This window comes from Phyllobates terribilis, unplaced genomic scaffold, assembly GCF_046119375.1.
Source record: "Phyllobates terribilis strain yellow unplaced genomic scaffold, ASM4611937v1 Scaffold_2__4_contigs__length_985480577, whole genome shotgun sequence".
Lineage (NCBI taxonomy): Eukaryota > Metazoa > Chordata > Amphibia > Anura > Dendrobatidae > Phyllobates > Phyllobates terribilis.
The window spans coordinates 234,146,835-234,218,923 of record NW_027362762.1 but is presented as its reverse complement, the minus strand read 5'-3'; positions in this window follow the sequence as shown (position 1 = coordinate 234,218,923).

Sequence of the window (72,089 nt, the reverse complement as noted above, 5' to 3'; positions counted from 1 at the left end):
TTCGCATGACTATATGTACTTGTCACTTTTCCGTGTGTTAGTTATGTCTTCTGAGCAGTTTGTCAGCTTTTGGACACCTTTGAAGGTGTTTTCTATGTGTTTCTATGTGTTTTTGTTTGCCTGCCATTGGTTTTAACGGTGTTCGAAGGTGTTCGACGAACAGTTCGACGAACAGTTCGGCGAACACACGGGTGTTCGACGAACCGAACCGAACTCGAACACTACGGGGGTGGCTCAACACTACTCTTTAGAGCGTCAATCAACATGCAGGGATTGTCTGCCACACACTGTAATGCCGCAGCCATGTTGGTTGTGGCATTAAAGTGATTGGCTGGCTGCACAGCGTCATCGGGTTTATATCAGACCTGGCGCCGCCGTGCTGGTCACGGTCACTCCGCAATCAGACAGTGTAGGGAGAGCTGCTGCTGAGCTAGGGAGAGATTTGCTTGTTTCTAGTTACTGTAAGTATACGAGACTGTATTAGAGACACATATTCATCTCAACTAACAGTCCTTCTGAGGACTAATCCAGCTGCATAGATTTCATTGCAGACAGACAGCGTATATAGCAGACTGCAGTGCACACAGCAAGAGGGTCAATTACAGTTCTGTCTGCTGGTTCTTTTACACATATTTGTAGAAATAGGCCCAGGTATCCGGGGCCAGGAATCATTTTTTTTATATTAATCCTGATTATTTGCTTAAAAAGCAATCAAGAGAACACCGTTTATCTGCGCCGTTTGCTTGTTGGCACTTCAGTATACAGCCAGGTCCTTTCCATATTACAGCCCTAAAAATCCAGATATTTAAAATTGTGGATTATCCATCACATGGATCACATATAATTGCGCTGGAAATATTGCCATTTCGGGCCTCCATTGAAATTTTGTTGCCGTGTCAGTGAAGCTATTGACACCAGTTTGCTGTTAAAAATAGTTAAATACAGGCCAGCTATTTAAAACTGTTGTTTGTCCATCACACGGATCATATATAATTGCCCTGAAAATATTGCCATTTCTGGCCTCCATTGAAATTTTTTTTGCAGTGTGTCAGTGAATCTATTGACACCGGTTTGCTGATAAAAATAGTTACCTACAGGCCAGCTATTTAAATCTGTGGTTTGTCCATCACACGGATCACATATAATTCCGTTGAAAATATTGCCATTTCTGGCCTCCATTAAAATTTTGTTTCAGTGTGTCAGTGAAGTTATTGACACTGTTTGCTGTTAAAAATAGTTACCTACAGACCAGATATTTAAAACTGTGGTTTGTCCGTCACACGGATCACATATAATTGCGCTGAAAATATTGCCATTTCTGAGCTCCATTAAAATTTTGGTTTAGTGTGTTAGTAAAGTTATTGACACCGGTTTGCTGTTAAAAATAGTTACCTACAGGCCAGCTATTTAAAACTGCGGTTTGTCCGTCAGACTGATCACATATAAGTACGCTTCAAATTCAGCCATTTGTAATGAGCGTGGAAGATATTGTCCTCCATTTAAAATGGGCATGGCCCGTGGCAAGGGACGGGGAACTGGACGTGATGGTGATGGTGATGGCGCATGCAGAGGCCGAGGCCGTGGGCAAGCTGAAATTGTGCCACAACAAACACCAACATCTTCTTGCTTGACCTTCCTGATACAATTAATAGGGGATCGCAGAAATCCCCTATTGAACACAGAGGAGTGTGAAAAGGTTATTGGTTGGATAGTAGATAATGCTTCCAGTCACTTAGCCACCACCACCACCCTGTCTTCCACACGGTCAAGTCTCAGTAGCCATGAGTCTGGACCGCATATTCCTCACCCTGATCCTCCTTCCTCCCACCATGCCAAGTGCTCAGAGACAACTGATCCTACACTTACACTTGGACATTCCGAAGAGCTGTTCACTTTTCCTCTCGCTCGGTCCACTTGAAGCAGGGCAAGAGCAGAACGCAAGTAGCAATGCCCAAATATTTGAGCAGCCACGGTCATACGAAGGCGACGGTGGGAAAGTGTCACAAGAGGTGGACAATGATGGGACAATTGCCAGAAAGTCAGGAGGCGGACCAGGTTGCTGAAGTGGAAGACGAGGTGGTGGATGATATAGTAACTGACCCAACCTGGCAGGAGGACATGCAAAGCGAGGAAAGCAGCACACAGGGGGAGGGAGGCAGAGCACCCCAACAGGCAGGAAGAAGCAGTGTGGTTGCCGCAGACAGAAGATGGGCAACCATTCCCCGAAACACCAACACGACGGACGTTGCCAGTACAACTGTTAGGTCTTCCCGAGTCTGGCTCTTTTTTAAAGACTCTGCTGATAACAGCATCAGCACGGGTACCAAAACTTGCAGCCTGACCACCATCAGCATGATCAGGCACATGGCAGCAAAGCACCTGACTTTGTGGGCCGAACCCCAGGGTCCAGAAACAGTGTCTGCGGGTGAAACCGCTGCTTGTGCGTGCAAGCCAATCCCCTGCCCATAGTGCATGCGAAGATGCCTCCTGCCCTACACCTGTCATCAACTAGCACCATCAGCAAACATGCCCTTGTCCCAGCGCAGCGTTCAGCTGTCCATACCCCAGTCCTTGGAACGCAAGCGCAAATATGCAACCAACGTCCCACAGGCCACACTACTAAATTCCCACATTTTGCAACTGCTTGCGCTCAAAATGTTGCCTTTTAGGCTGTTGGAGACGGAAGCATTCTGCAACCTGATGGCGCCGGATGTCCCCTGGTACTCAGACCCCAGCCGCCACTATTTCCCCTGGGGTGCCGTCCCCGCATTACAGAAACACGTGTCCCACAACATTAGCCGTGCCCCCAACAATGCAGTTACATGAAAAGTCCACCTAACCGCTGGCAAGTGCTTGTGGGCAGGGACGGTACATCTCAATGGCGGCACACTGGGTTCATATAGTGGAAGCCAGGACCCAGTCGGACCTTGGGAAGGAACACATCCTATCGACGCCGAGGATTGCGGGCCCTAGGTCAATCAGGGTTGCCCCCACAGTTTACATCTCTTGCACCTCATCCTCCTCATCCTCCTCCTCCTCTTCAGCCTCCATTTCCGAAATGACCACATCAGTCACAAGCTGGAAGCACTGCAGCACTGCCTCGGCCAAGCGGCAACAGGCTGTGCTGAAGCTAATATGCTTAGGTGAAAAAACGCACAATGCTGAAGAGTTGTGGACAGCCCTGAAAGAACAGGCAGATCTGTGTCTGATACCGCCAAACATACAGCCAGGCATGGTCTTGTGTGACAGTGGCCGGAACATGGTGCCGGCTCTGAGGCGAGGCGAGCTCACACATGTACCATGCCTGGCCCATGTGCTTAACCTTGTGGTTCAGCGGTTTTTCATAAGCTACCCATAGCTTCCAGATCTGCTTGTCAAAGTACGCCGCATGTGTGCCGATTTTAGAAAGTTAGCTACAGCTTCCGCCTCCCTTGCCGTGCTTCAGCAGCGTTTGCAGCTTCTGGCTCACCAAATGGTGTGTGATGTCCCCACGCATTGGAACTCTGCATTGCAGATGTTGGGAAGGTTTGTGAGCAGAAAGGGGCAGTTGTTGACTACCAGCATCAACAAGGCCGTCGGTATTCATTACAGACTCCACACATAAGACCTCAGGAGTGGACATGGATTTCAGACAACTGTACTATCCTCCAAAACTTTAAGGACTCCACCAAGATGGTGAGTGGCGATGACGCCATAATTAGCATCACCATCCCGCTTCTCGGTTTTCTGAAAGGCTCTCTGCTCACAATCAGAGAGGATGCATTGCAGGCAGAGCACAATGAGATGGAGCAGGGGAACCATACAGGGTGATTACACAAAGCCCAACCTCATCTCATCCCAATGTGGATTGAGTGACAATGAGGAAGAAGAGGAGGAGGAGAAAGAACAGGAGCTAGCTTCATGCGCTATAGACTGTACTACCTGCACAACTGTCATAATGTCTGTCCAGCGTGGATGGCCAGAGGACAGGGAGGAGGAGGAGGAGGAGAGCAGTGTCACTCGTCCTCTTGGTGAGGAAGTCTTGCCTGTTAGCAGTCTGGCACGCATGGCTTAGTTTATGTAATGCTGCCTTCTCCGTGACCCTTGCTTTCTCAAAATTTTGGGTGACAGTCATTACTGGTTGGTGACATTTCTATCTAAAAGGAGAACTTTATATCTCTTATTCCTGAGGCGGACAGGTCTACAAAAATGGGGCAGTACCAGAAGGCCCTTGTTGGGGAACAATTAAAAAAATTAAAAAAATTCCCATCTGAAAACGCTGGCGGCAGAGGTCACAGTTTGTTGGACAACCAAGTAGTACAGCCGAGAGAGACACAACTCCAATCCAGCAGAGGCAAGGGAACACTTTCAAAGTTCTGGGAGAGTTTTCTCAGCACCTCCCATAGCACAGGCCCCACAGGTGCAGGGTACAATCACAAGGAGTGCAAAGTTTGGGAAGATGCTGAGGGAGTACATTGACGACCATACCAATGTCCTCCGTGATTCCTCTGTGCCTTATAATTATTGGCTATCCAAGCTGGACACATGGATTGAACTGGCTCTCTATGCCTTGGAGGTCCTGGCCTGCCCTGCCGCTAGTGTTTTATTAGAGCCGCTGGTTGAATTATAACTGATAAGCGCATCCGCCTGTCAACTGAAAATGCTGACTCTTATTAAAATGAACAAGGGCTGGATTTTGCCAAACTTCTTAACACCACTGAATTATAGCAGCGTAACATAAACTCAAATCCAGTGTCTTTTTTTGGGAGGTGTATTCCTATGCACCTTTTCACACCCACACATGGGTATACGCTTCCTGATTTTGACTATTTGCTCTTGTCCTCCTCCTCATCCTCATTCTCCACCACGATTTCACCAGGGTGACCGTGATCGATGATGCAATACTCGCATAATTTTTTTAAAGGGTGTTTATGATGCCCGTAAAAACAAAAATGTATACTGTATGTTCATGTATAACCCCTGGGGTAAATGTTTTCTAATGGGAACATTTTTTATGATGCCCTCCTCCACATCTTTTCCAAGGTGCATTGGAGTGCCTCCCATTGTTTTGCAGCCCTTGCATACACTGCATAGGCCAACACTATGGGAGACCCATTTCCTAATAATGGGAACATTTTTTCAAGAGGCCCTCTATGTCTCTTCCAAGGGGCATTGGAGTGCCTCCCAATTTTTGCAGCCCTTGCATTCACTGCATAGGCCAACACTATAGGAGACCCACTTCCTTATAATTAGAACATTTTTTCATGAGGTCCTCTACGTCTCTTCCAAGGGGCATTGGAGTGCCTCCCAATTTTTGGAAACCCTTGCATTCACTGAATAGGCAAAAACAATGGGAGACCCACTTCCTATTAATGGGAACATTGTTTTCAGGAGGCTCTATGACCTCCACGTCTCTTCCAAGGGGCATTGGAGTGCCTCCAAATTTTTACCAACCCTTACATTCACTGCATAGGCCAACACTATGGGAGACCCACTTGCTAATATTGGGAACATTGTTTTCAGGAGGCCCTCTGACCTTCACGTCTCTTCCAAGGGGCATTGGAGTGCCTCTAAATTTTTTGCAACCCTTGAATTCACTGCATAGGCAAACATAATGTAAGACCCACTTCCTAAAAATAGGAACATTTTTTTTCAGGAGGCCCTCCTCTACATCTCTTCCAAGGGGCATTGGAGTAGGTCCAAATTTTTGGCAGCCCTTGCATTCACTGCATAGGCAAATAGTATGGGAGACCCACTCCCTAATAATGGGAACATTGTTTTCAGGAGACCCTCCTCTAAGTGTCTTCAAAGGGGTATTGGGGTGCATCCAAATTTTGGGCATACCTGCCACTCACTGCATACGCAATAACAGTATAGGAGACCCACTCTTTAGTAATGGGAGCAACAAAGCATAGCCGGCTGATGGCTCTCTAAGAATAGCGAGAGCCGACTGCTGGCCCTTTAAGAATTATAAAGGCCGCCTGATGGCCCTATAAAAATAGGCTTTGTGACTTTCACAGTCTCTCCTTCATTAATGAAAAAGGATGTGTCTGATCATGTCTCACACACCACATGGCCAGATAAGGATGTAAAATATTAAAATGACATTTCTCGATGAATGCATTTGTCACGGTTGAAAGCAATGCAAAAGTGAAAAAACGCATCAAAAACGCTACGTGTGAGCAAAGCCCAAGGTGTGGAGGTGTATTGTTGTTTTTGGTTATTTATTTTGGCTTATATACAAGTCATTACCCTGGAAAGGATGTTCCTTAACATATTTCCCAGGAAAATCCATTTTCGTTTCGCTTTTGTATGTTTTATTGTGAGTCCGTAAAGTGGCGTAATACCTCTGACAACGTTCACAGAAGTGGCCTGGGAGTCATAAATGCTTCCAGGGGTCTTCCCCAGGTTGATCCCATGTCTTTTGAGCACTGTTCCCATCAATTTGGGCAATTTCTAGGCCCTCTGCAGACTGCCGGGGGGAGCTGCCTGAAAAATGCTTGAGTTTTCCATAGAATTACATTGGGCTCGTTGCTCTGGTCGAGCACCCGAGCATTCCAATTTGCTCGACCCGAACAATGAGCACCCAAGCATTTTAATGCTCGCCCATCACTAGTGCTGATATTTTTCTCCATACAGGGATTCACATGATAAAACCTTATTTTGTTCTATTACTACCATGCTACAGAAACCATGCCATATTTGAGCTTTTAATTCTTTGGTGCTGATATTCTACTTCATCCAGAGGTTTTCATTACTAAGTCTCAATATTTGCTGCTACTACCGTGCTACACAAACTAGGCCACATTTCAGATTTTAATTCTTTGGTGCTGATATTCTTCTAAATACAGGGGTTGACATGATAAAATCTAACTTTGTTGTCTTACTACTGTGCTACAGAAACTATGCCACATTTGATCTTTTAACTTCTTTGGTGCTGATATTCTTCTCCATGCAGTGGTTCACATGATAAATTCTGAATTTGTTGTCTTACTACTGTGCTACAGAAACCATGCAATATTTGAGCTTTTAATTCTTTGCTAATATTCTGTTTCATCCAGGGGTTCACATAGCTAAATCTCTATATTTGCTGCTACTACCATGCTACATTAACTAGGCCACATTTAAGCTTTTAATTCTTTGATGCTGATGTTCTTCGGCATACAAGGGTTCACATGAAAAAATCTAACTGTGTTGTCTTACTACCGTAATACAAAAAGCATTCCATATTTTAGCTTTAAATTCTTGGTGCTTTTATTGTTCTCCATACAGGGGTTCACATGATAAAAGGTAACTTTGCTGTCTTACTACTGTGCAACATAAAGCAGGCCACATTGTACCTTTAAATTCTTTGGTGCTGATATTGGTCTCCATACAGGGATTCACATGATAAAATCTAAATTTGTTTTCTTACTACTGTGCTACATAAAGCAGACCACATTTCAGCTTTTAATTCTTTGGTGCTGATATTCTACTTCATACAATGATTGACATTATAAAATTTAAATTTGTTGTGTTACTGCTGTGCTACCGAAATCATGCCACATTGGATCTTTTAATTCTTTGGTGCTGATATTATGCTCCATCCAGGGGTACATATTATAAAATCTAAATTTTTGCTGCTAATACCATGCTAGATAAACCAGGCCACATCTGAGCTTGAAATTGTTTTATGCTGAGATGCTGCTGTATCCAGGGCTCCACATTAGACAATCTAATTTTTTCTGGTACTACTGTGCGACAGAAGCCATGCATAATTTCAGCTTTTAATTATTTTGTGCTAGTATGGTGCTCCAGCTATGAGTCCACATTTCAAAATCTAAATTCTTTGTTCTAATAGCGTGGGCCAGAAACCAAGCTACATTTCATATCACATATCCTCTTTATCTCCTAACTGTTGCGCACCCATCACCTCTTCCTCCTCGTCCTTTTCCATTTGTTTCTCCCATTGCAACCACCTGTGCGACGGCAGTCGGGAACTTAGAGATATTGCTATCCTTCCGCATCCTCCTCTGCTTTCTCCTCTTCCCCGGGGACAACCAACTGTAAATGACTGGAATAGTGATACTGATGATGGCATCGTCAGCACTAATCATCTCAGTAGCCATTTCTAAAATGTGAAGAAAGATGCAGAGGTCCTTCATCTGTGTCCACCCCACAAGTGTGATTTGGAACACATTTATACTGCATTGGCCTAGGCTATTCAAAATGACTGCACCAGGGCTCGTCACTGTTGTACAGTCCCTAAAACCTGTCTCCTCCATATATCTGTGACCTAGCCTCCCGGTACTTATCTACATGCAACCTACGATCCTCATAAGATCTCCTTCTCTACTCCCCTCTTATCTCCTCTTCCCCCAATCGCATACAAGAATTCTCCTGTGAATCCTCCCTACTCTGGAACTCTCTACCCCAAAGGATCAGACTCTCACCTACCGTGGAAACCTTCAAAGGGAACCTGAAGACCCACCTCTGCTGACAAGCCTACAATCTGAAGTAACCATCGCTCCACCACACCACTTCACAACCAGCTCTAACCTCACCTACTGTATCCTCATCCATCCCTTGTAGATTGTGAGTCCTCGCTTGCAGGGTCCTCTCTTCTCCTGTACCAGTCAGTGACCCCTTTTCACATGTAAAGTGCCATGGAATATATGGTATTATAATAAAAAAAATAATAATAATTATACTATTTGTACTGTGGGTCAATTGATGCCACTTTTCCTGGTGTTTGCCCTCAATTTGAGCTGATTTGGCAGCCTTTGGGCCCTTTTGAAGGTGTTGTGTATGCGTTTGGTTTGGCCTCCCATTGAATGCAATGGGATTCAGAAATGTTTGTCGAACTGTTCGGAAACCATCGGGAATTGTGCCGATCTAAATCTAATCAAACCTTGAGAGGTTTGCTCATCTCTTTTCATAACTTAACAGATTTAAAGGATTTCAATAATTACTGGTGTGCTGCAGTGTTGAAGAACAAAGACAATGGAAAAATGTTAATGGTAGTGTTAGTCAATAAATAAAAATACATTTAAAGTGATAGGAATCTGCAGAAGTGTGTGTAACTGTGAATTAACTGAGGCTAGTCTGTCTGATAAAGTGTGTTTCCTGTTTTATGAGATGGACAAGCCATAAGTGATATCTTTTTCAATCCTTCTGTATTTTTAAAAAACATATATTTTTTATTTCTTAAAAACAAAATTACAATATTATAGAAATGTTAATGCAACTGTCTACCTCACAAAGTGTGTGTGATTTTAAAAATAATAAAAAATGTGTATTCTTTGTACAGTGTTTCTAATAGTCCAATATTATACCAGTACATGCCATAAAACCACAGGGTCTGTTGTGGTGGCTTTTGGGACTTGTGCTTAAACAGTTTTGCTTGCCACTTCCTTTCTGGTAAAGGTGACTTTTTTCATTTTTCTTTTTTTTTATAAGGACACATTTTACTTTTGAATACCTGTGTTATTAGTTGAGTTTATCAACCATACTCACCTTGACAATATTGCACCCTGTTTCCGCATTAATGGAATTATCTAACAACATTGTTTTTTTCTGTTATAGTGGATTTTTTGTTGAGTGTGAAGAATCACATGTAAAGCGCCATGAAATAAATGTCGCTATAATTATAAATAATAATAATAATTGATAACAAGAGAATAAAAAAATATATAAAAAAATACAAAAAATATTTAAAGTTTTGCATAATTTTTACCAGTCCAAGTTAAGAACCATATGCACTGCAAAAACACTAAGTGCTGCTGCATGTTCCTGTCTTGCTGAGTAGTTACCTTGCAACTAAGATTTTTAGGACTTTAAAATTGTTGTCAGATGGGGTTGTGAGAATTTGAAGAAAAAAGTAAAAAAATAAATGTAAAAAGGTCCAATTTAACAATCAGAGACACCTCAATAGTACTACTCTCTGTCTCCACTTCTTCCATTCCTTGTTTGTGCTTACGGCTCAGCTTAGCATTAATATTTACCCTTTTGTCAGGGGGAAAAAACAGTGTTTAATATAAAAAACATACCTGTTTAAGTTGACCTACTAGAAATACATTCTCGCCACTCTATTACTATGGACAGCCAGTTGTTCCACCAGCCTTTGTAGCCATCACGTATCCTATCTTGAATTTCTTGTTGAAAGATATGCCCCCTGGCACACTAAGTCAGGGCAAATCTTGAAATTGGAAATGGGTTTGGGAGGAGGAAAACAAGTAGTTCAGGACATTTCCCACACAAATGCGACTGACAGCCAAATCAGAAATAATGATAATGATGTTGTCTGTGTGGTGAATAAGATCTGGGAACTATATAGGCATGCTGAGGTATGATGTAATAAATGGAGGAGGGTTCTGGCCTAGGCAAAACTCACAAGATGCAACTTGCAGCTAAAAGTGCCTCGAGAGCAAATTCTGCTTCTTTTGTGGTTGACTTTGCAGCAGGTGATGCCACACATGTTGGTGGAGGATGCTTAACAGCACCTGAAAGCTCTGGTAGCGGTGGCACATTGGGCATGAAAGCTTCCCGTATGTGGGACTTTTTTTCCCATGTTGTTACTAAAAAAAACTCAGCCAGTCTGTAAGCCCTGGCAGTCTGGCAAGAAAATAAACCGTGGATGTTCGGACTCCCATAAACTAGGAATAATGACTCTCCATCAGTACCTGAAGTGACATCACCTGCTCATTTGGGAAACATAAGCTGAACAGCCATTAGAGGAAAGCTCAAGTTGTTGTCCTACTTATACTCACGCTCTTTCTGCCAGTCAGGACATATCATTAAATAGTACCTACCTTAGTCAATTTCATCATCATCATTCACTGTCATCTATCACTGCTGCTTGTCATACTCTGACTATTCATTCTCCTCCTTCTCTGTCACATTGCCAGACATTCTTCACAATAATTCACACATATGTCAAGTAATCTCTTCCATGGTCAAGTTGATGTTAGTTCAGTCACTGCCATAACATCTATTGTAGTTGGCTTCCTTTTGTGAAAAGATAAGAGAAAAAGAAAGAGGCAACATTTTTCAACAGTTTTTTGGAGTGTTATGAGTACAAAAATGTACCCCAGAGCACCTAATACTGTATGTATCAGAAAGTCATTACAGAAAAAAAATATAACTCTTTTTATATAGTTAAATATTATGGAAATCTACCCCAGAGCATGTAATACTCTATGGATGAGTAAGTCAAAACAGAAATATTTTTTAACACTTTTGTGGAGTGTTATGTATCACAGAAATGTACCTCAGAGCAATGAATACTCTATGAGTGAGTAATTTAATCCAGCAAAGTTTTTAAACTTTTTTTTAGTGTTATATGTCACAGAAATGTATCCCAGAGCATGGAACACTCTATGGGTGAGTAATTGAATCCAGAAAAAATATTAACGCTTTTTATAGTGTTATATATCACTGAAATCTACCCTAGAGCATGTAATACTCTATGGATGAGTAAGTGAATACAGAAAAAAAATTTAATGCCTTTTGTGAGTTTTATATATGACAGAAATGTACCTCAGAGCACGGAATACCGTATAGGTGAGAAATTGAATCCAGCAAAAAATGTAATGCTTTTTTAGAATGCTATATGCCACAGAAATGTACCACAAAGCACATAATACCCTATGGATCACAAGATATTCATTTTTTTCACACAAAAAAAATTCAACTGCCGCAGCTATATGTTTAGCAACGGACTGCAAAGTCCTAATCCCTGCCTAGAGACTGTATTTAGCCACTCTCTCTGCTCCTGTAATTCTCTCTCCCTCCTTAAACTAAATGCAGAATGTATCTGATAAAAAAGCACAAGATTATGACATTTCATTGAATCCATTCTTCCCTCTACCTGTGACATGTTCCCTGTGCCATTGGCTACAACACAACCCCAAAGCATGCTTAATTATTGGCGAGATGTTCTTTTCCTGAAATTCTTTGCCCTATTTTACCATACATACCTTTGACCATTGTGGACAGAGTTCTATTTTAACCTCGTTGGTCCACAGGACTTGATTCCAAAATGCATCAGGCTTGTTTAGATGTTCTTTTGGTTGCTTCTGATGCTTAATTTTATGGTGACTCTTCCATGAAGGCCATATCTGTGTGGGTGTCTCTGAACAGTAGAACAATGTACCACAACTTCAGAGTCTGCTAAATCTTTCTGAAGGTCTTTTGCAGTCAAGAGGGTGCTCTGTTTTGCCTTGTTAGCAAGGTGATGAGCAGCTGTCACTGAAATTTTGCCTGATCTTCTAGACATTGTCTTGACCTCCACTGTTAACTGCTGTTTCTTAATTACATTTCAAACTGAGGAAAGGGCAACTTAATAATGTTTTGCTATCTTCTAAAAGCCTTCTCCTGCTTTGTGGGCCTCCACCATTTTCATTTTCAGAGTGCTAGGCAGTTGCTTGGAAGAACCCATGGCTGCTGTTTTTTGACAGAAGGTTAGAGGAGGCTGGGTTTTTATAAAGCTGGGAAATTTACATCACCTGGCCTTTTTTAGCCATGATCGTGAAAAAGCCATAACTCTAACAGGCTAATTAAGGTCTGAAACCTTGGTCAAAGTTATCTGAGCACACAAATCTCCAACTGTGCCCAAACTTTTGCATCGGCCCATTAAAATTTTTGTAATTTATAAAATTACAAAAGTTACAATATATATTTTGCCTAAAATTCAAAAGTAATGGGTTATCTTTAGTGATGAGCGAGCATACTCGCAAGTACTCGGCGCTCGGCGAGTATTTCCGTGTTGCTCGGGCAGATGCTCGGGTCCCCTCCCTGCGTGTTTTGCGTCATAATTACCGTCATCATCCCACTTCTCTGTCTTCTGAAATGCTCTCTGCTCACAATCAAAGAGGATGCATTGCAGGCGGATTGGGTGACAATAAGGAAGTGGAGGAGGAGTAAGAACAGGAGCTTGTTTCATGCGCTATAGACGGTACCACCTGTACAACTGTCATACTCTCTGTTCAGCGTGCATAGCCTGAGGAGAGGGAGGAGGAGGAGGAGAGCATGGTCAGTTGACCTCTTGGTGAGGATACGGAAGTCCTGCCTGTTAGCAGTCTGACACGCATGGCTGAGTTTATGTTACGCTGCCTTTCCCGTGACCCTAACGCTCTCAAGTTTTTGGGTGACAGTCATTACTTGTTGGTGACACTTCTAGACCCACACTACAAGGAGAACTTTATGAACTTTATATCTCTTATTCCTGAGGTGGAGAGGTCTACAAAAATGGGGCAGTACCAGAAGGTCCTTGTTGCGGAACTATTAAAAAAATTCCCATCTGAAAACGATGGTGGCAGAGGTCACAGTTCGTTGGACAACCAAGAAGTACAGGCAAGAGAAATACAAATCCACTCCAGAAGAGGCAGGGGAACACTGTCAAAGTTCTGGGAAAGTTTTCTCAGCCCCTCCCATCGCACAGACCCTGAGGTGCGGGGTACTCTCACAAGAAGTGCAAAGTTTGGGAATATGCTGAGGGAGTACCTTGCCGACCGTACCAACGTCCTCCATGATTCCTCTGTGCCCTATAATTATTGGCTATTCAATGTGGACTCGTGGAATGAACTGGCTCTTTACGCCTTGGAGGTCCTGGCCTGCCCTGCCGCTAGAATTTTATCAGAGCGGGTTTTTTGTGCCGCTGGTGGAATTATAACTGATAAGCGCATCTGCCTGTCAACTGAAAATGCTGACAGGCTGACTCTTATAAAAATGAACAAGGGCTGGATTGGGCCAGACTTCTCAGCACCACCGAATGATAGCAGCGTAACATAAACTCAAATCCAGTGTCTTTTTGGGGAGGTGTATTCCCATCCACCTTTTCACACCCAGACATGGCTATACGGTTCTTGATTTTGTCTATTTGCTCTTCTACTCCTCCTTCTCCTCATCCTCATCCTCCTTCACCATATCACCAGGGTGACCGTGGTCCGTGAAGCAACACCCACATAATTTTTTAAAGGGTGTTTATGATGCCCATAAAAAACAAAAAAACTTTATACAGTCTGTTCATGTATACACACCAGGGGTAAATGTTTGTCAGCCCATACACTTAGTGCATGGACATTACAAGTATAGGAGACCTGCTCCTTTCTAATGGGAACATTTTCTATGAGGCCATCTAAGTCTCTTCTAAGGGGCATTGGAGTGCCTCCCAATTTTTGGCAGCCCTTGCATTCACTGCTTAGGCCAACACTATGGGAGACCCACTTCCTAATAACGGGAGCATTTTTTCATAATGCCCTCTACGTCTCTTCCAAGGGGCATTGGAGTGACTCCCAATTTTTTTTCCAGCCCTTGCATTCACTGCATAGGCCAACACTATGGGAGACTCACTTCCTAAAAATGGGAACATTGTTTTCTGGAGGCCCTTTGACCTCCACTTCTCTTCCAAGGGGCATTGGAGTGCCTCCAAATTTTTGACAACCCTTGTATTCACTGCATAGGCCAACACAATGGAAAACCCACTTTCTAATAATAGGAACATTGTTTTCAGGAGGCCCTCTGACCTCCACGTCTCTTCCAAGGGGCATTTGAGTGCCTCGAAATTCTTGACAACCCTTGCATTCACTGCATAGGCTTACTCAATGGGAGACCCACTTCCTAATAATGTGAACATTGTTTTCAGGAAGCCCTCTGACCTCCACATCTCTTCCAAGGGGCATTAGAGTGCCTCCAAATTTTTGGCAAACCTTGCATTCACTGTGTAGGCAATCACAATGGGAGATCCACTTCCTAATAAAGCAAACATTGTTTTCAGGAGGCCCTATGACCTCCATGTCGCTTCCAAGGGGCATTGGAGTGCCTCCAATTTTTTGGCAACCCTGGGAACTTTTTTTCTCAAGAGTCCCTCCTTCATAAATGAAACAGTATGTGTCTGATCATGTCTCGCACACCACATGGCCCGATAAGGTTGTAAAATGTCAAAATGACATTTCCCTGTGAATGCATTTGTCACAATTGAAAGCAATGCAAATGTGCAAAAACACATAAAATACGCTACGTGTGAACATAGCCCAAGGTGTGGAGGAGTATTTTTGTCTTTGGATATTTATTTTGCCTTATATACAAGTCTTTACCCTAGAAAGGATGTTCCTTAACATATTTCCCAGGAAAATCCATTTTGGTTTCGTTTTTGTAAGTTTTATTGTGAGTCCATAAAAGTGGCGTAATACCTCTGACAATGTTGTTCACAGCAGTGACCTGGGAGTCAGAAATGCTTCCATGGGTCTTCCTCATGCTGTTCCCATATCATTTGAGCACTGTTCCCATCGATTTGGACAACTTTTAAGCCCTCTGCAGACCACCGGGAGGAGCCACCGGAAAAATGCTTGAGTTTCCCAAAGACTTACATTGGGCTCGTTGCTCGGGTCAAGCACCCGAGTATTTCAATGTGCTCGACCCGAACATCGAGCACCCGAGCATTTTAGTGCTCTCCCATCACTAGTCATCTTTAATTGTAGGCCTTTTAGAGAACATTTCATCTTCAATTTGATAAACTGTTTACAATAACAGTAATTTTGACCGAGGGTGCCCAAACATTTACATGCCACTGTATTAGTAAGTAACAATTATTATTATGTAAATATTATTTATTATGCTTCCTTTAATAGCATAGAACAAACATATTATGAATTGATTTACATACATTGTCATCACTGTCCCCATTGGGGCTCAACATTTAAATTCCTCAGTATGTCTTTGCAGTTTGATACCACACAAACACATGGAGAACATGCAGACTCCTAATTGTACTTGGTTAGATTTGATCCTAGAATCAAAACTGATAGTCACTGAGGCACCATGCTACCACTCAGAATATTCCTGTATCAACATAATATTTAAGTGTTTGAAGTTGCAACACCTGTGCTTTGCTTGTTAGAAAACTACAAGTTCCAGGGACTCTCAACCAGGCTGCTGAGCGAAGCGGGGGCTGCATTTTAAGTGAGGGTTGCAGATAAGTGCATAGTTAAACACATTATCATAGCTTAGCATAAGAGCATACTGTAGTTTGGTGTTTTCCTTACTACTTTTCCATTGTTTTTTTCAGATTTTATCTGTACTGTTTATCCGCATTTAGTATGTTCTCCATAGACAATGCTACCAGGTATGAAACTTGTGAGATGTGTGCATGCCTTGAACAGCTGTTGGAGGGTGAATATATCTGTGCTCAATGTCAGAGAGTTAAGGTACCGTCACACTTAGCGACGCTACAGTGATCCCGACAACGATATGACCTGGAAGGGATCGTTGCTGTGTCGCTGTGTGGTCGCTGGTGAGATGTCAAACAGTCAGATCTTGACAACGATGCAGCAATGATACGGCGACCCGTAGTGACCTGTATAACGATGCAACGCAAATTCACGCCTATGTGTCTCAGTTCTGAGTCGCTAATGAGGTCATTGGTAAGGTGTCAAACACATCGATGCATGCTACCCAGTGGGACCTCAATGATCAAAAAATGGTCCAGGCCATTTCGATACGACCAGCGATCTCACAGCAGGGGCCTGGTCGCTGCTACGTGTCAAACGTAGTGAGATCGCTGCTGAGGTCGCTGTTGCATCACAAAACTTGTGACTCTCTAGATCTCACTAGCAATCTTGCTTAGTGTGACAGGGGCTTTACATGTTTGAAAGCCCAGATAATAAATCTAAAAATGCAGCTTGCAACACTCAGGAGCATTGCAAACTTGTACAGGAGTTTTGAGCTCACTGAGCAAGTTCTGTCTGGGGCCAGTGATATGGAGAAAATTAGAGGTGGGAAAAATAAGGACCTTGAAGTAAGTAGCTGAATTACAGTTAGAAGAAGGGGTAAGGGGAAAAGTAGCAGGTAGCCTAGTCCTGATCTGACACAATCTAGTAAATATGCCTGTTTGGATGATATTATAAATAAGCTCATAACTAGGGTCACTACAGCAGGACGTTGTTCCTAGCAACCAGGAAAATGAGGGATATAGGTGTGCAGCAAAGAGCAGGCAGATGTTGGTGGTAGGGGACTCTATAATTAGGAAAACACATTTCTCTTGAAGTTATATCTGGTCTGGAGATAGCGGCCTCTGTTCCTCTCAACAGGGAATCCCCCATGACCACCACTCTCTGTTTTTTTCTTCACAACATTTTTCTTTCTCCAAGAGGACTCTGAGTGCTTACAAGGTTGGTCTTTGAGGACAAAGTCTTGTCTTGAAGTATCTGATCATCATTCTCCTGAGTGAGAGTCTGGTACTGGTTACAGATTAGTATGGGTGCTGACTGCCTCCCCATCCTCCTGTTTCTCTGGGTCACATACTTCCATTCCATTTCCAAATAGAAAAAAGCAGATGGTATCTGCCCCTTAAAAGATGATAATAAGATAAGTATGGAGGACAAAAAAAGGCTGAAATATTAAGCAAACTCTTTTCATCCATGTTCACCAATAAACTGACTGTTTCATAAATCATTCAACAATGCAAAAATCAAAGTTCGCCACTTGATATAACTAGTTTAATACAATATGAAGTACACTTGCTTCTAAGCAAATTAAATATTGACAATTCCCCTAGCCCAGATGGCATTCATCCATGGATACCGAGGAAATTAAGCTCAGTAACTGACAAACCACTGTATCCCATCTTCTTAGACTGTCTTGCAACTGGGTTGATGACACAAGATTGGAGGTAAGAAGGTGGATCCAGGCAACTACCGTCTGGTAAGTCTGACATCAGTAGTGTGCAAAGTTTTTGAGCGCATTATTAGAGATGACTTGCAGAGATATATTGCAGAGAATAATATAATAAATGATAACCAGCATGGATTCAAGAAAGATAAGTCATGTCTTGTTGGTAATGCAGCTGATGTGATTTTTCTGGACCTTCCAAAGGCATTTGATACTGTACCAAATAGCAGCCTTATACTGAAGCTACAGAAGCAGGGACTATGGGAAATCGTATGCAGATGGATAAGGAATTGCCTAAAAGACTGGAAACAAATAGTTGTCGTAAATGGTACAATCTCTAAATAAGATATAGTCAGTAGTGGGGTACCGCAAGGATTTGTACTAGGACCGATTATTTTTAACCTCTTTATTAATGACCTTGTGAAGGTGATTAATAGTAAAGTGTCAGTCTTTGCTGACGACACCATACTATGTAGTGTATTAAAAACTGACCTTGACAATACAACATTGCAAAACGATCTGGATAACATGTCTGACGGGGCAAGCACTTGGCAAATGAGATTTGATGTTGATAAATGTAGATTAATGCACCTAGGACAGAGTAACCCTATTCCTACATATACATTATATAAAAGTATACCTGGGACTACAGAACAGAAGGACTTGGGTATTCTGGTTACAAGTGCAAGAGCAGCAGTACTCATGTCAAGCAGCAAATGCAAAAGCAAACAAGATTTTAGGGTGTATAGAAAGAGAGATAAAATCCTGTGGTCCCAGCGCATTGTTAACCCTTAACAACTATAGACTAGAGATGAGCAAGCGTGCTCGCAACTACTCGGTTCTCGCACGAGCATCTCACTGTTCGAGATGCTTGGCGCTCGGCGAGTACTTCTTGGATGCTTGGGCGGGAGCTCGAGTCCCCGCCTTCCATGTTGGCGCTGTTTAGACAGCAAATAAACATGCGGGGATTGCCTGCCACTCACTGTAATGCGGCAGCCATGTTGGCTGTGGCATTACAGTGATTGGTCGGCCGCATAGTGTCATCGGATCTATATAAGACCAGGTGACCCTATGCTTGTCACAGTCTACCCTTCAAACAGGCTGCAGCTGAGTGAGGGAGAGAATTGGCGTTTTATTTAGTGAGGTATTCCACAGCAATATACATCTAAACTAACAGTCCTTCTAAGGGCTAATTCAGATGCATATCAATCATGGTAATAGCAGAAGTTAGGCAGGCATAGTTTGTGTAGAGTGTATACAACTGAATAGGGTCCGTTCTGTCTGCTGCAGTTACTGATATTCATTTCACTAGATATCAAGGCTAATATTCTTTTTGCTCTTAATCCTGATTATTTTCTTGAAAAGCAGTATAATACACCATTTTTACTGCTCCATTTGTTTGTTAGCAGCATACAGCCAGATTTGTTTGATAGTAATAACATTGCTGTATTGTGGAAGCAGAAAAACTTGCCCATTACCACAGGTGATCCGATATTACTGCGGTAATAATCCTGACATTTTTTGGGAACTTGACAAATATTAAACTCCATTGAAAGTCTGCCAGTTGTGTGTTGCTCAAACTTATTCACACTTGGTCGCTGACCAATACCATACTATTAGGCCACTGCCTATAATCGTGGTCATCATAGGTGATCCGATGTGACTGTGGTAATAATCCTGACATATTTTGAAAATGTGAAAAATGTTATCCTTCATTGAAAGTCTGCCAATTTTGTGTTGTTCAAACCTATTCACACTTGGTCGCTGACCAATTCCATACTATTAGGCCACTGTCTAAAACCGTGATCATCAAACGTGATCTGATATTACTGCGGCAATAATCCTGAAATTTTATGGGAAAGTGACAAATATTATACTCCATTTAAAATGGGCAAGGTGCGCGTCAAGGGACGGGGAAGTGGTCGTGATGGTGATGGTGCACGCAGAGGCTGAGGCCACCGGTAAGCTGAAATTGTGCCTGCTGAGGGAGCACAACAAGCACCCACATCATGTCATCCTACCTTCCTGTGCCACTTTATACGAGACCGCGGATCACCACTATTGAAGACAGAGCAGTGTGAAAAGGTTGCTGGCTGGATAGCAGATAATGCTTCCAGTCAGTTTTCCACTTCCATCACCTTGTTTTCCACACAGTCCTGTCTCAGTAGCCTTGTGTCTGGACCCCTTTTCCTCACTTTGATCCTCCTTCATCCCACCATGCTGTGTGCCCTGAAACAAGTGATCCCACACTTGGACACTTCGAAGAGCTGTTCACTTTTCCATTTATAGATTCAAGCAGTGGGGTGGCCACAAACACAAAGAGAGCAACTGTTCCCCAGAGCACCAATATGGGGGAAGTTGCCAGTCCAATTGTTAGGTCTTCCCGAGTCTGGCTCTTTTTTAAAGACTGTCAAGTTAACTCCAAAAAAGACCATTTGCAACATCTGCTATGCCAGCATCAGCAGGGGCAGAAAAACTACCAGCCTGACCACCAACAGCATGCTCAGACACATGACAGCAAAGCACCCGATTCAACCCGAAAGCCAGGGTCCAGAAACAGTGTGTGCTGGTGACACTACTGCCTGTTCTGCTGTTGTTCATGCACATCAATCCCCTGTCCACAGCACAGGTGATGATGCCTCCCGCCTTGCACCTGTCATTGCACACTTGCAACCACCACCATCAGCAACCACGTCCATGTCCTTGTCCCAGCACAGCGTTCTGTTGTCCCTACTCTAGTCCTTTGAACGCAAGTGCAAATACACAGTCAACGCCCACAGGCCACAATACTAAACTGCCTCATTTCTTGAATGCTTGCACTTGAAATGTTGCCTTTTAGGCTCATGGAGACAGGATCTTTCCGCAACCTCAAGGCGGGGGCCGTCCCTTGTTACTCGGTCCCCAGCCACCACTATTTCTCCTGGTGTGCCTCCGCCACTCCTTTCACAAGCATGTATCCCAGAACGTTACCTGTGCCCTCAACAACGCAATTACTGAGAAGGTCCACCTGACTATAGACACGTAGACAAGTGCTTGTGGCCAGGACAGTACATCTCACTGATGGCACACTGGGTTAATATAGTGGAAACCGGGACCCAGTTGGACCTTAGGACGAAACTCGTCCTCCCGACGCTGAGGATTGCGAGCCCTGGGTCAACAAGGGTTGCCCCCACATTCTAAAGCTCCTGCACCTCCTCCTCTTCAGCCTCCATCTCTGAAATGACCACATCAGTCAGAAGCTAGAAGCACTGCAGCACTGCCTTGGCCAACATGCTTAGGGACAAACCGCACTCCTCTGCAGAGTTGTTGACAGCTTTAACAGAGCAGGCAGATCTGTGGCTATTACTGCTGAACTTACAGCCAGGCATGATCGTGTGCGACAATAGCAGGAGCTTGGTGGCGGCTCTGAAGCTTGGCAACCTCGCACACATACCATGCCTGGCCCATGTGCTCAAACTAGTGGTTCTGCAGTTTCTAAAAACCCACTTGGATCTGCCAGAGCTGCTTGTGAAAGTATGCTGTATGTGTGCCCATTTCAGAAAGTCTGCTACAGCTCTCGCCACCGACGCCACCCTTGCATTGTTTCAGCAGCATTTGCAGCTTCTAGCTCACTGACTGGTGTGAGATGTCACCATTCGTTGGAACTCAATGTTGCATATGTTGGGAAGGATTTGCTAGCAGCAGAGGGCAGTTGTTGAGCACCAGCTTCAACATGCATATCAGTATTCAGGTCAGCCTCCTCACATACGAGCTAATGAGTGGGCATGGATGTATGACATCTGTGCCATCCTCCAAAACTTTGAAGACTCCACCAAGATGGTGAGCTGCGATGACACCATAATTAGTGTCACCATCCCGATTCTCTGTCTACTGAAACGCTTGCTGCTCACAATTAAAGAGGAGGCATTGCCGGTAGAGCACGATGAGATGGAGCAAGGAACTATACAGGGTGATGCCATATAGCCCTCATCTCATCTCAATGCGGATTGGGTGATAATGAGGAGGAGGAGGAAAAGAGGCTGTTTTCCTGTGCTACAGACGGTACTACCCACACAACAGTCATACCGTCTGTACAGCATGGATGGCCTGAGGAGAGGGATAACAAGGAGGAGGATGAGAAGGAGGACATGGACAGTCGTCCTCTTGGTCAGGACAGGTCAGGACAGGTCTTAGCTGTTCGCAGTCTGGCCCACATGGCTTAGTTTATGTTCCACTGCCTTTCCCGTGACCCTCGCATTGTACGCATTTTCGCCAACACTAATTACTGCTTGGTCACTCTTCTAAACCCATGCTACAAGGTGAACTTTCTATCTCTATCTTTCTATCTCTCCTTCCTGAGGCAGAGAGGTCTAATAAAATGTTGCAGTACCAGAAGGCCCTTGTTGAAGAATTATTGAAAAAATTCCCATCTGAAAATGCTGGCGACAGAGGTCACAGTTTTTTGGACAACCTAGCAGTAAAGGCAAGGAAGACACAAATCAGAAATATGATGCAGCAGAGGCAGGGGAACACTGTCAAAGGTCTGGGACAATTTTCTCAGTCCCCCCCAGCGCTCATGCCCTGATGCGCAGGGTACTTTGACAAGGAGGGAAAAGTTTTGGAAGATGCTGAAGGAGTACCTTGCCGACCTTACCAATGTCCTCCGTGATTCCTCTGTGCCTTATAACTATTGGATATCTAAGCTGGACATGTGGCATGAACTGGCTGGCTACACCTTGGATGTCCTGGCCTACCCTGCCGCAAGCATTTTGGCAGTGTGGGATTTTAATTCCTCCAGAGGTATTATACCTGATAGGTGCATCTGCCTGTCAACTGAAAATTCTGACAGGCTGGCTCTTATCAAAATGAACAAGGGCTGGACTGGGCCAGACTTCTCAACACCACTGGATGATAGCAGCGGAACATAAAGTCAATTTTTTTTTTGGGGGGGTGTCTATTGCACCTCTTCACACCCAGACATGGGTATACGCTTCCTGATTTTGTCCATTTTTACCCTCCTCCTTCTCCTCACCACCTCACCATCCTCCACCACCATATCAACATGGTTACCATCATGCAACACCCACATAATTTTTTAAGGGTGTTTAGGATGCCCATAGGAAATATTTTTAGATGCCTACCTCTAACATTCTGTATGTTATACAGTATGTTCATGTATACCCCCCAGGGGAAAATGTTTTTCAGCCCATGCACTTAGTGCAATGGCATTACCAGTATAAGAGACCCTATAGGACCCTGTAGGAGAGTATATGAACTTTTTTTTAATGAGAAACTCCTCTACGTCTCTACAAAGGGGTATTGGAGTGCATTTTTGGCAGCCATTTGCATTCACTGCATGGGCATTATCTCTATAGGAGACTCATTCCTTAATAATGGTAACAATTTTTTTAATGAGGCCCTCCTCTATATCTCTTCAAAGGGGTATTAGAGTGCGTCCAAGTTTTTGGCAGCCCTTGTAGTCACTGTATTGGCAATAACAGTATAGGAGACCAACTCCTTTATAATGGCAACTTTTTTTAATGAGGCCCTCCTCTATGTCTCTTCAAAGGGGTATTGGATTGCATCCTTATTTTTGGCAGCCCTTACAGTCATTGCACACACAATAACAGTATATGAGACAGAGTCCTTAATAATGAGAACAACAAAGCATAGCCGGCTGATGGCCCTCTAACAATAGTGATGGACGACTGCTGTCCCTCTAACAATAGTAAGGGCTGTCTGATGGACTTGTAAAAATAGGCTTTGTGACATTCACAGTCTCTCCTTCTTTAATGAAACAGGATGTGCCTGAGCATGTCTCACACACCACATGGCCAGATAAGGTAGTAAAATTTTAAACTTACATTTACTGGTGCATGTATTTAAATCAATGCAAAAGTGTAAAAACGTATCAAAAATGCTACATGTAAACATAGCACAGGGTGCGAAGGAGCATTTTTGCTTTTGGTGGTTATTACCCTGGAAAGAATGTCCCTTAACGTTTTTTCTAGAAAAATCCATTTTGGCTTCGTTTTTGTATGTTTTATTGTGACTTCATAAACGTAGCATAATACTCTGACAACATTGCTCACCTCAGTGACCTGGGAGACAGAGATGCTACCAGGGGTCTTCCCCATGCTGTTCCCATATTATTTGAGCTTTGTTTCAATCGATTTGGCCAATTTATAGCCCCCCTCCCAATCTCCGGAGGGGCCACTGGAATATTGCTCAAGTTTCCCATTGACTTACATTGGGCTCGTTGCTCGGGTCAAGCACCCGAGTATTACAATTTGCTTGACACGAGCAAAGAGCACCCGAGCACTTTAGTACTCACTTATCATTACTATAGACACATTGTTTTAAAAAAAATGATTTTTTTATATGTTGGTAGTTCCTGATTGTTAAAACATTTGTGCTATATTTCAGCCATCAATATTTACTCTTTAATAGAGATGAGCGTTGTTCTACTCGAACTGTTCGCCAATCTCAAATTCGAGCTGTTTTGGGCGGTGTTCGAGCCGGTCGGCGAACACGAACAATTTGAGAAAAATTCGGCTGTTCGAGGTTATGTTCGATAACTGTTCGTGCACCAAAATCATAACTGGATTTTTTCTCAGTAATGATGAAAATTAATGTTAATACGCAGTTTGAGTGTACAGCGGGGCGGGGGGAGGGGCAGGGGATGGATCTCTGCAGGAACAATGAAGATCTCCATTTTTTTTTCTCTTTCCCGCATTTGCAGTGGGGAGGTGCAATCTGTCAGCCTATCAGCAGCGCACACACGGAGCGAAGTGCTTTTTTTCACACAAGCAAGGGCATGTGTGATTGGCAGTGCATGTCACATGTCCTTGCCCTATAAGACCAAGCCATTTTCCCCGTCGCCACCATTTTCTCACTGCTGCAGCTGCGTGTTAGACGGCACCGCTGTTGCTGTGTGCGCTATACCTTGTTAATTTCAAGCCAATTTTCGCACAAATATACAGATAGCTTGGGAGTAGGGAATAGTTGTGATTGCAGTCCTTTTAAGGACTAGGTTACAGCATTTCCTACGACTTTTATCAGGCAGGTCTGTGCTCTTAAATAGATAGATTGTGGGAGTAAAGACTAATTGTAATTGGAGTCCTTTTCAGGACTAGGTTACATCAGTTCCTATCAGTTTTTGCCAGGCAGGTCTGTGCCAGTGCTGTGCAAGTTTTTTTCACAGCATTTGGCTGAATCTAGCAAAGCTAATCCTTTTTGGCCTATTGCAGAGTGTGTTAGTCAGTGGAGTAGCCTATCTGTGTTGCAAGATATACCACCTGTGTATAGAATACCAATTTTTTTACTGCACCTAGTGAAGTAAAATCTTTTGGGCATAGCATCATTCTATTAGTCCATCTATACTGACCTCCATCAGGTTGCAAACTGAATATAATTTTTTTCTGCATCTAGCTCTGAAAAAATATTTGGGCTTCTAGCGGTGTGTGGGACTTGGTCTATTAGTCCATCTATACTGACCTCCATCAGGTTGCAAATTAAAAATAATTTTTTTCTGCATCTAGCTCTGAAAAAATATTTGGGCTTCTAGCAGTGTGTGGGACTTGGTCTATTAGTCCATCTATACTGACCTCCATCAGGTTGCAAATTAAAAATAATTTTTTTCTGCATCTAGCTCTGAAAAAATATTTGGGCTTCTAGCAGTGTGTGGGACTTGGTCTATTAGTCCATCTATACTGACCTCCATCAGGTTGCAAATTGAATAAAAAAAATTTCTGCATCTAGCTCTGAAAAAATATTTGGGCTTCTAGCGGTGTGTGGGACTTGGTCTATTAGTCCATCTATACTGACCTCCATCAGGTTGCAAATTAAAAATAATTTTTTTCTGCATCTAGCTCTGAAAAAATATTTGGGCTTCTAGCAGTGTGTGGGACTTGGTCTATTAGTCCATCTATACTGACCTCCATCAGGTTGCAAATTGAATAAAAAAATTTTCTGCATCTAGCTCTGAAAAAATATTTGGGCTTCTAGCGGTGTGTGGGACTTGGTCTATTAGTCCATCTATACTGACCTCCATCAGGTTGCAAATTAAAAATAATTTTTTTCTGCATCTAGCTCTGAAAAAATATTTGGGCTTCTAGCGGTGTGTGGGACTTGGTCTATTAGTCCATCTATACTGACCTCCATCAGGTTGCAAATTAAAAATAATTTTTTTCTGCATCTAACCCACCCATTAGTTTTGGCCTAATACCACAGTTTGGCCACTCAGCTCTGCTCGGTTACCATCCATTGTTTTTTTGTGCAACCAACTCCAGAGTTGTGAATTAGTTAACCACCAAAATGAGTGGAAAAAGGCCTGCTGCTGGTGGAAAGGGGAATAGGCGTGTTGGGAAGGGGAAAAAAGGTTGTGTCCGTGGGGTAGGTGCAGAAGAAAGACCATCTTCCAGCCAAACTAAAATGTCTACTTCTTTTAGCGGACAATGTGATAAGATCCCTTTCTTACGGCCACGCCAATCGCTACAAATTCCAGATGAGGCACAAAAACAGCAGGTGCTTCAACGGATATCAAGTGCTCCTTTAAGTGGGCTCTCCTCCACATCAACTTCAACATCACAAATACTCCAGTCCTCAAAGGTGTCACCCAAATCGCACTTGCTTCCTCACAGCTCCCAAATCTCCAGCTGCCCGTCTGAGTATGAGGTAGAACAGATGGTTGAGTCTGCAGAGCTGTTTACTCATACTATAGCCTGGGAATCAGAGGTCGACTCCAGCGCTTCTGTGAATCCAGACGAGGAAATGATCTGCACTGATGCCCAGAATCTTTATGAGTCGGATCCAGGACCAGACGCAGAAGGTTCTGACCATAATGTAGACCCTCATTCCCAAACTGTAACTCCTGTTGGTGGAGACAATGAGGAAGACGATGATAAGACTCAAATACCTGATTGGAGCGACAACTTTAGTTTTTTGTCAGGGCAGGAACAGGTTGGCTCTGAGGACGACGGGTGTGATAACGCACAGGGTGATGATGATGAGGTCGGAGATCCCACTTACTGTCAACCCACAGTCAGCCAAGAGATGAGGTCAGCAGAGGAGGTGGAGGAAGATGCTAGTGACGACGAGGTCAGGTTGCGCCTTCCTGGACAGAGACGTAGTACTGGAAGCACGTCAACAACTGCATCCTCAAACACAACTCTGCCTCTCACCACAAGTCGTGGTGGCTCTTCAGGTCGCATGGGTGCTAAGCCTTGCATAGCCTGGGCATTTTTTCAGATCGATAAAGATGACCCAACTCGTGTTATCTGTAACATTTGTCAGCAAAAGCTAAGTAGAGGCCAAAAAATACATAGTTTGAGTACTTCATGCATGAACCGGCACATGGACATGAAGCATAAGTTGCAGTGGGAAGCTCAGTGTGCTACAATGCGGTCTAGCCGGCCGGGCCAACCACCGTCTGCCATATCTTGTGCATCCGCGGCCTCTTCATCCTCTGTGACTGGGGGGACAGCAGTCACACCTGTTTTGGGGCGCAGACCTGCCACCTCTTTACCCGCAACAGCCAGCGTGATTGGCAGGTCATCATTTTCTTTGGAGGTGGTAACACCAGCTGGTCTTGAGCGCTGTCCGACATCGATAGAACCACCTTTGGATCAAGGCAACCTAACATGTCCGCCTGCATCTTCCTCACAGACCGGCAGTTTGCCGGGGACACCCTTATCAACCCCGTCTAAGCACAATAGCCAGCCCTCGGTCCCTCAGATGTGGACAAGTAAAAGAACATTTCCTCCTAGCCATGAGAAAGCTAAGAGGTTGAATTTCACCATCTGCAAGCTCTTGGCTACAGAAATGCTGCCTTTCCGCCTGGTGGACACAGAGGATTTTCGAGACCTTATGTCCGTCGCAGTGCCCCAGTACCAGATGCCCAGTCGGCACTACTTCTCAAAGAAAGGTGTGCCTGCGCTCCACCAGCATGTCGCACACAACATCACCGCTTCTTTGAGAAACTCTGTGTGTGACAGGGTGCATTTCACCACAGACACTTGGACGAGTAGGCATGGACAGGGGCGTTACATGTCGCTGACTGGGCACTGGGTAACTATGGTGACAGCAGGACAAGGGGCTGCTGTCCAAGTCTTGCCGTCCCCACGAGTTGTGCGTCAATCCTCTTTATGTCATTTTTCCTCCACTGCTTCTGCCTCCTCAACCTCCTCTCGGTCTTCCACCTGCACCCAAAGCCTGTCTGGTCATGCCACAAGCTTTCTAACTGCGCAGAAGGGATCCTGCACACCTCCTTACTATGCTGGCAGTAGGGCTCAACGTCATCAGGCGGTTTTTACATTGAAATGTCTGGGAAATGTGAGTCACACAGCTGAGGAGTTGTGGTCAGCTCTGGAGAACCAATTTCATGAATGGTTGTCTCCACTGGACCTGAAACCAGGGAAGGCCGTGTGCGACAATGCTGCAAACCTGGGTGCGGCCCTTCGCCGGGGCAATGTCACACACGTGCCTTGTATGGCTCACGTGTTGAACCTGGTTGTCCAGTAATTTTTAGCCCACTATCCCAGACTAGATGGCCTTCTGCAGAGGGCACGGTCGCTGTGTGCTCACTTCCGCCGTTCGCATCCCGCAGCTCAGCGACTTACATCTCTACAGAAGTCGTTGGGCCTGCCACTTCACCGGCTAAAATGCGATGTGCCTACCCGGTGGAATTCAACTCTGCACATGTTGCAGCGACTGTGGCAGCACCGACAAGCCCTGGTGCAATACGTTCTGACGTATAGCCTGGGCCAACGAGATTCAGAGGTGGGGCAAATCACGCTGGAGGAGTGGTCTCAGATCAGGGACCTATGCACCCTTCTGCACAGTTTTGAAATGGCGACGAAGATGTTTAGTGCTGACGATGCCATTATCAGCATGACTATTCCGGTGATTTACATGCTGGAGCACATGTTAAACAGAATTCGGAGTCAGGTGGTGGCACAAGAGGAGGTGGAGGAAGTAGAGGAGGAGGAGTTGTATGCGGAAGGGCTAACATCTGCAAGGTCCAGACGGTCGGCAGCACCAAGGCGGCAGGCATGTGAGGGTGGGGGAGATGGTTTAACCAGGGCGCATGGTAGCAGCCAAACTAGTGAGGAAGGTGCAGGAGCCCAGGAAGAAGTGGAGGACGAACTGATGGAAGACTCATCAGATGAGGGAGACCTTGATCACATTTCTGTTGTGCGAGGTTGGGGGGAGAGGACAGAGGAAGGAAGCCTGATTGTTACCTCGCCACCAACACAACAGGGACTTGGTGCTCCTGGATGCGCAACACACATGAGTGCCTTCTTGCTGCACTACCTGCAACATGACCCTCGAATTGTGAGAATTAGAAATAATCCTGACTACTGGGTTGCCACACTGTTAGATCCCCGGTACAAAAGTAAATTTGCAGAAATTATTCCTGCCATAGAAAGGGATGCACGCATGCAGGAGTATCAGCTGAGACTGTTGCAGAATCTTACATGTGCTTTTCCACAAAATACCAGTGGTGCACGTAGTGAATCTCACAGTTCCAACTTGCCAACCGTGGGACCGTCAAGTGTTCAGCACTCAAACCGTAACAGAACCACAGTATCTGCTGGTAACATCAATTTTGCGGAATCATTTCACCACTTTTTTAGCCCATCCTTTGCAAGGCCACAGGAGACAAGAAGTCTGACACATAGTCAACGCCTAGAGACGATGGTACAGGAGTATCTCCAAGTAAACATTGAAGCCACGACTGTGTCACTGGACCCTTGCTCTTTTTGGGCTTCCAATCTGGATAAATGGCCGGAGCTAGCCACTTACGCCTTGGAGATCTTGTCATGCCCCGCAGCCAGCGTTCTGTCTGAACGTGTGTTCAGCGCTGCTGGTGGTGTGCTGACAGATAAGCGCACGCGGCTCTCCACTGATAATGTAGACAGACTCACGTTCATAAAGATGAACAAATCATGGATCCGAAACGACTTTTCTACCCCTGTGTCATCCTGGGGAGAGTAAAAGCTTGATGATTGGTTAAAATCACCCTACCAACCGTTTTAAGCTTTCAAATTACTAATCATGTTTATCTGTATCTTGACTGGAAAATAATTTGGGCTTTGTAGCAGTGTGCAGCACTGATCCTATTAGGCCATCTATAATAAGCTTCACCAGATTTAAAATTAAAAATAATTTTTATCTGCATCTAGCCCGGAAAATAATTTTGGGGCTCCGAGATGCGCAAGACACATAAGTGCCTTCTTGCTGCACTACCTGCAGCATGACCCTCATATTGTCAGAATTCGAAGTAATCATGACTACTGGGTTGCCACACTCTTAGATCCCCCAAACTTTTCGATCAACCTTTTCATTTTAATAAAGACCAAAAAAATGGTCATTTTTGAAATTATAAGCATTAGCAGGTTGTTAGAAACTGAAATCAAACAGTTTTCAACTCAAAACTTTATTCTAGGTGATGTTACATTTTCACATAGGACCCCTTGTTCGAAAGGAGCTTCTGAACTCTCTCGTCCATTGAATTTGTCAGGTTTTGGATGGTTTCTGCTTCAATTGTTTTGCATGAGGACAGAATACCCTCCCAGAGCTGTTGCTTAGATGTGAACTGCCTCCCGCCATCATAGACACTCCTTTTAATGATGCTCCAAAGGTTCTGAATGGGGTAGAGGTCAGGGGAGCATGGGGGTCACACCATAAGTTTGTCCCCTTTTATTCCCATATCAGCCAGAGATGCAGATGTTTTATGTGCAGCAAGAGATGGTGCATTATCATGCAGAAAAATGATCTTGCTGTGAAATACACGGTTCTTCTTCTTGAACCATGGCAGGAAGTGCTGTTTGAGAAAATCCACATACATTATGGAGTTCATCTTTAGCGCCTTCAGGGATCCTAAAGGGGCCGACAATCTCTCTCCCCATGATTCCAGCCCAAAACATTACTCCACCTCCTCCTTGTTGGCGCTGTAGCCGTGTTTGCGTGGGGTGTCCATCAACCAGCCATCCTCCACTCCATTCATCTGGACCATCGAGCGCTGCACGGCACTCATCCGTGAACAAAACAGTTTTGAAATCAGTCTTCATGTAATGTTTGGCCCACTGGAGCCGTTTCTGCTTGTGTGAAGTGGATAGAGGAGGTCGACAGGATGGCGTATGCACAGCTGTAAACCTCTGAAGGACCCTGCATCTTGTTGTTCGGGGGACGTTGGAGGCACAAGCAGCTTCAAAAACTTGTCTGCTGCTATGACAAGGCTTTTTTGCCGCTGCTCTTTCAACCTGACGTAATTGCCTGTAGGAAAGAGTCCTCAATTTGCCCTTATCAGCACGCACACGTGTGTACTGTGAATCAGCTACATACTTCTTGATTGCCAAGACACTTCATCCTGATCATCGCACAATGTTGATTGTAGTCATGCCTTGACCTAAACACTCCACAATTTGTTGCTTCTCAGCAGCCGACACATCCTTTTTCTTTCCCATTTTGGCAGAAAATGTAGGCTGCTTAATAATGTGAGAGAGCCTTCTTAAGTAGTCTTGCCTTTATTGGACACACCTGCCAAACTAATTAGCACAGGTGTCTGCAATTGCTTACAGTGATATAAAGAGCCCTGACACACATCACCATCAATGAGTTTAACTGACAAACAAACAAATTCTTCCCTTATCACTCCTAAACACTTTTTGCATAATAATTTGGAACGCGGTGTACATGTGCTTTTCCACAAAACACCAGTGGTTCACGTAGTGAATCTTACAGTTCTAACTTGCCAACCGTGGTCTGTATGGAATTGTTCAATAAAGGGCCAAAAATTAAGATAACATAGATGGGAGAGGTCTCTATGAATAGGAATTCCTAAGTATTTGATACCCTGTGAGGGCCAGGCAAAGGGAAAGTTGGACTGGATGGAATCCTATATGGATTTAGGGAGGGAGACATCGAGGGCCTCAGACTTCGCTGCATTGATTTTAAAATTTTACCATGTAACAAAGTGATCTATTTCAGCCATAACAGCAGGGATGGATATATGTGATTGAGTGATATATACTAGGACATCATCAGCAAATAGAGAGCACTTGTACTCGGTGCCTCCCACCTCAATCCACCTAATATTGGGGTTATGGCGAATTGATGAGAGCAGGTGCTCCGTCACTAGGATGTATAAGAGAGGGGACAGAGGACATCCCTGCCTTGTCCCATTGGTGATTGTGAAAGGTGATGAAAATGTTCTGACGCACCCCCTGGGCCTTGGGACACCCGGAGCCGGAGCCTTTTTGGTGGATGCTGGTGGTTGTAGTCTTCGTGGCGGCGATCCGGTTCCGTGGCTCAGGGCGGTCAAACCAGTGGCGGAACTATTTATGTGGTTTTGATGTTTAAATGTCCGACTACGCCACCCGTGGATTGCGGTCAGAGTGAACCGCCGCTACAGGGCAGACCGCTACGGCTGGTGTTGTGGGTGCAGCAGAGCGTAGCATAACTCCCCACGGGAGGAGTATAGCCTCAGGGCAGTGTATGCGGAGGATGGGGGTGATGGTGCAGGGCAGCAGCAGTAACGACACGGAGTCAGTGATGCAGTTCAGGGCCTTTACTCACAGTTCTTATTATCCAGACCACGTCTGCAGGTAACGGCTGCCCACGTCGTACTGTGCTCACCAGGTGAGGGGCTCAGACAATTTCAGATAACTTTGGAGCGCTTCACAGGACCCCCTTTGTGTGTCCTTTGTCTGGCCTTTCTTACCAACACTTCTGTCCGGCTGCCTCGGGCCTCCTCTTGGTAAACTTGGCGCCAGTTTCCCTGACCCTATGTGGTGCCTTCCTAGCGGGTGGAGCAAGGGGCTGCGCCACATAAAATGTCAGAGCCTCCGGTTTCTAGCTGAGGGTCGTTTCCTGCCTCCACTAGTTCGTGGACTGGTCTCCCCCTTTGGCCTGACCCCTCCACGCAGGTGGATTCGGGCATGCGGTGGCGACTCGCCCGTCCGCACCCCTGGGATCCCTTCATTCCTCGTTCCTGGAGCCTTCTCCGCTCCTCTTCCTTCCTTCTCCCTCTTGCAGGCCTGGGCCTCTGTTACTAGGCCCGCCTCCGGAGCAGAGCTCATGCAGAGCCCCTGCTCCCTGCCACTTCTGCTCAGACTTCTCTGCACTGAACTAAGATGGTGCCCACCTTTTATACTCCCTTCTCAATGCACCCAGGAACTGCTTCCTCCCTGCTCCTGCACTGCAGGGTTCCCCTTCCTCAGTGTTCCCTCCCCCCACTCCAGCCAGGGACAGGGACTGTCGTGCCCATCTCAGGGGCATATTGGTCGCCCTGCCCCACGGCAATGTGGTGTAATGCATGCAGGTGTCGGGTCCTGATCCACACTCCATCCTTATCTGAGAGTGAGATATCACACCTCTGGGTGAGGTGCAATACGTCTGTAGCAACCGAGCCCTCGGTGCTACAGTTCCATTTATCTTCAGCCTAGGTGACGTATTGTGATACAGGGCCGTGATTTTGGCTATAAAAGGGTCCCCTAGACCCCTACCCCAAGCTTTTTAAGAGAATCATATATGGCGTGCCAGGAGACTCTATGGAATGCTTTCTCAGCATCCAACGAGAGTATCTACTTACAAATTTTTAACTGCATCTAGCCCAGGAAATACTTTGTGCCTAGTAGCAGTGTCTGCTAGTCAGCGGATTATCCCGGCTGTTAAGCAAGCTACACCACCTGTAGTTTGGACACTTAATTTTTTCAAAGGAAATGCTTCGGGACCACGGGATACTTAGTGAAGAGCATCAGGAGGCACCCCAAGGCATTGGGGCTGGGAATGGCACTAGGATGCCTTGCGGTGGACAGCCGAGCTCGATCCTTATAAAAGCTTTTTAACTGCAGCAGCTTTAGTGGACGCTACTGGAGCTGGAATTACGCGGCTGCTGGCATGAGACTTGCCCTCCAATAGATCCTTGTAAATGGATTTAAAGTGTATTCATTCAAATTAGAGGGACAATTTAAATTAAAAAGCTTAGAGCTGCCTCCACCACAGGGGGGCTCTCTCGACCCACCAGTGGACAGGCACCAGTATTGGGAGAGGGGGGCTGGCCGTCAGGGTTCACCGCGGCTCTGGCACAAACCCGGCGACACGGAGGTGGCACGGGCAGGAGCGGACTGGCCGTCTCGGCTTCTCACTTTTTGGATTTTAGAAGGGCATGACATGCCTATATCTGTGTCTCCCCCTCCTTTTACTCCTCCACCTCTTTTCTTTTCGCATGACTATATGTACTTGTCACTTTTCCATGTGTTAGTTGTGTCTTCTGAGCAGTTTGTCAGCTTTTGGACACCTTTGAAGGTGTTTTCTATGTGTTTCTATGTGTTTTTGTTTGCCTGCCATTGGTTTTAACGGTGTTCGAAGGTGTTCGACGAACAGTTCGACGAACTGTTCGGCGAACACACGGGTGTTCGACGAACCGAACCGAACTCGAACACTACGGGGGTGGCTCAACACTACTCCTTAATGGTTTTTTTCATGTCTTTTTTATACTATGTGGCTAAGCACTATTGGCAGGTAGTTGCTAACAACCTGCCTGTCCTGCTATGCACCAATCTCTCCTTACTTAGAACAGTCACAAAGTCGTTCATGGCAGATATTCTCGCACTACATGTAATGTCATGTCAACAAGGCAGTTCCTTCTTCTCCTATCAGCTCTGTCGATAGTGCGTCATTGCCGACTTTATGTTGACATTGATTAAGTGTGACTTTCATTGCATGACCTTAAGCATCAGCAGTGCAAGAACTCTGCAAGTTACTAATTTCCAGTGCCTTCTCTGAGTATCAGTTTCACTAGCAGACTTATTTCATTCCACAGCTCATGCGATGTAAACTCAGTGTGACTTTACTGAATTAGGCAGTGGAGAGCCAGCTGTCAAGGATTATAATGTCGGCAGTAATGCCCCCTTGAACAAGTAGAGAGAAAAAGAAAAACTGCTCTGTCAACATGTCACAAAAGCGGGAGAACCACCGGCAATAGCTGTTCAGTGACTGTTCTGAGCTTGGAGAGATTGGTGCACAGTAGAACAGGCAGGTATTTAGCAAAAACTGTAAATACCGATAAGTGCTTAGTCCCAAATAACCCCTTTTATTTACTTTCAGACCTCTCAATTTTCCACTTTTTCCTAGTCTGGTGTGCCTGTCCACATCTCTTACATATGAGGTGAGCAGCAGTATCTGTAGCGGCCTATGAACTAGCCTAATAACTCTTAAATATCCATCGTGTAGACAACCCTTTAACTATTCAAAGAGTTGTATGTTGCTTTTCCTCTTGACATTTTTTGTTAAATACACCAAAACATGATATCTTAACTGCATCATTTTGAAAAAAACAAAAAAAATCCTATTTCCATTAACGAACTTCTGTTTTTCAAAAATTTGCATTTCAGTTCTTTGCCTCTGACAGAGTTCATCTATACTTTTTTTCTTTTTTATTCTTCATGGATCTGATGAGAAAAAATTACTAAACATTAGTTTGTATCACATTCACTTTGAAATGAGACTATCAACGCAATGTCTAGAAAATGTAAAACAAGAACCCTGAAGATCGGAGAAGATTTCTGCACAGAACGACTCAGAACAGAGAGTTTTGCAGAAAGTGATATCATGCTGATTCTGACAGGTATTCAGTAAGTTATGAAATAAACTTCAATCTTCATTCTTATACAGAGCTTAAAATATAATGTGAAGTTGTTCAATGAAATCTTAAGGTACAATGTCCCTTTCCCACAATATAAACTACTAAAGCTTTTTTACAGTTACGATGAGAAAAAAAGGTTCAAATTAAAGTCTTTTGAAAATCTTTCTTTCACTTAAAATGTATGATATTTGTCTGTAATGCTTACAATAAGAAGCAGTTTACCATTGTAATGGGTTATATTAAAGGGTTTCTCTATGAATACATAAACTGTATGTAACGTAGCCAAATGAGATCTAATTTTCTAGTATATAGTTTCTATTTACTGCAATTTGATTTCTTTCATTTGGAGTGAAGAAAATGGGCCATAATGCGGTGTTTTTCTACCTACCGGTATATATTTTCTGACTATGTAAAGAGAATACAATAATTCTAAAAAAATAATGCTTTTTCCAATCTTGGAGAACATTTTAAAATGCAAATATGAAATAAGCAAACAGTTTTCTTAACTACACTCAGGACTGGCCAACTCTGGTTCATCAGAACAAAGCATTTTTTTCACTACCCCATTCAATTCTATCTTTCTTCCAACATAAGCGTTTAGGGGCATGTTTTTTGTGAGCAGAGTTGTACTATCAGTGGCACAATTTTGTGGTAACTTATTAACCAACTTTTGTTAACTTTGTATGGGAAGGAATACCAAAAACAGCAAAAAGCATTTATTTATTATTAATTATGATTTGCTTATATAGCACCATCACATTCCACAGCGATTTATATATTTTTTCATCTCTGTCCTCAATGGGGCTTACAATTTAAATTCCCTATCAATGTCTTTGGAGTGTGGAAGGAAACTGGAGAACCCAATGGAAACCCACACAAACACGGGGAGAACATACAAACTCCTTGCAGATGTTGTCTTTGGTGGGATTTGAAACCCGTGCTAACCACTGAGCCAACATGCTGTCCAGATAGCATTGTTTTTTTATATTTCAAATTTTACACCATTTTCTATGCTCAACAAATAAGATGTTATTTGCCTTCATTGGGTCAGTACAATTATAACAATATCAAATTTATATTGTATCATTTATGTTTTATTATTTTTTATATTAAATACACTGTTTGAAAAAAAATCATTTGTTTCTGTGTTGCTATGTTCCTAGTGCCAAAATTTTTTGTTAACAGATCAATTTGAGCACTTATTTTTTTCAAGGCAAGATATTCTTTTTATTGGTACCATTGTGGGGTATGTACAACTTTTGAATACTTTTTATGACGTTTTGTGAAGAAGAATGTTCATTATTAAAGATAATTGACAAACAATCTTTATTCTACAAGTCAAAACAATTGCAGTGATACCAAATTTATTTATTTGTTTGCAGCTTTTGCACAGAAAAACATTAAAAAACTTTTTTTTTTGTTGGTCACTATTTTTAAACCCATAACTTTTTTCTCTGTTTACATAGCTGTTTTGGGGCTTTTTTTTTTGCCTGACAATCCAAAGTTTTAACAGGTATAAATTTTGAGCTCAAGCAACATTCTGATTTATTTATCTAATTGTTTCTATCAATTTCCTGTTTTGCAGCAGAAAATCTCTGAATCTCTGTTAACCCTAGAACGCATGACCATAAAAATCTACTTTTTCACATACCTGGGGCCTTTTAGGCCCGTCTGCAAATAACATGGAATAACTCAAACAAAAATGACAAACAACGATTATACCTGAGGAATATCTAGAGTTTCAAAATTCTAACTAGAGTAATCTTGCAGAAAATAGAAAACAATTAACAGGGCGGGCCTGCGAGGCCCCAGGTATGCGTTCTAGGGTTAGCAGGAATTTTTTTAGAAAGTGGGTGTTATCATATTCCAAGAGCTATACATTTTTACTTTTTGGTCTACAGGGTTGTACAAAGGATTCTGTTTTGCGTAACCAGCTGTAAATTTTATTGGTACAATTCAGGGGTACATGTGAATTCTGGATCACCATTCTGAGAAAATAATGAAACAGTTTTATAGTATGATTGGTATGAATTCAGTAATACCAAATATGAGTGGTTTATTTTAGGGCAATTTTTTTTCCAAAATAAAACATTTATATTTTAAAACTAGGATTTTTTAAAAAAAATGTGTTTCTTTAAAATATTCATTAGTCTTATTAAGGGACTTGAACTTAAAATCCTTTGATTTACAGTATATTATTCAACCATTCAGCGTTGTATAACACACTTCTGATTGTCACAGCACTTATTAGCACCCTGCAATTGGCTGTACAGTAGTCTGTGGGCTGACATCGGGAGCACTTTCCCTCTGTCAGACTCCTTTCCTGCACGGTCAGTAGTGACCTCAGCATGTAAAGAGTTAAAAAGGAATTAAGTAACCAGGATCAGATATAGCTGCAATTGTGGCAATTGCAGTGGGAGTCCACTGCCAGCTTCCACTGTGGATTTCACAGGCACAGCTCCTGAGCCTGGGCTACCCTCATGCAGTACATGTATAGTGTTTTGTGGTAAATCATGCTTCACCACGCTTCATCCTAAATAAAAATAGCGTCACTGCTAGATTACGTAGAGCACAGAGTGACCTGGACTAGTTTACAGATTGGTGATATCATTCAGAAGAGCAGTAGAATGGCGCTGGACACCCGATAGAGTGGCGGTAGGTGAGTATATTAATGCACTCACACTACACACACAAACATTTAAACAATAAAAATATTTGTTGGAGTGCTTCATTAAGATATTTAATTATGTTCCATTGTTCAGCCAGTAATTGTATAATCGGACTATTGTTTACATTACAGTTCAATTTAACTAACATTTGTTACATTGTTATATGTTAGATTTATTTATTTTTTAACTCAGTTCAGGGAATTACTATTACATCGAGTGGCATTTTTGAGAAAACTACTAATCCATAGTTGAAATTCATTGTCAGAATAAGTCAACTGACCTCAATACCTAATGTTATCAATGTTTTGTGTATTTAATCTTATTTTATGTCATGTTTCTCTTGATTAAAATATAAAAGGCTTACGGCAGATGCTCAGTTTTAGAACAAACAGTTTACCTAACACTAATGATAAACAAATACTTGATGAGGATTAACTCTACAATTTTGTTCTGTTGCATTTCTGCAACATGTTAAGTCCAGCAATTTAATTTTCAATAATGCACAATATTGAAATGCTAAAAGTTAATCTAAATTCATTTGATGCTTATATGTGAATGAAACTGAACTAAACTTCATAAGTTATATATTTTAATCATTAAATTACATACAGTATTCAGGTTATTTCCTATGTCAAATTTACTAGACAAGTAAGTCCAGACAGAACTCACAAAATATAGGAAAATATGAGTACATTATATATACAGAGAGACTATTTCGTGGAGGGTCACTTACCGTATATGTCAGGATGGTTATCTCCTGTTTTTTTTAATATGGAAATAATGGTAGATTGGTCTTAATCAGCTTCATTTTTTGTACATGGTAAAACAAGTACATTACATTAAAAAATATACACTTTAGTCATCTCTCCACTAATTAAACAATATTTAGGGTGTGATCGTCTACTAGAGATGAGTGAATTGATTCAATGTGCATTAAATTAGTGAAACATTTTTTTAAACTTGCCAACCCAAGCAAATTTTATGCATTGAATAAGATTGTACCAGCTAGAGGAGGTTCACATGACCCCAGGCATGGTTGCTCAAGTGTCACTTACAGACTTTCAACTATTTCATAACTTAGGGATTAGTGATGAGTGAGCATGCTCGCTACTGCTCGGTGCTCGCTCGAGCATCTCACTGCTCGAGATGCTCGGCGCTCACCGAGTATTTCTGGGTTGCTCAGGTGGGAAATCGGGTCCCCTCCCTGCATGTTTGGCGCTCTTTAGAGAGCCAATGAACATGCAGGGATTGCCTGCCATGCACTGTAATGCCGTAGCCTTGTTGGTTGTGGGAATTTCAGTGATTGGCTGGCCGCACAGCGTCATCAGGTCAATATCAGATCTGGCGCCGCCATGCTCGTCACAGTCACTCCGGATCAGACAGTGTAGAGAGAGCTGCTGCTGCGTTAGGGAGAGATTTGATTGTGTATTAGGCAGTGTAGGGAGAAAAACTGTACATTACACATATCCATCTTAACAAACAGTTCTTCTCAGGACTCAGAGATATCAGGCAGGCAGGGTGTATAGGCAGGCAGTGTATATAGCAGACTGCAGTGCATATAGCACAAGAGGCTCCATTCCAATTCTGCCTTCTACTGCTGTTATTTATTTCTATAGAAAGGTCCAGGTCTCAGGGACCAGGAATACTTTTCTTTGGATCTTAATCCTCATTATTTGCTTAAAAAGCAATCCAGAAAACACCGTTTATTCTGTGCCATTTGCTTGTTGGCACTGAAGAATACAGCCAGGTCCTTTCCATATTAGAGTGCTAGAAATCCAGCTATTTAAAATCGTGTTTTCTCCGTCAAACGGATCACATATATGTTGTCAGAAAATGCTGCCATTTCTGGCCTCCATTAAAAATTTCCTTTAGTGTGTCAGTGAAGCAATTCACAGCAGTTTGCTGTTCAAACTAGTTACCTACAGGCCAGGTATTTAAAAGTCTGTTTCTCCATCAAACTGTTCACATATACGTTGTCAGAAAATACTGCCATTTCTGGCCTCCATTAAAAATTTCCTTTACTGTATCAGTGAAGTAATTCACAGCAGTTTGCTGTTCAAACTACATACCTACAGGCCAGGTATTTAAAACTCTGTTTTCTCCGTCACATGGATCACGTATATGTTGTCAGAAAATAGTGCCATTTCAGGCCTCCATAAAAAATTTCCTTTAGTGTGTCAGTGAAGCATTTCACCGCAGTTTGCTGTTCAAACTACTTACCTACAGGCCAGATATTTAAAACTCTGTTTTCTCCGTCACACGGATCACATATATGTTGTCAGAAAATACTGCCATTACTGGCCTCCATTAAAAATTTCCTTTACTGTGTCAGTGAAGCAATTAACAGCAGTTTGCTGGTCAAACTACTTACCTACTGGCCAGGTATTTAAAACTCTGTTTTCTCTGTCACACGGATCACATATATGTTTGCTCCAAACTCAGTCATTTGTAGTGAGCGTGGAAGATACTGTCCTCCATTTAAAATGGGCAAGGCACGTGGCAAGGGACGTGGAACTGGACATGATGGTAATGGTGCATGCAGAGGCCAAGGACAAGGCCATGGGCAAGCCAAAATTGTGCCACAGCAAACACCCACATCTTCTCGCCTGATATTCCTGTCCCAATTTCTAGGGTACCACAGCACACCACTATTGAACGCAGAGCAGTGTCAAAAGGTTGTTGGTTGGATAGTGGATAATGCTTCCAGTCACTTAGCCACTACCACCACCACCCTGTCTACCACACGGTCAAGTCTCGGTAGCCATGAGTCTGGACCGCATATTCCTCACCCTGATCCTCCTTCCTCCCACCATGCCAAGTAACCAGAGAAAACTGATCCCACACTTGGACACTCTGAAGAGCTGCTTACTTTTCCATTTATTGATTCGGGCCTCTTGCCCGGTCCACTTGAAGCGGTGCAAGAGGAGATCGCATGAAGCAATGCCCAAATATTTGAGCAGCCACGGTCACACGAAGGCGACGGTGGGAAAGTGTCACAGGAGGCGGACGATGATGAGACACAATTGCCAGAAAGGAAGGAGGCGGACCAGGGGGCAGAAGTGGAAGATGAGGTGGTGGATGATATAGAAACTGACCCAACCTTGCAGGAGGACATGCAGAGCTATGACAGCAGCACACAGGGCGAGGGAGGCAGAGCACCCCAACAGGCAGGAAGAAGCAGTGTGGTGGCCACAGAGAGAAGGCAGGAAACCGTTCCCCTTAACACCAACACAAAGGAAGGTGCAATTACAACTGTTAGGTCTTCCTGAGTCTGGTTGCTTTTTAAACACTCTGCCGATAACCCCCAAAAGGCCATTTGCACCACCTGCCAGGCCAGCATCAGCAGGGATGGCAAAACGACCAGCCTGACCTCCACCAGCATGATCAGTCACATGGTAGCAAAGCACCTGACTTTGTGGGCCGAACCCCAGGGTCCAGGAACAGTGTCTGCAGGTGGCACCATTGCTTCTTCCGCTGTTGTGCATGCAAGCCATCCCCTGTCCATAGTGCATGCGAAGATGCCTCCTGCCCTGCACCTGTAGTTGCACACTCTCAAGTAGCAGCATCAGGAAGCACGTCCATGTCCTTGTCCCAGTGCAGTGTTCAGTTGTCCATACCCCAGTCCTTGGAATGCAAGTGCAAATAAGCAGCCAATGCCCCAGAGGCCACACTACTAAATTCTCACATTTCACGACTGCTTGCGCTCGAAATGTTGCCTTTTAGGCTCGTGGAGACGAAAGCATTCTGCAACCTGATGGCGACGGCCGTCCCTCGGAACTCGGTCCCTGCCTCCACTATTTCTCCCGGTGTGCTGTCCCCTCATTACACAAGCACGTGTCCAAAAACATTAGCTGTGCCCTCAACGACAAAGTTACCGGGAAAGCCCACCTAACCACAGACACGTGGACAAGTGCTTGTGGGCAGGGACAGTACATCTTGCTGACGGCACACTGGGTTAACATAGTGGAAGCCGGGACCCAGTCGGACCTTGGGACGGAACACGTCCTCCCGACTAGAGATGAGCGTTGTTCTACTTGAACTGTTCGCCAATCTCAAATTCGAGCTGTTTTGGGCGGTGTTCGAGCCGTTCGGCGAACACGAACAATTTGAGAAAAATTCGGCTGTTCGAGGTTATGTTCGATAACTGTTCGTGCACCAAAATCATAACTGGATTTTTTCTCAGTAATGATGAAAATTAATGTTAATACGCAGTTTGAGTGTACAGCGGGGTGGGGGGAGGGGCAGGGGATGGATCTCTGCAGGAACAATGAAGCTCTCCATTTTTTTTTTCTCTTTCCCGCATTTGCAGTGGGGAGGTGCAATCTGTCAGCCTATCAGCAGCGCACACACGGAGCGAAGTGCTTTTTTTTTATTCACACAAGCAAGGGCATGTGTCATTGGCAGTGTATGTCACATGTCCTTGCCCTATAAGACCAAGCCATTTTCCCCGTCGCCACCATTTTCTCACTGCTGCAGCTGCGTGTTAGACAGCACCGCTGTTGCTGTGTGCACTATACCTTGTTAATTTCAAGCCAATTTTCGCACAAATCTACAGATAGCTTGGGAGTAGGGAATAGTTGTGATTGCAGTCCTTTTAAGGACTAGGTTACAGCATTTCCTACGACTTTTATCAGGCAGGTCTGTGCTCTTAAATAGATAGATTGTGGGAGTAAAGACTAATTGTAATTGGAGTCCTTTTCAGGACAAGGTTACATCAGTTCCTATCAGTTTTTGCCAGGCAGGTCTGTGCCAGTGCTGTGCAAGTTTTCTTCACAGCATTTGGCTGAATCTAGCAGAGCTAATCCTTTTTGGCCTATTGCAGAGTGTGTTAGTCAGTGGAGTAGCCTATCTGTGTTGCAAGATATACCACCTGTGTATAGAATACCAATTTTTTTACTGCACCTAGTGAAGTAAAATCTTTTGGGCATAGCATCATTCTATTAGTCCATCTATACTGACCTCCATCAGGTTGCAAATTGAATATAATTTTTTTCTGCATCTAGCTCTGAAAAAATATTGGGCTTCTAGCTGTGTGTGGGACTTGTTGTACTAGTCCATCTATACTGACCTCCATCAGGTTGCAAACTGCATATATTTTTTTCTTCATCTACCTCTGAAAAAATATTGGGCTTCTAGCTGTGTGTGGGACTTGTTCTATTAATCCATCTATACAGACCTCCATCAGGTTGCAAACTGAATATATTTTTTTCTGCATCTACCTCTGAAAAAATATTTGGCCTTCTAGCTGTGTGTGGGACTTGTTCTATTAGTCCATCTATACTGACCTCCATAAGGTTGCAAACTGAATATAATTTTTTTCTGCTTCTACCTCTGAAAAAATATTTGGCCTTCTAGCTGTGTGTGGGACTTGTTCTATTAGTCCATCTATACTGACCTCCATAAGGTTGCAAACTGAATATAATTTTTTTCTGCATCTACCTCTGAAAAAATATTTGGCCTTCTAGCTGTGTGTGGGACTTGTTCTATTAGTCCATCTATACTGACCTCCATAAGGTTGCAAACTGAATATAATTTTTTTCTGCATCTACCTCTGAAAAAATATTTGGCCTTCTAGCTGTGTGTGGGACTTGTTCTATTAGTCCAACTATACTGACCTCCATCAGGTTGCAAATTGAATAAAATTTTTTTCTGCATCTAGCTCTGAAAAAATATTGGGCTTCTAGCTGTGTGTGGGACTTGTTGTACTAGTCCATCTATACTGACCTCCATCAGGTTGCAAACTGCATATATTTTTTTCTGCATCTACCTCTGAAAAAATATTGGGCTTCTAGCTGTGTGTGGGACTTGTTCTATTAGTCCATCTATACTGACCTCCATAAGGTTGCAAACTGAATATAATTTTTTTCTGCATCTACCTCTGAAAAAATATTTGGCCTTCTAGCTGTGTGTGGGACTTGTTCTATTAGTCCATCTATACTGACCTCCATAAGGTTGCAAACTGAATATAATTTTTTTCTGCATCTACCTCTGAAAAAATATTTGGCCTTCTAGCTGTGTGTGGGACTTGTTCTATTAGTCCATCTATACTGACCTCCATAAGGTTGCAAACTGAATATAATTTTTTTCTGCATCTACCTCTGAAAAAATATTTGGCCTTCTAGCTGTGTGTGGGACTTGTTCTATTAGTCCATCTATACTGACCTCCATAAGGTTGCAAACTGAATATAATTTTTTTCTGCATCTACCTCTGAAAAAATATTTGGCCTTCTAGCTGTGTGTGGGACTTGTTCTATTAGTCCATCGATACTGACCTCCATAAGGTTGCAAACTGAATATAATTTTTTTCTGCATCTACCTCTGAAAAAATATTTGGCCTTCTAGCTGTGTGTGGGACTTGTTCTATTAGTCCATCTATACTGACCTCCATAAGGTTGCAAACTGAATATAATTTTTTTCTGCATCTACCTCTGAAAAAATATTTGGCCTTCTAGCTGTGTGTGGGACTTGTTCTATTAGTCCATCTATACTGACCTCCATAAGGTTGCAAACTGAATATAATTTTTTTCTGCATCTACCTCTGAAAAAATATTTGGCCTTCTAGCTGTGTGTGGGACTTGTTCTATTAGTCCATCGATACTGACCTCCATAAGGTTGCAAACTGAATATCATTTTTTTCTGCATCTACCTCTGAAAAAATATTTGGCCTTCTAGCTGTGTGTGGGACTTGTTCTATTAGTCCATCTATACTGACCTCCATAAGGTTGCAAACTGAATATAATTTTTTTCTGCATCTACCTCTGAAAAAATATTTGGCCTTCTAGCTGTGTGTGGGACTTGTTCTATTAGTCCATCTATACTGACCTCCATAAGGTTGCAAACTGAATATAATTTTTTTCTCCATCTACCTCTGAAAAAATATTTGGCCTTCTAGCTGTGTGGGACTTGTTCTATTAGTCCAACTATACTGACCTCCATCAGGTTGCAAATTGAATATAATTTTTTTCTGCATCTAGCTCTGAAAAAATATTGGGCTTCTAGCTGTGTGTGGGACTTGTTGTACTAGTCCATCTATACTGACCTCCATCAGGTTGCAAACTGCATATATTTTTTTCTTCATCTACCTCTGAAAAAATATTGGGCTTCTAGCTGTGTGTGGGACTTGTTCTATTAATCCATCTATACAGACCTCCATCAGGTTGCAAACTGAATATATTTTTTTCTGCATCTACCTCTGAAAAAATATTGGGCTTCTAGCTGTGTGTGGGACTTGTTCTATTAATCCATCTATACAGACCTCCATCAGGTTGCAAACTGAATATATTTTTTTCTGCATCTACCTCTGAAAAAATATTGGGCTTCTAGCTGTGTGTGGGACTTGTTGTATTAGTCCATCTATACTGACCTCCATAAGGTTGCAAACTGAATATAATTTTTTTCTGCATCTACCTCTGACAAAATATTTGGCCTTCTAGCTGTGTGTGGGACTTGTTCTATTAGTCCATCTATACTGACCTCCATAAGGTTGCAAACTGAATATAATTTTTTTCTGCATCTACCTCTGAAAAAATATTTGGCCTTCTAGCTGTGTGTGGGACTTGTTCTATTAGTCCATCTATACTGACCTCCATAAGGTTGCAAACTGAATATAATTTTTTTCTGCATCTACCTCTGAAAAAATATTGGGCTTCTAGCTGTGTGTGGGACTTGTTCTATTAGTCCATCTATACTGACCTCCATAAGGTTGCAAACTGAATATAATTTTTTTCTGCATCTACCTCTGAAAAAATATTTGGCCTTCTAGCTGTGTGTGGGACTTGTTCTATTAGTCCATCTATACTGACCTCCATAAGGTTGCAAACTGAATATAATTTTTTTCTGCATCTACCTCTGAAAAAATATTCGGCCTTCTAGCTGTGTGTGGGACTTGTTCTATTAGTCCATCTATACTGACCTCCATAAGGTTGCAAACTGAATATAATTTTTTTCTGCATCTACCTCTGAAAAAATATTTGGCCTTCTAGCTGTGTGTGGGACTTGTTCTATTAGTCCATCTATACTGACCTCCATAAGGTTGCAAACTGAATATAATTTTTTTCTGCATCTACCTCTGAAAAAATATTTGGCCTTCTAGCTGTGTGTGGGAATTGTTCTATTAGTCCATCTATACTGACCTCCATAAGGTTGCAAACTGAATATAATTTTTTTCTGCATCTACCTCTGAAAAAATATTTGGCCTTCTAGCTGTGTGTGGGACTTGTTCTATTAGTCCATCTATACTGACCTCCATAAGGTTGCAAACTGAATATAATTTTTTTCTGCATCTACCTCTGAAAAAATATTCGGCCTTCTAGCTGTGTGTGGGACTTGTTCTATTAGTCCATCTATACTGACCTCCATAAGGTTGCAAACTGAATATAATTTTTTTCTGCATCTACCTCTGAAAAAATATTTGGCCTTCTAGCTGTGTGTGGGACTTGTTCTATTAGTCCATCTATACTGACCTCCATAAGGTTGCAAACTGAATATAATTTTTTTCTGCATCTACCTCTGAAAAAATATTTGGCCTTCTAGCTGTGTGTGGGACTTGTTCTATTAGTCCATCTATACTGACCTCCATAAGGTTGCAAACTGAATATAATTTTTTTCTGCATCTACCTCTGAAAAAATATTTGGCCTTCTAGCTGTGTGTGGGACTTGTTTTATTAGTCCATCGATACTGACCTCCATAAGGTTGCAAACTGAATATAATTTTTTTCTGCATCTACCTCTAAAAAAATATTTGGCCTTCTAGCTGTGTGTGGGACTTGTTCTATTAGTCCATCTATACTGACCTCCATAAGGTTGGAAACTGAATATAATTTTTTTCTGCATCTGCCTCTGAAAAAATATTTGGCCTTCTAGCTGTGTGTGGGACTTGTTCTATTAGTCCATCTATACTGACCTCCATAAGGTTGCAAACTGAATATAATTTTTTTCTGCATCTACCTCTGAAAAAATATTTGGCCTTCTAGCTGTGTGTGGGACTTGTACTATTAGTCCATCTATACAGACCTCCATCAGGTTGCAAATTGAATATAATTTTTTTCTGCATCTAACCCTGCCAATAGTTTTGGCCTAATACCACAGTTTGGCCACTCAGCTCTGCTCGGTTCCCATCCATTGTTTTTTTGTGCAAACAACTCCAGAGTTGTGAATTAGCTAACCACCAAAATGAGTGGAAAAAGGCCTGCTGCTGGTGGAAAGGGGAATAGGCGTGTTGGGAAGGGGAAAAAAGGTTGTGTCCATGGGGTAGGTGTTAAAGCAACAGTAACATCTGCAGAAGAAAGACCATCTTCCAGCCAAACTAAAATGTCTACTTCTTTTAGCGGACAATGTGATAAGATCCCTTTCTTACGGCCACGCCAATCGCTACAAATTCGAGATGAGGCACAAAAACAGCAGGTGCTTCAATGGATATCAAGTGCTCCTTTAAGTGGGCTCTCCTCCACATCAACTTCAACATCACAAATACTCCAGTCCTCAAAGGTGTCACCCCAATCGCACTTGCTTCCTCACAGCTCCCAAATCTCCAGCTGCCCGTCTGAGTATGAGGTAGAACAGATGGTTGAGTCTGCAGAGCTGTTTACTCATACTATAGCCTGGGAATCAGAGGTCGACTCCAGCGCTTCTGTGAATCCAGACGAGGAAATGATCTGCACTGATGCCCAGAATCTTTATGAGTCGGAACCAGGACCAGACGCAGAAGGTTCTGACCATAATGTAGACCCTCATTCCCAAACTGTAACTCCTGTTGGTGGAGACAATGAGGAAGACAATGATAAGACTCAAATACCTGATTGGAGCGACAACTTTAGTTTTTTGTCAGGGCATGAACAGGTTGGCTCTGAGGACGACGGGTGTGATAACGCACAGGGTAATGATGATGATGTTGGAGATCCCACTTACTGTCAACCCACAGTCAGCCAAGAGATGAGGTCAGCAGAGGAGGTGGAGGAAGATGCTAGTGACGACGAGGTCAGGTTGCGCCTTCCTGGACAGAGACGTAGTACTGGAAGCACGTCAACAACTGCATCCTCAAACACAACTCTGCCTCTCACCACAAGTCGTGGTGGCTCTTCAGGTCGCATGGGTGCTAAGCCTTGCATAGCCTGGGCATTTTTTCAGATCGATAAAGATGACCCAACTCCTGTTATCTGTAACATTTGTCAACAAAAGCTAAGTAGAGGCCAAAAAATACATAGTTTGAGTACTTCATGCATGAACCGGCACATGGACATGAAGCATAAGTTGCAGTGGGAAGCTCAGTGTGCTACAATGCGGCCTAGCCGGCCGGGCCAACCACCGTCTGCCATATCTTGTGCATCCGCGGCCTCTTCATCCTCTGTGACTGGGGGGACAGCAGTCACACCTGTTTTGGGGCGCAGACCTGCCACCTCTTTACCCGCAACAGCCAGCGTGATTGGCAGGTCATCATTTTCTTTGGAGGTGGTAACACCAGCTGGTGTTGAGCGCTGTCCGACATCGATAGCACCACCTTTGGATCAAGGCAACCTAATATGTCCGCCTGCATCTTCCTCACAGACCGGCAGTTTGCCGGGGACACCCTTATCAACCCCGTCTAAGCACAATAGCCAGCCCTCGGTCCCTCAGATGTGGACAAGTAAAAGACCATTTCCTCCTAGCCATGAGAAAGCTAAGAGGTTGAATTTCACCATCTGCAAGCTCTTGGCTACAGAAATGCTGCCTTTCCGCCTGGTGGACACAGAGGATTTTCGAGACCTTATGTCCGTCGCAGTGCCCCAGTACCAGATGCCCAGTCGGCACTACTTCTCAAAGAAAGGTGTGCCTGCGCTCCACCAGCATGTCGCACACAACATCACCGCTTCTTTGAGAAACTCTGTGTGTGACAGGGTGCATTTCACCACAGACACTTGGACGAGTAGGCATGGACAGGGGCGTTACATGTCGCTGACTGGGCACTGGGTAACTATGGTGACAGCAGGACAAGGGGCTGCTGTCCAAGTCTTGCCGTCCCCACGAGTTGTGCGTCAATCCTCTTTATGTCAATGTTCCTCCACTGCTTCTGCCTCCTCAACCTCCTCTCGGTCCTCCACCTGCACCCAAAGCCTGTCTGGTCATGCCACAAGCTTTCTAACTGCGCAGAAGGGATCCTGCACATCTCCTTACTATGCTGGCAGTAGGGCTCAATGTCATCAGGCGGTTTTTACATTGAAATGTCTGGGAAATGTGAGTCACACAGCTGAGGAGTTGTGGTCAGCTCTGGAGAACCAATTTCATGAATGGTTGTCTCCACTGGACCTGAAACCAGGGAAGGCCGTGTGCGACAATGCTGCAAACCTGGGTGCGGCCCTTCGCCGGGGCAATGTCACACACGTGCCTTGTATGGCTCACGTGTTGAACCTGGTTGTCCAGCAATTTTTAGCCCACTATCCCAGACTAGATGGCCTTCTGCAGAGGGCACGGTCGCTGTGTGCTCACTTCCGCCGTTCGCATCCCGCAGCTCAGCGACTTACATCTCTACAGAAGTCGTTGGGCCTGCCACTTCACCGGCTAAAATGCGATGTGCCTACCCGGTGGAATTCAACTCTGCACATGTTGCAGCGACTGTGGCAGCACCGATAAGACCTGGTGCAATATGTTCTGACGTATAGCCTGGGCCAACGAGATTCAGAGGTGGGGCAAATCACGCTGGAGGAGTGGTCTCAGATCAGGGACCTATGCACCCTTCTGCACAGTTTTGAAATGGCGACGAAGATGTTTAGTGCTGACGATGCCATTATCAGCATGACTATTCCGGTGATTTACATGCTGGAGCACATGTTAAACAGAATTCGGAGTCAGGTGGTGGCACAAGAGGAGGTGGAGGAAATAGAGGAGGAGGAGTTGTATGCGGAAGGGCTAACATCTGCAAGGTCCAGACGGTCGGCAGTACCAAGGCGGCAGGCATGTGAGGGTGGGGGAGATGGTTTTACCAGGGCGCATGGTAGCAGCCAAACTAGTGAAGAAGGTGCAGGAGCCCAGGAAGAAGTGGAGGACGAACTGATGGAAGACTCATCAGATGAGGGAGACCTTGATCACATTTCTGTTGTGCGAGGATGGGGGGAGAGGACAGAGGAAGGAAGCATGATTGTTACCTTGCCACCAACACAACAGGGACTTGGTGCTCCTGGATGCGCAACACACATGAGTGCCTTCTTGCTGCACTACCTGCAACATGACCCTCGAATTGTGAGAATTAGAATTAATCCTGACTACTGGGTTGCCACACTGTTAGATCCCCGGTACAAAAGTAAATTTGCAGAAATTATTCCTGCCATAGAAAGGGATGCACGCATGCAGGAGTATCAGCAGAGACTGTTGCAGAATCTTACATGTGCTTTTCCACAAAATACCAGTGGTGCACGTAGTGAATCTCACAGTTCCAACTTGCCAACCGTGGGACCGTCAAGTGTTCAGCACTCAAACCGTAACAGAACCACAGTATCTGCTGGTAACATCAATTTTGCGGAATCATTTCACCACTTTTTTAGCCCATCCTTTGCAAGGCCACAGGAGACAAGAAGTCTGACACATAGTCAACGCCTAGAGACGATGGTACAGGAGTATCTCCAAGTAAACATTGAAGCCACGACTGTGTCACTGGACCCTTGCTCTTTTTGGGCTTCCAATCTGGATAAATGGCCGGAGCTAGCCACTTACGCCTTGGAGATCTTGTCATGCCCCGCAGCCAGCGTTCTGTCTGATCGTGTGTTCAGCGCTGCTGGTGGTGTGCTGACAGATAAGCGCACGCGGCTCTCCACTGATAATGTAGACAGACTCACGTTCATAAAGATGAACAAATCATGGATCCGAAATGACTTTTCTACCCCTGTGTCATCCTGGGGAGAGTAAAAGCTTGATGATTGGTTAAAATCACCCTACCAACCATTTTAAGCTTTCAAATTACTAATCATGTTTATCTGTATCTTGGCTGGAAAATAATTTGGGCTTTGTAGCAGTGTGCAGCACTGATTCTATTAGGCCATCTATAATAAGCTCCACCAGATTTAAAATTACTAATCATGTTTATCTGTATCTTGATTGGAAAATAATTTGGGCTTTGTAGCAGTGTGCAGCACTGATCCTATTAGGCCATCTATACTAAAGCTTCACCAGATTTAAAATTAATAATAATTTTTAGCTGCATCTAGCCCGGAAAATAATTTTGGGGCTCCGAGATGCGCAAGACACATAAGTGCCTTCTTGCTGCACTACCTGCAGCATGACCCTCATATTGTCAGAATTCGAAGTAATCATGACTACTGGGTTGCCACACTCTTAGATCCCCCAAACTTTTCGATCAACCTTTTCATTTTAATAAAGACCAAAAAAATGGTCATTTCTGAAATTATAAGCATTAGCAGGTTGTTAGAAACTGAAATCAAACAGTTTTCAACTCAAAACTTTATTGTAGGTGATGTTACATTTTCACATAGGACCCCTTGTTCGAAAGGAGCTTCTGAACGCTCTCGTCCATTGAATTTGTCAGGTTTTGGATGGTTTCTGCTTCAATTGTTTTGCATGAGGACAGAATACCCTCCCAGAGCTGTTGCTTAGATGTGAACTGCCTCCCGCCATCATAGACACTCCTTTTAATGATGCTCCAAAGGTTCTGAATGGGGTAGAGGTCAGGGGAGCATGGGGGTCACACCATAAGTTTGTCCCCTTTTATGCCCATATCAGCCAGAGATGCAGATGTTTTATGTGCAGCATGAGATGGTGCATTATCATGCAGAAAAATGATCTTGCTGTGAAATACACGGTTCTTCTTCTTGAACCATGGCAGGAAGTGCTGTTTGAGAAAATCCACATACATTATGGAGTTCATCTTTAGCGCCTTCAGGGATCCTAAAGGGGCCGACAATCTCTCTCCCCATGATTCCAGCCCAAAACATTACTCCACCTCCTCCTTGTTGGCGCTGTAGCCGTGTTTGCGTGGGGTGTCCTTCAACCAGCCATCCTCCACTCCATCCATCTGGACCATCGAGCGCTGCACGGCACTCATCCGTGAACAAAACAGTTTTGAAATCAGTCTTCATGTAATGTTTGGCCCACTGGAGCCGTTTCTGCTTGTGTGAAGTGGATAGAGGAGGTCGACAGGATGGCGTATGCACAGCTGCAAACCTCTGAAGGACCCTGCATCTTGTTGTTCGGGGGACGTTGGAGGCACAAACAGCTTCAAAAACTTGTCTGCTGCTATGACAAGGCTTTTTTGCCGCTGCTCTTTCAACCTGACGTAATTGCCTGTAGGAAAGAGTCCTCAATTTGCCCTTATCAGCACGCACACGTGTGTACTGTGAATCAGCTACATACTTCTTGATTGCCAAGACACTTCATCCTGATCATCGCACAATGTTGATTGTAGTCATGCCTTGACCTAAACACTCCACAATTTGTTGCTTCTCAGCAGCCGACACATCCTTTTTCTTTCCCATTTTGGCAGAAAATGTAGGCTGCTTAATAATGTGAGAGAGCCTTCTTAAGTAGTCTTGCCTTTCATTGGACACACCTGCCAAACTAATTAGCACAGGTGTCTGCAATTGCTTACAGTGATATAAAGAGCCCTGACACACATCACCATCAATGAGTTTAACTGACAAACAAACAAATTCTTCCCTTATCACTCCTAAACACTTTTTGCATAATAATTTGGAACGCAGTGTACATGTGCTTTTCCACAAAACACCAGTGGTTCACGTAGTGAATCTTACAGTTCTAACTTGCCAACCGTGGTCTGTATGGAGTTGTTCAATAAAGGGCCCAAAATTAAGATAACATAGATGGGAGAGGTCTCTATGAATAGGAATTCCTAAGTATTTGATACCCTGTGAGGGCCAGGCAAAGGGAAAGTTGGACTGGATGGAATCCTATATGGATTTGGGGAGGGAGACATCGAGGGCCTCAGACTTCGCTGCATTGATTTTAAAATTTGACCATGTAACAAAGTGATCTATTTCAGCCATAACAGCAGGGATGGATATATGTGATTGAGTGATATATACTAGGACATCATCAGCAAATAGAGAGCACTTGTACTCGGTGCCTCCCACCTCAATCCACCTAATATTGGGGTTATGGCGAATTGATGAGAGCAGGTGCTCCGTCACTAGGATGTATAAGAGAGGGGACAGAGGACATCCCTGCCTTGTCCCATTGGTGATTGTGAAAGGTGATGAAAATGTTCTGACGCACCCCCTGGGCCTTGGGACACCCGGAGCCAGACCCTTTTTGGTGGATGCTGGTGGTTGTAGTCTTCGTGGCGGTGACCCGGTTCCGTGGCTCAGGGTGGTCAAACCAGTGGCGGAACTATTTATGTGGTTTTGATGTTTAAATGTCCGACTACGCCACCCGTGGATTGCGGTCAGAGTGAACCGCCGCTACAGGGCAGACCGCTGAGGCTGGTGTTGTGGGTGCAGCAGAGCGTAGCATAACTCCCCACGGGAGGAGTATAGCCTCAGGGCAGTGTATGCGGAGCATGGGGGTGATGGTGCAGGGCAGCAGCAGTAACAACACGGAGTCAGTGATGCAGTTCAGGGCCTTTACTCACAGTTCTTATTATCCAGACCACGTCTGCAGGTAACGGCTGCCCAAGTCGTACTGTGCTCACCAGGTGAGGGGCTCAGACAACTCCCAGATAACTTTGGAGCGCTACACAGGACCCCCTTTGTGTGTCCTTTGTCTGGCCTTTCTTACCAACACTTCTGTCCGGCTGCCTCGGGCCTCCTCTTGGTAAACTTGGCGCCAGTTTCCCTGACCCTATGTCGTGCCTTCCTAGCGGGTGTAGCGAGGGGCTGCGCCACATAAAATGTCAGAGCCTCCGGTTTCTAGCTGAGGGTCGTTTCCTGCCTCCACTAGTTCGGGGACCGGTCTCCCCCTTTGGCCTTACCCTTCCACGCAGGTGGATTCGGGCGTGCGGTGGCGACTCGCCCGTCCGCACCCCTGGGATCCCTTCATTCCTCGTTCCTGGAGCCTTCTCCGCTCCTCTTCCTTCCTTCTCCCTCTTGCAGGCCTGGGCCTCTGTTACTAGGCCCGCCTCCGGAGCAGAGCTCATGCAGAGCCCCTGCTCCCTGCCACTTCTGCTCAGACTTCTCTGCACTGAACTAAGATGGTGCCCACCTTTTATACTCCCTTCTCAATGCACCCAGGAACTGCTTCCTCCCTGCTCCTGCACTACAGGGTTCCCCTTCCTCAGTGTTCCCTCCCCCCACTCCAGCCAGGGACAGGGACTGTCGTGCCCATCTCAGGGGCATATTGGTCGCCCTGCCCCACGGCAATGTGGTGTAATGCATGCAGGTGTCGGGTCCTGATCCACACTCCATCCTTACCTGAGAGTGAGATATCACACCTCTGGGTGAGGTGCAATACGTCTGTAGCAACCGAGCCCTCAGGGTGCTACAGTTCCATTTATCTTCAGCCTAGGTGACGTATTGTGATACAGGGCCGTGATTTTGGCTATAAAAGGGTCCCCTAGACCCCTACCCCAAGCTTTTTAAGAGAATCATATATGGCGTGCCAGGAGACTCTATGGAATGCTTTCTCAGCATCCAACGAGAGTATCTACTTACAAATTTTTAACTGCATCTAGCCCAGGAAATACTTTGTGCCTAGTAGCAGTGTCTGCTAGTCAGCGGATTATCCCGGCTGCTAAGCAAGCTACACCACCTGTAGTTTGGACACTTAATTTTTTCAAAGGAAATGCTTCGGGACCACGGGATACTCAGTGAAGAGCATTAGGAGGCACCCCAAGGCATAGGGGCTGGGACTGGCAGTAGGATGCCTTGCGGTGGACAGCCGAGCTCGATCCTTATAAAAGCTTTTTAACTGCAGCAGCTTTAGTGGACGCTACTGGAGCTGGAATTATGTGGCTGCTGGCATGAGACTTGCCCTCCAATAGATCCTTGTAAATGGATTTAAAGTGTATTCATTCAAATTAGAGAGACAATTTAAATTAAAAAACTTAGAGCTGCCTCCACCACAGGGGGGCTCACTCGACCCACCAGCGGACAGGCACCAGTATTGGGAGAGGGGGGCTGGCCATCAGGGTTCACCGCGGCTCTGGCACAAACCCGGCGACACGGAGGTGGCACGGGCAGGAGCGAACTGAACGTGTCGGCTTCTCACTTTTTGGATTTTAGAAGGGCATGACATGCCTATATCTGTGTCTCCCCCTCCTTTTACTCCTCCACCTCTTTTCTTTTCTCATGACTATATGTACTTGTCACTTTTCCATGTGTTAGTTGTGTCTTCTGAGCAGTTTGTCAGCTTTTGGACACCTTTGAAGGTGTTTTCTATGTGTTTCTATGTGTTTTTGTTTGCCTGCCATTGGTTTTAACGGTGTTCGAAGGTGTTCGACGAACCGAACCGAACTCGAACACTACGGGGGTGGCTCAACACTACTCCCGACGCCAAAGATTGCGGGCCCTAGATCAATCCGGGATGCTCCCATGGTCTAAAGCTCCTGCACCTCATCTTCCTCAGCCTCCTCCTCCTCTTCAGCCTCCATCTCAAAAATGACCAAATCATTCACAAGCTTGAAGCACTGCAGCACTTCCTCAGCCAAGGGGCAACAGGCAGTGCTGAAGCTAATATGCTTAGGTGACAAACCGCACAATGCTGAAGAGTTGTGGACAGCTCTGAAAGAGCAGGCAGATATGTGGCTCACACATCTGAACCTACAGCCACGCATGGTCGTGTGTGACAATTGACGGAACCTGGTGGCGGCTCTGAGGCGATACGAACTCACACATGTACCATACCTGGTCCATGTGCTTAACCTCGTGGTTCAGCGGTTTCTCAAATCCTACCCATACCTGCCGGATCTGCTTGTTAAAGTACGCCGAGTGTGTGCCCATTTTAGAAAGGCAGCTACAGCTTCCGCCGCCCTTGCCATGTTTCAGCAGAATTTGCAGCTTCCAGCTCACAGACTGGTGTGTGATGTCCCCACGTGTTGGAACTCTACAATGCAGATGTTGGGAAGGATTTGTGAGCAGAAAAGGGCAGTTGTTGAGTACCAGCATCCACAAGGCCGTCGGTTTTCAATTCAGACTCCACACATAAGACCTCAGGAGTGGACATGGATGTCAGACATATGTACCATCCTCCAAAACTTTGAGGACTCCACCAAGATGGTAAGCGGCGATGACGCCTTAATTAGCATAACCATCTCACTTCTCTGTCTTCTGAAATGTTCTCTGCTCACAATCAAAGAGGATGCATTGCAGGTGGAGCACGATGAGATGGAGCAAGGAACCATAAAGGGTGATTACACACAGCCAAGCCTCATCTCGTCCCAACGTGGATTGGGTGACAATGAGGAAGAGGAGGAGGAGGAGGAAGGACAAGAGCTAGTTTCACGCACTATAGACGGTACTACCTGCACAGCTGACATACCGTCTGTTCAGCGTGGATGGCCAGAGAACAGGGAGGAGGAGGAGAGCATGGTCAGTCATCCTCTTGGTGAGGACACAGAAGTCTTGCCTGTTAGTAGTCTGAAACAAAATCCGATAATAATTGTCCGACAAAACGGTCAAATTTAAAAAAGAAACCTTTATTGAAATATTAAAACATGATATGTGGTGGCACAAAAAAGAGCATCCACTACACAGAATAAGTGAATAAAAAGTATATAGCAAGTATATAACAGAGCCAAAGCGTTGTAGAAAAGCCCAAAATCAGTTCTAATCCAAGAGGGTATAAAAATGTCAGAGTATATAAGGTAACTAAATAGCTCATCCAACATGTGAAAAGTACCAAGAAATATTATTGGCAGCAGTATTAAAGATACATATATAGAAGGTACAAAGGTTAAATGTGAAACCTGATAAATCTGAATATGCCAAAATAAATCAATTGTGTATATCTAAGCTAATACAGAATATATGGAATTTTTTACCTTATATCAAAGTGGGGGCTAGAGACCCTGGCTCAGCTTGTACTCCTGCTATGTATGCGGACAGCTCACCCCGACGCGCGTTTCGTTTGCGTCCTTCCTCGGGGGGGGTTGTGCCACCACATATCATGTTTTAATATTTCAATAAAGGTTTCTTTTTTAAATATGACCGGTTTGTCGGACAATTATTATCGGATTTTGTTTCATGTTTTTCCGACGGTCCAGATACTGTAGTTTACAGTGATATATTCTGCATTATGTGTGTATTTAAGGCTAATGCCCTACAGAAGAATAAATTTATATCATCTGTTTTTCCATTGCAATTGTTTAACTGTTAGTAGTCTGGCACGCATGGCTGAGTTTATGTTACACTGCCTTTCCCATGACCCTCGCGTTCTCAAAATTTTGGATGACAGTCATTACTGGTTGGTGACACTTCTAGACCCATGCTACAAGGAGAACTTTTTATCTCTTATTCCTGAGGCGGACAGGTGTACAAAAAGGGGGCAGTACCAGAAGGCCCTTGTTGCGGAACAATTAAAAAAATTCTCATCTGAAAACGCTGGCGGCAAAGGGCACACTTCGTTGGGCAACCAAGGAGTACAGGCGAGAGAGACACAATTTCAATCCAGTAGAGGCAGAGGAACACTGTCAAAGTTCTGGGAGAGTTTTCTCAGACCCTCCCAAAATGAACAAGGGCTGGATTGGGCCAGACTTCTCAACACCACCGATTGAACGCAGCGTAACATAAACTCAAATCGAGTGTCTTTTCTTGGTAGGTGTATTCCCATGCACCTTTTCACACCCACACATGGATATACGCTTCCTGATTTTGGCTATTTGCTCTTGTCCTCCTCCTTCTCCTCATCCTCCACCACCATATCACCTGGGTGACCGTGGTCCGTGATGCAACACCCACATAATTCTTTTAAAGGGTGTTTATGATGCCCGTAAAAAATTTTTGTTATATAGTTTGTTTATGTTTACCCCCCAGGCGTAAAAGTTTGTCAGCCCTTACACTTAGTGCACGGGCATTACAAGTATAGGAGGCCCGCTCCTTTCTAATGGGAACATTTTTTTATGAGGCCCTCCTCCACGTCTTTTCCAAGAGTCATTGAAGTGCTTCCAAATTTTTGGCCGCCCTTGCATTCACTGCATAGGCAAACACTAGGGGAGACTCTCTCCTTTCTAATGGGAATTTGTCGTTACTGTGGCGCTGCTCTGTGTGTCTTTAAATTCTTAGTGGGGTTTTTCCTAAAATTGGTCAGCCGTTGGACTTACTGCATACCCTATAACTGTATAGCAGACCCTCTCCTTTCTAAAGGGAACATGTCATACCTTGTTACTGTGGCCCTGCTCTGTGTATCTTTAAATTCTTAGTGGGGTTTTTCCTAAAATTGGTCAGCCGTTGGACTCACTGCATGCCCTATAACTGTATAGCAGACTCTCTCCTTTCTAATGGGAATATGTCGTACCTTGTTACTGTGACCCTGCTCCGTGTGTCTTTAACTTCTTAGTGGGGTTTTTCCTAAAATTGGTCAGCCGTTGGACTCACTGCATACCCTATAACTGTATAGCAGACCCTCTGCTTTCTAATAGGAACATGTCGTACCTTGTTACTGTGGCCCTACTCTATGTGTCTTTAAATTCTTAGTGGGGTTTTTCCCAAATTTTGGCAGCCCTTGCAGTCACAACATGGGCATTACCACTATAGGAGACCCGCTTCTTTATAATGGGAACATTTTTTTTACTAAGACCCTCCTCTGTGTCTCTTCAAAGGGGTATTGGGTTGCATCCAAATTTTTGGCAACCCTTGCAGTCACTGGATACTCAATAACAGTATAGGATACCCACTTGTTAATAATGGGAACACCAAAGCATGGCCGGCTGATGGCTCTCTAGCAATAGATAGGGCCGACTGCTGGCTTTTTAAGAATAGTAAGGGCCGTCTGATGGCCCTATAAAAATTGGCTTTATGACTTTCAGAGTCCCTCCATGATAAATAAAACAGGATGTGTCTGATGATGTGTCACACACCACATTGCCAGATAAGGTTGTAAAATGTTAAAATGACTTTTCCCGGTGAATGCATTTGACTTAAAAAATAACATAAAAAAAAAAAAACAATAGGATTTTTCTTTAGTATAAAAAACAGCGTCACCAATTTAACCTCTATGTAATCACATTGTTCAGCTCATGCACCTCCTCCTCCATCTCCGAAATGACCACATCAGTCACAAGCTGACAGCACTGCAGCACTGCCTTGGTTAATGCATAATTGACAAACCGCCAAGCGCTGTAAAGTTGTTGAAAGCAGTAACACAGCAGCTTGATCTGTGGCTCTCACCGATGAACATACAGCCAGGCATGGTTGTGTGTGACAATGGGTGGAACCTGGTGACGGAGAAATGACAGCCAGGGTAGATACGGTTTCCCGCTAAGCCAGTCCTTTCACCGAGCTAAAGAATATGGCTGTGGTGAAATACAACTCCCACTGAGAAGCTGTTTCAGATTGAAAAACATTGTGCCCACCAGAGGATTTGATTCTGAGGGCTCACCTTTCTCACCTGCTCAAGAGCCCCATAGCAGCTGCAAAGTTAGCGCTATCATGAACTCTCTTGACATAGAAGCCAAGGCACACCAGAGGATTCTCTGGTTGGACTGTCCAACCCTGCCGAGAAGCAGTCCTGGCTAAGAAAAGTGTGTGGAAAGGTACCTGGACACTCTATGGCTGCTTTTTTACTGAGGAGAAAACACACGCAAACACGGGGAGAACATACAAAGTCCTTGCAGATTTTGTCCTTGCTGGGATGGCATTGCTACTGGTACTGGGGGCAGTGCTAATACCATGGCGTCGTACCATAGTTTGCTGGAAATATTCCAGGCTGGTAGGAGGCAAGCAAATTCCCACAGAAAAGTACCAGCAGTAATGTTCAGGCCACCTTTCAAGTGCAAGTAGCTTTAGAGGACTTCCTGGGAGAAATGACACAGGGTAGATATGGTTTCCCTCTATGCCAGTCCTTTCACCGAGCTAAATTCCACTCTCGGCAAAAAAAGTTGTGGACTGGCTCCGTACCATCCCTGCCATAGACACCTGTCCACGTGTTTGTGGTTAGGCGGTCCTCCCCAGTAAGTGCACTGGGGAGGGCAAGGGTAATATTGTGGGACCCGTGCTTGTGGAAGGAGGAGGCGATACCTGGAAATATAGTGGCGGCTGGGTACCGAGTTTGGACACCCGGCCGCCACCGGCATGAGGTTGTGAAAAGCTTCCGCCTCCACGAGCTTAAAAGGCCATATTTCAAGTGCAAAGAGCTGCCCAGAAATCAGGCAGTTTAGTGTTAGGGCCTGTGGGTGGGTGGCTGGCTGCATACTTGCACTTGCATTCCAAGTAACAGAAAACTAAGCAGATGGTGGCCTCTATCATCATCATGGCCTCACCTCGGCACTATGAAATCTCCTGAAGGAGAAGCCTGGGCCCGCCGGAGGAGTCTCCGGTTCACTGGTGGGCCCGTCCAACCCTGCTGAAAAGCAGCCCTGGCTAAGAAAAGTGTGGGGGAAGGTTCCCGGACACTCTATGGCTGCTATTTTATTGTGGATCAGCCATGCTTATGCATGTTATTTCTCAAAACGCATTACAGATCAGGCCAACTCTGTATTCAAGAAATTAAATGCACAAAGATAGATGTGTGTGTGTCAAAGCACTACCGACAAGTGCGAGTTGATGTTGGATGAGCTGCCATTGCTTCTGCAACCAGCTCAATTATAGGACTTCCTGGGAGAAATGACACGCAGGATAGATACTGTTTCCCTCTATGCCAGCCCTTTCATCGAGCTAAATACAACTGTCAGCAAAAAAAGTTGTGGACTGGCTCTGTACCATCCCTGGCCACATTCACCGGTCCATGTGTTTGTGATTAGGCGGTCTTTCCCAGTAAGTGCACTGGGGAGGGCACGGGTAATGTTGTGGGACCCGTGCTTGTGGAAGGCGGAGGCGATACCGGGAAATATAGTGAAGGCTGGGGACCGAGTATGGACAGCAAGCTGCCGCCAGCATGAGGTTAGGAAATGCTTCCGCCTCCTCAAGCCTAAAAGGCCACATTTCAAGTGCAAGCAGCTGTCAAAAATTTGGCAGTATAGTATTGCAGCCTGTGAGTGGGTTGGTGGCTGCCAGCATATTTTGCGCTTGCATTCCAAGGAATGGGGTAGGGACAACTGAATGCTGCACTGGGACAAGGACGTGGACGGTGATTGTTGCAAGTCTGCTGCTCCCATGTTTTTTCAGCACTGTATGCATGTGTCTGATGATGTGTCTCACACCACATGGCCAAATAAGCTTGTAAAATGTTAAAATGAAATTTCCTGGTGAATGCATTTGTCTTGGTTGAAAGCAATGCAAAAGTGCAAAAATGCATCAAAAACGCTACGTGTGAACATAGCCCAAGGTGTGGAGAAGTATTTTTAATTTTGGTTATTTATTTTGCCTTATATACAAGTCATTACCCTGGAAAGGATGTCCCTTAACATGTTTCCCAGGAAAATCCATTTTGGTTTCGTTTTTGTAAGTTTTATTGTGAGTCTATAAAAGTGGCGTAATACTCTGAGCACGTTGTTGACAGCAGTGATCTGGGAGTCATAGATGCTTCCAGGGGTCTTCCCCATGCTGTTCCCATGTCATTTGAGCACTGTTCCCATCGATTTGGGCAATTTTTAGGCCCTCTGCAGAATGCCGGGGGGAGGCGCCTGAAAAATGCTCGAGTTTCCCATAGACTTACATTCGGCTCGTTACTCGCGTCGAGCACCCGAGTATTCCAATTTGCTTGACCCGAGCAACGAGTACCCGAGCATTTTAGTGCTCGCTCATCACTATTAGGGATATGAGCCATATATAGAAACAACTTTTTTATTGAATATTCACAAAATGTCTGACACTCTCCTTTTTAAAGTTTATGTATGTTTTGTGAAAATTCAATAAAGAGTTGTTATCTATATATCCCTATATGTTAATATGATTTTGCTGTCTATAGTAAGGGAGAGCCCTTGATGATGTTGGTCTATTAGGTCAATATTTCATAACATTGCATAGCATAGCCAAACAGGACTAACTATCAAAACCCAAAACAGAGAATGCAGCAGCTGTTTTAGGCTGTGTGCCCACGATGCGTTTTTTAAGCGTTTCCGCAGTGGCAAAAACTCTGCAGAAATGCTTAAAAATGCATGGTAGAAGGCCTGCCATGTTCCCAAATGATAATCCGCATGTGCTGTGCACATGCTGTGGAAATTTCCGCTGCGGATTATCATTGCGGAAAAAGACGCAGCACTACCAATTATTTTGCGGAAGCGCTGCATTTTCGCCGCCATTGACTTGCATTGGAACGCATGGATTCCACATCACTGTATATTTAGATGTGCATTCCATGCGTTCCAATGTGCAGATGGTGCCCGGGTGTGGAGGAGAGGAGACTCTCATCCAAACCAAGGTACCATAAAACCTGTAAAAAAAAGAATAAAATAAAAAATATATGTTATATTTACCTTCTGGTGGCTCCCGGTGGGCTCATCCTCCCATGCCGGCAGATGGCGATGGACTGAAGGACCTGCACTGACGTCATAGTCATGTGACGGGTCACGTGATGCTGACGTCGGCAGGTCCTTCAGTGTACCGCGATCTGCCGGCAGCCAGGATGGAGGGAAGCAAGACTGAAGGGGCCATCGGAAGGTATTTTTTGACATTCTTGCGGTCACACTATATAAATCCATGCCAGTTGCATGGATTTAAATAGTGTGAAAAAGTTGACAAGCACTTTCCAAGTGATGCTAAAATCGCTTGGAAAGCGCTTGTCAACCCGCATGCGGAAATGCATGTGAAGAAAACTTCAAATCCGCATGTCCCTGGCAGGAAAAACGCATGTACAATCCACATGCGTTTTTTCTGCCTTGTGAGATGCAGAAATGCTCAGGAAAAATCCGGAGCATTCTTTGCATGAAGGGCACATAGACTTAGGGTGATTCATGCTAGTGAGAGGACATCAGAGCTCGTGGGTAATCAATATAGATAATGATAGCAATTCCTAAACATTGGACAAATACTTCAGAAAATGTGTTGCACAATTGCCACATTAAAGAGATCAGTGTAGTGGTGTGTGAATAAAACAGATATTTAATTGATAGAGGATAAGAAACACAGATAGAGGAGGTACCAGCAGCAGTTCCAGATTAAGTGTTTTTAAACATAGTAACATAGTAACATAGTTTGTAAAGCCGAATAAAGACTTGCGTCCATCAAGTTCGACCTGTTAGTTCTGTAATTGCTAAAGTTGATCCAGAGGAGGGCAAAAACCCCAAATGATTTAGCCAATCTTCACCTGAGGAAAAATTCCCTCCCGACTCTGAAACCAGCAGTCAGAATAAATCCCTGTATCAACCTACTATTTTATTTTATTTTTAAGTATATGCTGAAATCTGCCTGGTATCTAGAAATGCATCCAGTCCCCGCTTGAACTGGTGTAGTGAATCTGACATTACCGTCTCCTCACTCAGTGAATTCCATATTCTCACTGCTCTTACCGTAAAGAACCCCTTCCTATGCTGGTGCTGAAACCTTTTCTCTTCCAGTCTTAGTGAATGCCCTCTTGTTACCATAATACCCCTCCTTTTGAACAAATCCCGGGCAAGATCTCTATACTGTCCCCTAACATATTTGTACACATTTATTAAGTCCCCCCTCAACCTTCTCTTTTCCTGGCTGAATAGTCCTAGTTTTGCCAACCTCTCTGGGTATTGAAGTCCCTCCATTCCCTTTATTAATTTTGTTGCCCTCCTTTGTACCTTTTCAAGCTCATTTATATCCTTTCTATATATTGGGGCCCATAACTGAGCACAGTATTCCAAGTGTGGTCTGACCAGTGCTTTGTACAGTGGAAGAACAATGTTCTCATCCTTTGCAGCTATACCTCTTCTGATACATCCCATTACCCTGTTTGCCCTTACAGCAGCGGCCTGACTTTGGGCACTCCAATTTAGTTTGCTATCAATCAAGATGCCCAAGTCCTTCACCATCTCTGAATTCCCCAATGATTTCCCATTCAGTGAGTACTGGTGACTTCCATTTTTCCTTCCCATATGTATGACCTTACATTTCTCCTCGTTAAACCTCATTTGCCATTTAATGCTCCACCTACCCAGCTTATCCAAATCCCTCTGTAGGTCTGCACTGTCCTCTTTTGTATTAATTGTTTTACATAACTTTGTGTCATCTGCAAATATTGATATTTTACTATTTATCCCGTTGACTATGTCGTTAATAAAGATATTAAATAACATTGGGCCTAGTACAGACCCCTGTGGTACCCCACTAGTGACGCTTACCCAATCTGAGTATATTCCATTTATAACCACCCTCTGTCTTCTATCCCTTAGCCAGTTTGCTAACCACTTGCAAACATTTTCCCCCAGCCCCATCATTCTCATTTTGTATACCAACCTATTATGTGGCACGCTATCGAACGCTTTTGAGAAGTCGAGATACACGACATCCACTGGTTCCCCCTGATCTAATCGAGAGCTAACCTCCTCATAGAAGTCAATCAGGTTTGTTTGGCAGGAGCGATTCCTCATGAATCCATGTTGGTTCGGGATTAAAAGATTATTAGCATCAAGATGCTCCGTAATCGCCTCTTTAATGAAGCTTTCAAAAATTTTGCCCACAACGGACGTCAGACTCACCGGCCAATAGTTTCCGCCGTCACTTTTCGCTCCCTTTTTGAATATTGGCACTACATTCGCCTGTCGCCAATCAAGTGGTACAGACCCAGTCTCAACAGAGTCCTTAAATATAAGATATAACGGTCTGTCTATCACATTACTTAGTTCCCTTAGTACCCGTGGGTGTATGCCATCAGGTCCTGGTGATTTGTTTATTTTAATGTTACTGAGTCGTTTCTGTACCTCAACTTGGGTTAGATTAGTCATACTTAGTGGAGGATTAAGCTTGTCACTTCTCATTTCTCCTGTTAGTTCTATTTCCTTTGTGAAAGTTGTCGAAAAAAAATTATTTAATAGATTAGCTTTATCCTCATCTTTCTCTATGATTTTGCCTTCCTCACTTTTTATCGGTCCAATATTATCCGGTTTACTCCTTTTACTATTTATATACGTAAAGAACAGTTTGGGATTTGATCTACTTTCCCTAGCAATACGTTTCTCTGTTTCCTCCTTCGCTATTTTTATTTGTTTTTTGCAGGTTCTCGTTTTTTCCTTGTAACACATTAGTGCCTCCTTACTGTTTTCCTGTTTTAATCTCTTGAATGCCTCTTTTTTGCTATTTAGCGCCCCTTTTACGTTCTTGTTCAACCATATTGGTTTCCTCTTATTTCGGGCCCTTTTATTCCCATACGGTATATACCTCTCACACTGAGTATTCAGAATTCTTTTGAAGGTTTCCCATTTACTATTCGTATTCCTTTGATTAAGTGCTTTGTCCCCGTCAATAAGTTGAAGGTTTTCTATCAGCTGATCAAACTTCGCCCTCCTAAAGTTTAATGTTTTTGTTGTTCCCTTATTGATAACCCTACTGAAGGGCATTTTGAAGTCGATAATATTATGGTCGCTATTACCTAGGTGCCCCCCTATCTGTGCCTCAGTTATTCTATCAGGCCTATTAGTCAATATTAAGTCCAACACGGCCGTCCCTCTCATTGGTTCCTGCACTAGTTGGGAGAGATAATTATCCTTAATATTTGTCAAGAACCTTTTTCCTTTCTGAGATCTACAGGTTTCTGTTTCCCAGTCAATATCCGGGTAGTTGAAATCCCCCATTACAATCACTTCATTATTTTTTGCTACTTTGTCTATTTGTCCTAATAGCAGATTCTCATTCTCCTCTGTTATATTTGGTGGCTTATAGCAGACCCCCAGTAATATTTTATTATTATTTTTTGCCCCCTCTATCTCTACCCACATGGACTCGACCCCCTCTTCTCCCTCTCCTATATCTTCCCTTAGTCTGGGTTTTAGACATGACTTTACAAATAAGCAGACTCCTCCGCCTTTCCCCTGTTTCCGGTCCCTTCTAAATAAACTATAATCTAAAAAATTTACCGCCCAGTCGTAGCTATCGTCTAGCCAAGTCTCTGCTATACCTACGATGTCATACCTCTCCTCCGATATAAGCGCCCGCAGCTCATCCGCCTTATTGGTCAGGCTTCTTGCGTTGGTCAGCATACAAGATAAAACTTTGGAGTTATTTAGCATCCTATTCTTCTCTAACGATCTAACTGTATTATCCCCACCCCCCTCTCCACCCTCATTATATTCACTTCTCCCCTTCCCCCTTGCTTGCCTCACATCCCACCTATTTCCTTGATCCCCCCCCCCCCATCTCTAGTTTAAAAACTAGATCATTGTTCATTTGATCATTGTTATAGTTTAGTTGCTATTTATCTTTACACTGCCTGGAACATTCTTGGTGTACTATGTTTGGTAAAAATAACTCGCGCATCCTGAATTTAGCTATGTAAAATATCTTAAATATATATACCAACAATAAGAAGTCCATGGATAGAAAAGTGTCTGGGCTTTTCAGCCACTCCTATGTGGTGAAACATGCCCTCTTAGTAAAAACAGAATGGTCTGTCTGTTGTGCTGCCTGATTTTTATTGTCGCCACCCAATGAAATGCAATGGTTAATTGGCTTGAGAGTCTGTTTTAATAATGTAAAGCAGTGACTAAATATGTCATTCGAATAGCGAAAATGACCAGCACATCCATATCAGTGTGAACAGGATCCAACTAAAAAATTCAAACTACGGAAAAAAGGTCAAAGTTGCATCCTAAATTGCTAAGAGTGACTGCTCGGAGACAGAGAAACTACGTTGCTACTAGAGAGGAAACAAAGAAGGACAGGGACCCAAAAATGAAGGACGCCTTGATGCTGGCTGTTGAGCACACATATATTGGCCAATCTATGCACTAAATACTTTCCTTTATTGTAATTTTTCATATTAATACTACAGAAACATTTTATTTAAATATTTCATGTGTACAGTTTGGAGCGCTTTCACAATTTTCTATAATAGCAACGTAGTTTCTTTGTCTCAGAATTAAGATGCAACTTTGACTCTTTTTCCATAGTTTAAATATGTCATTCAGCAGGCAAACTGGAGTTTGGGCAACATTTCCAATGGAAGCTAATAAGGGACATGAGATACTTACTGAAGCTCTTCGAAGAGGCTACTAAATTTGTCAGTAGAGAGAACTAAAGCATCAACAATGTCATCACACTCATTTATATTGGAAAAATGCTCACAATGATACAACAGATGATCAAGGATGAATATAAATTGCCACTGTTTGGCTGTTTGGAACCCTCAAGGTCAATTTTACTTGCAGCGTGATGTAGAAGCGTGGAAAGAGGAGCAAGGAGAGTAGCTATTGCAGGTGAAGGTGGAGAGGGGCACTTAATTATCCCAGGCACAAGCAGGGGATGAGGCTGATAGGGGAAAATTGATGATGATGACACACTTATCTTGGAGACCAAATTTGTTGCAGGTGAAGGTGGAGAGGGGCACTCAATTATCCCAGGCACAGGCAGGGGATGAGGCTGATAGGGGGAAATTGATGATAATGACACACTTATCATGAAGATCAAATTAGTTACATAGTTACAAGGAATGAAAGAAGATAAAGGTTTGTCTAGTTCAACCTTCTTTGACCAGTTATACATTATTTATCTCTAGATTATTGACTACTCACAATGCCATTCTTTCCGTGAAAAGCATCTAGCCCTTTTTAAATGCTGATATAGTGTATGTCATTACAGTCTTTTGAGATAGGAATTCCACAGTCTGGTTACTCTAACTGTAAAAAAAATTCCAGTTCAGATACCAGAAATTTATATCCTCCACGTGTATTGATTGCCACCTCATCCTTTGCAAGGTCCTTGTAACAAAAAAGTTATGTGCCAGTCCTATTTATTAAACATACATGTAAATGAGATCGCCTCTGGAGTGTCTTTTTTCTAGTGTAAACAAGGTCAGCTTTTCTAAACTCTTATTAAATGATAGGACTTATATCCCATGAATCAACTTAGTTTTCCACCTTTTAAACATGCTAAAATCCTGTTTGCTTTTGCAGCTGCTACTTGACATTGAGTACTGCTAGCTATGCTTACTTGTAAACAGAATACCCATGTTTTATCTTGTTTAGTAATCCCTAATTTACTTTAATTAAATGGCTATGTACTGTACTACTACAATTACAGCAGCTGAATTTTCAATTTTCTTTTTCCAGTTATTATGTTGTTCTCTTTATTTTTTATTTTTTGCAGACTATCTCTTATAATGCCCTCAAAAATGTTGCACACCATTTACTGTATATCAAACTCAATGTTTTATGAAGATGAGATATAGCGGTCTGTCAATTACTGATATCAATTCCATCTGAATCCATGGATGAATGCCATGTGGCTGAATCAATATTTAATTTTATCAAACACAGCCGTACTTGTTTTTTTGATAAGTTCATTATATTGAATGGTGTAAAGTGACAAAAAAAAGATCTGCTGTGAATGGACTTTGACATGAACTTCCTACAGTAGTTCTTTGTTCCACGCAAATTTGAACAATTTTGAGTCCAATTTGCAAAGATTGCAAAAAAAATATTGTCCGACAGAAAAAAAGGTCTGCATCATTTCACACACTGTTGAAGCCTACAGCAGCCAGATAGTGCGTTTATGACTAGTGATGAGCGAACGTGCTCGCCACTGCTCGATACTCACCTGAGCATCACTGTGCTCGACAAACTCGGCAATCAGCGAGTATTTCCGGGTTGCTCCGGCGGGAACTCGGGTCCCCTCCCTGCATATTTGGTGCTCTTTAGAGAGCCAATGAACATGCAGGGATTGCCTGCCATACACTGAAATGCCTTAGTTATGTTGGTTTTGGGCATTACAGAGATTGGCTGGCCGCACAGCATCATCAGGTGTATATAAGACCGGGCGCCGCCATGCTCGTCACAGTCAACCCCGGAATCAGGCAGAGTAGGGAGAGCTGCTGCTGTGTCAGGGAGAGATTTGCTTCTTCATAGTTAGTATAGGTATTCCACAACATATATATATCGAACTGAACTAACAGGCCTTCTGAGGACTAATCCTGCTGCATATATGCAGTGGTAATAGCAGGAGTTAGGCAGGCAAGCAGGCAGTGTATGTGGCAGACTGCAGTGCATGATACAGCACAAGAGGGTCCATTGAACGTCCTGTTAGTATAGGTATTCCACAACATATATATATCCATCTGAACTAACAGTCCTTCTGAGGACTATTCCAGGTGCATATATTCAGTGGTGATAGCATGAATTAGGCAGGCAGGCAGTGTACGTGGCAAACTGCAGTGCATATAGTGCAAGAGGGTCCATTGAACGTTCCAGCTGCTGCTGTTCTTACAGATATTTGTAGACTTAGCTCCAGATATCAGGGCCAGGGAAAAAAAATATTTGATCTTAATCCTGGTTATTTGCTTAAAAAGAAATCCAGAGTACACCATTTTCTGCTTCATTTGCTTGTTCTCACTGCAGAATAAAGCCAGACCTGTTCCATATTTCAGCGATAAAAATCCAGGAATTTAAACTGAAAGTGAAAAATATTGACCTTTTTTTCCATTCTGTTGCAGTGTGACCGTCAAGCTATTCACACTAGGTGTCTGTGAAGGATAGCATTAGCAAATTACAGGCCTGCTATTTAAAACCGTGGTTCTCTGTCAGACATAACACCTATAAGAGTGTTCCAAAATCAAACATTTCTTCCATTTTCATTCCGTTGCAGTGTGTCGGTCAAGCTATTCACACTAGGTGTCTGTGAAGGATAGTATTAGCAAATTACAGGCCTGCTATTTAAAACCGTGGTTCTCTGTCAAACGTATCACATGTAACTGCGTTCTAATATCAGCCTTTTCTCGTGAACGTGGAAAATATTGTCCTCCATTAAAAATGGGCAAGGTGAGTGGCAAGGGACAGGGAAGTGGATGTGATGGTGATGGTGCATGCAGAGGTTGAGGTCGAGGGTTTGTCACAACAAACACCCATATCTTGTTGCTCGACCTTCCTGTCCCAATTAATAGGGGGCCGCAAAACACCACTATTGAAAACAGAGCAGTGTCAAAATGTTATTGGTTGGATAGCAGATAATGCTTTCAGTCACTTACCCACCACCACCTTGTCTTCCACACGGTAAAGTCTCAGTAGATGTGAGTCTGGACCCCATATTCCTCACTCTTATACTCCTTCCTTCCACAATGCCGAGTGACTGGAGACAACTGATCCCACATTTGAACACTCAGAAGATCTTTTCACTTTTCCATTTTTAGATTCGGGCCTCTCGCCAGGCAAGCTTCAAGCGAGTCAGGAGGAGAACGCATGTAGCGATGCCCAAATATTGGAGCAGCCACGGTCACATGAAAGCGACAGGAGGAGTCAGGAGGAGGACGAGGGTGTGGAAGAAAAAGACGAGGTGATGGACGATGAAGTCACAAACCCAACCTGGCAAGTTGACATGCAGAGCAAGGGCAGCAGCACACAGGGGAAGGGAGGTTTAGCACCACAACAGGCAGGAACAGGTAGTGTGGCGGCCACAGGCACAAGGCGGGCAATTGCTCCACAGAACACAAAAACGATGAAAGTTGCCAGTACATCTGTTGGGCCTTCCCAAGTCTGGTTATTTTTTAAAGACTCTGCAAATAACTCCAAAATGCCAATTGCACTTTCTGCTAGGCCAGCAGCGGCAGGGGTAGCAAAAACAGCAGCCTGATCACCACCAGCAAGCTCAGGCACATGAAAGCAAACTACCCGACTTGTTGGATGAATGCCATGGTTCAGAAAGTGTCTGCGGGTGACACCACTGCTTCTTCCACTGTTGTGCATGCATGCAAATCCTCTGTCCGTTGCTCAGGTGAAGATGCCTCCTACCCTGTACCTGTTGTTGAACACTCACAACTACGACCATCAGCAACCACGTTCACATCCTTGTCCCAGCGCAGCGTTCAGCTGTGTTTACCCCAGTCCTTGGAACGCAACCACAAATAAGCAGCCGACGCCCCACATGCCACACTACTAAACTCACACATTTCGCAAATGCTTGCACTTGAAATGTTTCCTTTTAGGCTCCAGGGGAAGGAAGCTTTCTGCTATCTCATGGCGGCGGCCACCCCTCGGTACTCGGTCCCCAGCCACCACTATTTCTCCCGGTGTGCCGTCCACGCATTACACAAGCACGTGTCCCACATTAGCCGTGCCCTCAACAACACAGTTAGAGGGACGTTCCACCTAACCATAGACACATGGACAAGTGCTTGTGGGCACGGACAGTACATCTCGTTGACAGCACACTTGGATAATATAGTGAAAGCCAGGACCCAGTCGGACCTTGGGATGGAACATGTCCTCCCGACGCCAATGATTGCAGGCCCTGGGTCAATCAGGGTTTCCCCCACATTCTACAGCTCTTTCACCTCCTCCTCCTCTTCAGCCTCCATCTCTGAAATGACCACATCAGTCAAAAGCTGGAAACATTGCAGTACTGCCTCGGCCAAGGGGCAACAGGCTGTGCTGAAGCTAATATGCGTAGATGACAATCCGCACACCGCTCTAGAGTTGTGGACAGCTCTGAAAGAGCAGGCAGATCTTTGGCTCACACCACTGAACCTACAGCCGGGCATGGTCATGTGTGACAATGGCTGGAACATGGTGGCGGCTCTGAAGCAAGGCAAGCTCACACATGTACCATACCAGGCCCATGTGCTCAACCTAGTAGTTCAGCGGTTTCTCAATATCTAACCGGATCTGCTTGTCAAAGTACACCGCTTGTGTGAACATTTTAGAAAGTCAGCTACAGCTTTCGCCATCCCTGTCAAGCTTCAGCAGCGTTTGCAGCTTCCAGATCACTGACTGGTGTGCAGTTTCCCCACGCGGTGGAACTCAATGTTGCATATGTTGAGAAGGATTTGTGAGCAACACAGGGCAGTTGTTGAGTCCCAGCTTCAAAACACCCGTCAGTGTTCAGGTCAGCCTCCGCACATAAGAGCTGATGAGTGGGCATGGATGTTAGACATCTGTGCCATCCTCGAAAACTTTAAGGACTCCACCAAGATGGTGAGCAGCAATGACGCCATAATTAGCATCACCATCCCGCTTCTCTGTCTTCTGAAACAATCGCTGCTCACAACTAAAGATAATGCATTGCAGGCGGAGCACAATGAGATGGATCAAG